Here is a 69,250-nt window from a genome sequence, read left to right as displayed (position 1 = left end):
TCCTTGGGCAGGTGTAAGACTAGACCCCAGGCTGGGTCAGCTCCTCCCTGGGGAGGTGTAAGACTAGACCCCAGGCTGGGTCACCCCTCCCTGGGCAGGTGCGGAGACTAAACCCCAGGCTGGGTCAGCTTCTCCCTGGGCAGGTGCAGAGACTGGACCCCAGGCTGGGTCAGCTCCTCCCTGGGCAGGTGCAGAGACTAGACCCCAGGCTGGGTCAGCTCCTCCCTGGGCAGGTGCATAGACTAGACCCCAGGCTGGGTCAACCCTCCCTGGGCAGGTGCAGAGACTAGACCCCAGGCTGGGTCAGCTCCTCCCTGGGCAGCTGCAGAGACTATACCCCAGGCTGGGTCACCCCTCCCTAGGCAGGTGTAAGACTAGACCCCAGGCTGGGTCATCTCCTCCCTGGGCAGGTACAGAGTCTGGACCCCAGGCTGGGTCAGCTCCTCCCTGGGCAGGTGTAAGACTAGACCCCAGGCTGGGTCATCTCCTCCCTGGGCAGGTGCAGAGACTAGACCCCAGGCTGGGTCACCCCTCCCTGGGCAGGTGCAGAGACTAGACCCCAGGCTGGGTCAGCTCCTCCCTGGGCAGGTACAGAGTCTGGACCCCAGGCTGGGTCAACCCTCCTTGGGCAGGTGCAGAGACTAGACCCCAGGCTGGGTCACCCCTCCCTGGGCAGGTACAGAGTCTGGACCCCAGGCTGGGTCAGCTCCTCCCTGGGCAGGTGTAAGGCTAGACCCCAGGCTGGGTCAGCTCCTCCCTGGGCAGGTGCAGAGACTGGACCCCAGGCTGGGTCACCTCTCCCTGGGCAGGTGCAGAGACTGGACCCCAGGCTGGGTCACCTCTCCCTGGGCAGGTGCAGAGACTAGACCCCAGGCTGAGTTGCTGGAAAATTGTGCAGATGCAGTCACAGCCGCCATGCTGTCCCCTTAGGGCATTGTAAATTCCCCTGCTATAGTTGGAATGCATTGTTTACTCCTCCCCCTTCCCATTATCCTATCCCCAAGTGCCTTGTTTCCTAGCCTATCACGTCCTGACTTTCTCCCATTAAAGCCCTTCTTTTTCAGCCCCTAGATCTCTTGCCTGCTTTCACCTCGGTGAATAGATGCAAGGGAAGGGTGCTGAGCATAGCTGGAGGTGGCCATTTTTGCTAGCTCCACATGGCCTGAACTGTTGCGCTCTCACCCAACTCTGAGGTGCCTGTGCGAATAAAGAATTGTGTTCCCTCTCCGCTTTGGATCTCCTCTCCTCCTCTGCATCGCAGCCCGACACTGGGTCAGCCCCTCCCTGGGCAGGTGCAGAGACTGGACCCCAGGCTGGGTCACCCCTACTTGGGCAGGTGCAGATATGTGACCCCAGGCTGGGTCAGCACTCCCACCCTGGGCAGGTGCAGGGAGACTGGGTCCTCATAGATTTTTGCTAAGATCTTCAGCTAAAAATGTATTCTTTTTAAGGAGTGTGTGTTTATATTTTTAGCTAAAGGTCCTAGCAAAATATCTATGAAATAATTTTACTATTTGAGAAAATATTTTAGATTATGTAATCTGAAATTAGGGGACAGGCGTTGGTGCACCTTGGTTGAGTGCACATGTTACAGCGTGCTAAGACCCAGGTTCAAGCCCCTGGTCCCACCTATGGGGGGTGAGGGGAGCTCCAAGAGTGGTGGAGCAGAACTGCAGTTGTCTCTTTTGTCTTTTTCCCTCTCTATTCCCCTTTCCCTCTTAATTTCTCTGTCTCTATCCAATAATAAATTCTTAAAAATGTAAAAAGAAGGTAAATTATTATAGAGATAATCTGTTACAAATGCAGAGTAATAATGAAATCATTTTCTTGCAGTTAAAGGCCAGAAAACAATCATATTTTATTCCTCCCGAGAGACGATTGAAAAATGCAATTACTGTTCAAACTCACTTAAATATTGTGAGCTGTGAAATACACACCCATTGTTACGGAGTTGCATTTGCTCTTTGCAGATAGGTAATGCTCTAAGTGAAGGCGTGAACCACATCTAGAGGACGGTAGTCAGACTCGAATGCCTTTTACATATTTCTGCCTCTACGGTGCATTTCACTCATAAGGAAAGAGAACAAATAACAGGGGAGGGACATGTTTTTAATGTTTTATTTTTATTTATCCTGGATAGAGACAGAGAGAGATTGAGAGGAATGGAGACTCAGAGAGTGAGAAAGAGTGACACCTGCAGCCCAGCTTCACCTCTCATGAAACTTACCTCTTGCATGTGGGGAGTGGTGACTTGAACCCAGGTCCTTATAACACATGCTCTACCAGATAGACCACTGTCCAATCCTGAAATGATTTTCATAAAACAGATTTGCTGTGGATTAGTGTTGGGGGCTGAGGGGCTGGAGCCTCAGATCCGTGGGTCCCTCCAGAAGCCCCCTTCACCTCCATGGCCCCCGTGTCTCATCCACCATGTCTCAGTTGCCAGTAAGGGGCCCAAGCCAGTGGCAGTGAGCCTGGAGTCACGCAGGAGAGGTGTGCTGCTTACTGAGTGGGTGGACTTCTCTCTGCCGTTACTTGCTCTGTTATGGTCATCACAGCTCATTGGTTCTGCCAGCAGGTGTCCTGTCACCATGATGAATGCCACCCACTGTGGAGGAGGGCTGTGGTCTGGTCTACAGATGCAGACTGTGGGGGCTTCTGATAATAAAGATCTGTCCACTCTCAGAAGAACAGCACGAAGCAGAATTATCAGTGTGATCACATCCAGTGGTTTTATCTATACATAATTCTTTTACACATTTTATATTTATGGTTAGTAGCAGGTTACGAGATCATAAGATTACAGGGTGTAGCCCACACCACACCCACCCCAGAGTTTAACCCTCCAACTTCCCAAAAGTCACCACCAGAGTTCTCACAAGTTTGTATGCTTCTGTTTTTTATTTATTTATTTATTTATTGGGGAATTAATGCTTTACAGTTGACAGTAAATACAATAGTTTGTGCGTGCATAACATTTCCCAGTTTTCCACATAACAATACAACAACCTCTTCCACACTCACAGTTCCCTGTTTTGTAGATGCAGGTCATTCTCACAGGTGAGATGGAATATCAATGTGTTTTATTATTTTTACATTTTTATTTTTTATTTTATTGGATAGAGACAAAAAGAAAGCAAGAGGGAAGGGGGTTTGAGAGGGATGAAGAGAGATGTCTGCAGCCCTGCTTCATTTCTCATGAAGCTTTCCCCCCAAGCAGGTGGGGACTATGGGCTTGAACCTGGGTCCTTGTGCATAGTAATGTGTGCACTCAACCAAGTGCTCTACTGCCCAACCCCTCCATGTGGTTTTACTTTGCATTTATCCCAGGACAAGAGGAGTGGAGTATTTCCTCATATGTCTGTGGGCATATGTATAGAGTGTATAGAGACCTGACTTCTGATCTTTAGCCCACTTTTCCTTTTTGTTAAGCTGTGTGAGTTCTCTACAGAAGTTTGATATCAGCTGCTAGTCAGATGTGTGATGTGCAAACATCTCCCGGTTGCTGAGTTGCCAGTAACCCTGGTAAGTTTTCTTCTCCTGTAGAGGAGCTTATTTTCATTTGATGTAGCCCATTTATTTATTCTTGCTTTAGTCTTCCTTGCCCCTTGGGTTGAGGCTCTAAGCATATCTCTGGTGTTAAGGTCCTGAAGTGTTTCAGAGATACTGTCTCATATCCAGATCTTTGATCCATTTTGAGTCAGTTTTGGTGCACGGTATCAGGTGATGACTAGTTCCACTTTTCTACGTGTGGCTGTCCAATTCCCAGCACCACCTGCTGAAGACACCTTCTTTGCCCCACTGGGCAGTTCTGTCCCATACTGGGAGCCTGTATGGCTGTGGGCTTGGTTCCAACTCTCTGTCCAGTCCTGTGGGTCCAAGTATCCATTTCTGCCTCAGCCTCACACTGCTTTAATTGCTGCTTTTTTGTTGCATACGATCAGTCTAAGTTGGGGGTGTGAAAAGCCTCCCCAGTGCCTGGCTTTTCCTATTCAGTGTGAGTCCTTGTGTGAAGAAGATTTGAGGCAAACTGGATAATAAGCAAGAAAATAAGGGATGTAGAAAGGCCAGTCTTCTGACCCTGGGGCTAACTCAGAGGCTTCCCAGCTTGAGGAGGGTGCCCCACACTCACAGACACCCTGGGTCTCTGCAGAAGCAGCACCTGGGCTCTGCTTGAGCACAGGTGAGGTGTCCCCACTCAGACTCCCTCTAGGCAGACACCCGAGTCTCAGCATCACCTGGGCTCCAGCTTGAGCACAGGTGAGGTGTCCCCCACTCAGACTCCCTCTGGGAAGACACCCCGAGTCTCAGAATCACCTGGGCTCCAGTTTCAGCACAGGTGAGGAGTCCCCCACTCAGTCTCCCTCTGGGTAGACACCCCGAGTCTCAGCATCACCTGGGCTCCAGTTTCAGTACAGGTGAGGTGTCCCCACTCAGACTCCCTCTGGGCAGACACCCGAGTCTCAGCATCAGCTGGGCTCCAGTTTGAGCACAGGTGAGGTGTCCCCCACTCAGACTCCCTCTGGGAAGACACCCCGAGTCTCAGAATCACCTGGGCTCCAGTTTCAGCACAGGTGAGGAGTCCCCCACTCAGTCTCCCTCTGGGTAGACACCCCGAGTCTCAGCATCACCTGGGCTCCAGTTTCAGTACAGGTGAGGTGTCCCCACTCAGACTCCCTCTGGGCAGACACCCGAGTCTCAGCATCAGCTGGGCTCCAGTTTGAGCACAGGTGAGGTGTCCCCCACTCAGACTCCCTCTGGGAAGACACCCCGAGTCTCAGAATCACCTGGGCTCCAGTTTCAGCACAGGTGAGGAGTCCCCCACTCAGTCTCCCTCTGGGTAGACACCCCGAGTCTCAGCATTACCTGGGCTCCAGTTTCAGCACAGGTGAGGAGTCCCCCACTCAGTCTCCCTCTGGGTAGACACCCCCGAGTCTCAGGCTCCAGCTTGAGCACAGTTGAGGTGTCCCCAGTCTCCCTCTGGGCAGACACCCCAAGTCTTAGCAGATAGCAGCCCTGCAGAGTCCACACTGCCAGAGACACAGGAGCCACACTTAGCAGGACTGGTCCCTCAATGCTGCCAGCTCTCTCCTGCTGCCTCTGCACTCCAACAGTTGACAGAAGGGTGTCTGCTCCACGCCCGACACAGCTTGCTCTAGAATCCTGCCCACTGCCTGCTCCCTGCTGCTTGGTGCAGGATAGCTGCCTCTTCAGAGAGGCCCCGAGTCTGCTTTCTCCTAGTCAGGGCTGGGGCTCCATTACTGCTGGTCTGAAAAGGCATTTTATCATCACATCATAAATCATTTCTGAATCATTTTCCAGAAATCAATGGACAAAATCATGTAGTGTCAACATTCCACTTAAAGGTAAATTGAGTTGTCAAATTGAATGATCTGGGAATTAATAGGAGAAAAATTTTAAATGTCCCATGAAAGGGGGGGCAGAGGGCTGAGAGATGAGAAGGGAGAGTTCTGTAGAGCGGGTTTGAGAAGAGAAGGCTCCCTGATCCTTCTACACAGACACTTCCGGGCCTGGCTGAGCTCCTCACACTCTGAGTACAGAGGCTGTGAGGTGTAAGAATGGGTGACTGCTGCCGATCACAACCTAACCAACACAACGATGGCCACCTCAACATGCTTCACTTCAGACTGTGTCCAGAGACTTCAGGTGTGGAATGACAACCCTTCAGCTTCATTACTCGGGTGAGACCTTTCCTTTCATAGTATACTCTAATTCCATCTCAGGTGGTTCACTTTCTAACAAAGTCCCAAAACCTAGATATACACTAGTTTCTGTGAGAAAGAGCATATGTTCACACGTATCCGTAAACTACTGCAAAATATATACCTGAAAGCAGAAATACACTAGAGTTTGCAGTGAGTACCCCCCTAACACTTCCTCTCCACTATTCCAAGCTTTGGGTCCATGATTGCTCAACAATTTGTTTGGCTTCGTATGTTAACTCTCTTTTCAGTCACCAGGTTCCAGATGCCATCAGGATGCCGGCCAGGCTTCCCTGGACTGAAGACCCCACCAGTGTGTCCTGGAGCTCCGCTTCCCCAGAGACCCATCCTACTAGGGAAAGAGAGAGGCAGACTGGGAGTATGGACCGACCAGTCAATGCCCATGTTCAGCGGGGAAGCAATTACAGAAGCCAGACCTTCTACCTTCTGCATCCCACAATGACCCTGGGTCCATGCTCCCAGAGGGATAGAGAATGGGAAAGCTATCAGGGGAGGGGGTGGGATATGGAGATTGGGTGGTGGGAAGTGTGTGGAATTGCACCCCTCCTACCCTATGGTATTGTTAATTAATCCTTTCTTAAATAAAAAAGAAAAAAAAAAAAAAGAATGGGTGACTGGACAGTGCTTGAATTAAAAGAGACACAGCAGAACCCAAAGCCCAGAGATGAGCCCACACAGACACAACCACCTAACAGATGGCAAAGGACCCAAACTGCTCAGTAGGGTGAAGAAGCGTCTTCAGCAGATGGTGCTGGGAAAACTGGACAGCCACATGTAGAAAAGTGAAAACAGACCACCACCTAACAATTTTTAATCAAAGTGGATAAAGATCTAGATATTAGACCAGAAACTCTAGATTTATAGAAGAAAATGTTGGTGAAACTTTGCAGGACCTTCACATCAAAGATGAATTTGGAGATCCAACCCCCTGGGCATGGGAGATGAAAACAAGAGCAGATGAACAGGACTAAGTGAAACAAAAAAGCTTCTGCACGTCAAAAGCAAACTACACCAGGATAACTAGGCTAGATATTCTCACATCACACAAGCTACTGATATCAAACATCTACACAGAATCTACAAATCTACAAAAGAAGCAGAAATAACCCCATAAAAAGTGGGTCAAAAAGCTAAACAGTTTTCTAAAGAAGAGATTACGTGGCCCACAGACAGGTGAAGAAATGCTCCACTCCACTTATCACTTGAGAAACACAAATGAAAGCTATGCTGAGATACCATCTCACGCCTAAGAGCCTGGCTTCCATCCACAAGCCAGGACATGACAGGTGCTGGAAGGTTGTGGAAAAGCAACTAAATGCTCAAGAGCAGATGACTGAATAAAGGTGTTACGGAGGGGTCAGGTGGTGGCGCACCTGGTTGAGCGCACATGTTAAAGTGCAAGAGGACCTGGGTTTGAGCCCCTGGTCCCCATCTGCAGGGGAAAGGCTTCATGAATGGTGAAGCAGGGCTGCAAGTGTCTCTCTGTCTCTCTCCCTCTCTGTCTCCCCCTTCCCTCTTGATTTCTGGCTGTCTCTATCCAATAAACAAATAAAGATAATTTTTAAAAATTAAAAAATAAATTAGTCTGTTTACTAAAAAAGAAAAAGAAGTTATGGGAAGTACACTCAGTGGAGAACAATTCAGCAGTGAGGAAAGACAGCAGTGTAAATGGGTGAAACTGGAGGTGACTGTACCTAGTGAAGTGAGGCAGTGAAAAAGCTGCAAGTACTGGGTGCTTTCACTCCTGTGTGGCATACAGAGGACTGAGGTACGTGAAGAAACCAGCATTCAGCCTGTCTCTACGGCCTGGGGAAACTAGCGTCATGGGGGGCGGGGGCATAGGAGTGAGGTGCTGGGAGTGGTGTGGACCATATCCTGATCATCTTAGAGTCTGGCAAACCACTCGTTACAATTTTTACACAGAGTGAGATGGTCAGACTGACGGGCCGAGCCTTCCTGAAGTGGCTCTGCTGGGCCACATGAAGTGAGCTCATCGGGGTTTGAACCCCCACCGGCAGCGGCCCAGCCCGGGCCAACCCCAGGCCTCCACACAGCAGCCAGCTACCATCTCCTGCACGGAGTGGCCGGAACGGGACGCCCACCCTCCCCGCTGCCTCCTGTGTCTGTGCAGAGCACCCAGGTCCTGAGTCCCCACTGGCACAGGCCTGTCGCCAGGCAGCTGAGGGCATCAGCGAGAAGGACTCCCTGCCCGGTGCCTCTGCTTTCTCTGCCTCACGCAGAGGCCGGGCCACACCCTCTGCCTTCAGCACTCAGCTGGGCTCCCTTGCCTTGGGTGGGTGGGTGGGGTGGGGCCCACAGGTGCCCGGAGCCCCGTGTGGACAGAGCGCTGTTGCCGTGCCCTGTGGGGGGTGCTTCAGACACGGTGATCAGTCCCTCCTGTTCCGAGCACAGCAACTGGGCCCTGTGGGTGCTTGACTCTGGTACTCTGTCCGTCCTCCTGTCCTGAATCTGCACTTTGGTTGGGTGACACAGGTGGCCTTGAGGACATGTGAGGCTGACAGGGACAGACGTGGCGTCTTCTGACGGGCATGTGCACCTGGAAACGTGTGGAGACGGAGCGGAGGCCGGGTGTGAGCGGGCAGAGTTCTCACCACAGGAAGGCTGTGCCGGCCAGCAGGCAGGGAGCTCAGCTGCTGGGTCCACACACACCTGCAGCTCCTGGGTGTGCCTCCCGCCCTCCCCCACCCCGTTTCTTGGTTATTTCAGACTGTGAGGAAAGACCAGGAGAGGAGGAGGACTGCACCGGCTACCACGTGGTACCAGGCTCAGGCCAGGCCCTGCTGGGTGGGCTCCTGGCCTTAACAGTGTGACAAGCTAGCCACATCCCAGGGGTGGGGGAGGCCCAGCATGGGGAGAAGGGGGAGTGGGAAGTGGGTGGAGGGAGGAGGGCAGGGAAGAGGCCACCAGTTTCCTCCAGGCTCCCGGGACACCGGAGCTGCCCTGCACCCAGCCCCCTCTCACCCTGTTCCATGCACCACAGCACCCCTCACCATGCTCTCTGCACCCAGCCTCTCACCCTGCACTCAGCCCTTCTCAGCCTGAACCCCCAGACCCCTCACCCTGCACCCCAGTCCCCTTCACCCTATTCCCTGCACCCAGACCCCTCACCCCGCACCCCAGTCCCCCTCACCCTACTCCCTGCACCCAGTCCCCTCACCCTGCACCCAGCCCCCTCACCCTGCACCCCAGTCCCCTCACCCTACTCCCTGCACCCAGCCCCCCTCACCCTGCAACCCAGTCCCTCTCACCCTGCACCCCAGACCCCCTCACCCTACTCCCTGCACCCAGTCCCCTCACCCTGCACCCAGCCCCCTCACCCTACTCCCTGCACCCATCCCCCCTCACCCTGCACCCAGGCCCCTCTCACCCTGCTCCACAACACCCCTCACAGTGCTCTCTGCACCCATCTCCTCACCCTGCACCCAGCCCTTCTCAGCCTGCACCCCCAGCTGCCTCACCCTGCACCCAGCCCCCCTCACCCTGCACCCCAGTCCCCCTCACCCTACTCCCTGCACCCAACCCGGCTCACCCTGCACCCCAGTCCCCCTCACCCTATTCCCTGCACCCAGCCCCCCTCACCCTGCACCCCAGTCCCCCTCACCCTACTCCCTGCACCCAGCCCCCCTCACCCCAGCCTCCCTATGGAAGTGGATCCCCCTGGAGCAGCCTGTCTGTGCGGGAGCAGAGGTGTAGCACGTGGTGAAGCTGCTCTGTTTCTGTTTCTATTTCTATTTCTGTTTCTCACTCTCCTGAGCCTGCTCTGCCTTCTGCTTCTCTTTCCCATGACCGCCGGGCAGAGGGTGACACAAAGACTGTCATCAGCAACTCCCAATCCTCCTCAGGTCAGAAGGGCACCACCTCCTCTCCAGAGTGTTTTCTGCCCTTTTGCTAGGAAAACACCAAGATGCTTTCTGTCCTGCTCACAGGAGCTGCCCAGAGCCAGGTGCTGTCTGATGCCTGGGGGGACAGGCCCCTCACAGCCGCAGCTGCTCCCTGGAACCACAGCATCTGCCTTCTGACCTCCCCGCCTTCCAATTAAGGGCTGTCAGCCCACGCACAGACAGGACAGCCGTCTCTGTGCAGAAACAGTGCGGGTTTCTGGGCACACCACACTGTGGAGAGGACCCGACATGGGAGCCGTGAATGCTGCTGTCCCGAGCAGAAGAGCTCTGGGGACTTTGTCGTAGCTGCTCCAGGGCCCCACACGGTTCTGTGTCAGTCAGACCCGGAGTCCAGTGCCCATGCTTGTCTTTCCACTCTTGTCTGAGATCAAGATTCTCTTCCCAGTGAAATGACTGTCCTCTGTCTGATGGTGGGCAGAGAGCACAGGGGCCAGGGTTACCTGCCAGCAGGTTTCTGACTTTGAGGTCAGTGGGTGACGGACTCTAGGTGAATGCTGGCCAGTGGGGTTTGGGTAAGGGATTGTGTGTGTATGTATGTGTGTGTGCCTGTGCGTGTGTGTATGTACGTGTGTGCGTGTGTATGTGTGTCTGTCTGTCTGTGTATGTGTGTATGTATGTATGTGTATGTGTGTATTGTGTTATGTGTGTGCGCATGTGTATGTATGTATGTGTGTTTGTGTGTGCATGTGTGTGCCTGTGCATGTGTGTGTGCATGTATGTGTGTGTGCCTGTGTGTGTGTGCACGTGCACACATGTGCTTGAGGTAATACTCTTGGATAAAAATTCTTCCCGCTGACCTGAACAGCTCCCATCTGACACAGAACCACCTCCTCCTAGTAGTCTTGTCTCTAGAAATCAGAAGCCGCTTTCTGCCTCTGGGTGAAATGACTTTACACCATCTAAGTGAGGGCTCTGGAGCCCTAATCTGATTTGTGGTGTTGGGAAGGCAAGGAAGGTACCAGAAGGTCTTGGCGCTCCCACGTGGGTGATGGTTGCCAAGCCCGGTGAGACATTATGAGTCTCCGGAGGTTTGAAGTGTTGTCCAGACATCACCAGAAGCAGCTGACGGGAGTTGCAGGGCGGGCTTGCAGAAATGGTGTGTGGCCAGCAGGCATGAGACTTGACCCTCTGTCACCCTGGCTGCTATGTAGCCCCTGACCTCTGTCTGTCTGTGTCTGTACGTCCGAAGCCCAGTGGTGCTGGGATCTGCAGATACCAGCTATGCTTCCCTCCCCTTCCTGGGCCCTTCCCCACCCCACTCAGGACCACAGGAGAGTGCAAGTTGGGCTCATCCGGGAGCCTGGGCTCCTGCCTACACCACGCCTCTCCCGAGCTCCTGACCTGCAGGAGGGCGCGGGGCCTCCCGTGGGTATCAACAGAGTCACGTAGTCCACTTTAATCGAATAACATCGGCTTTATTATTGTAGTCAAATACAGAATGACACAGAGCAAGAAAGAGCTTGCTAGACTCTGTAAAGCAGTACATGCATCCACCATCGGCAGTCTCTCCTGCCGGGTGTTATTGCCACGTCACTGCGCTGGGTACAATGAGCGTTCATGTCATCTGTTAAAAAAGTGTCCTGGGAATAAACAGGAACTGTCCTCGGTAAGTAAGAGTGTATCATTGTTTTCATGGAAGACTTAGCTCAGATTATTAGGTGGTTCAGCAAAGCACTTAGAAAAGCAACATGTGATCGCTGTGAGACTTGTGCATCAGCATACAGCGGAGTCCTAGCCACACGGACGGACAGACGGGAAGGGGCATGGCGCAGAGCAGAAGGCAGATGTGGGAGGGGTACCCACATCTAGGGACCCAGAGCATTGGCCAGGGAGGCAGGGAGAGGATGCTCTCAGTAAACACACCAAGTCAGTGCCAGAAGGTAGCAGGGTTGACAGCGACATGGAGGTCAGAGCCAGTGTCCACTCTGTTTTCTGCAGTGGCGTCCACACGGGGACCTGAGGACAGTTGCTGGACGCGGCCTCCCCTGGCAGCTTTGGTCAGACCAGGCAGGACCCCGTCACGCAGCCCAGCACAAGGAGGAGGAAGCCAGAGATTGTTAAGAGGCCTCACCCGCATCTCCCCCGACACTGGGCACAGCGGTCAGAGCCAGCGAGGAAGTGGGCAGCACCGCCTTGTAAATGTGCTTAACCAGGCGCGGTGGGCTCTGGCTACTGAGTTCGGATGATCCTGAGCCTCGCGAGAGGACAGCGGGTGCTTCTGGGACATCCGGGAAGGAGCGAGACAGACTAGGCGTGGTGGGGCGTGTCGGTGGTGCTCCTGAAGCTGAAGCCCTTACAGAGGATGCCTGCGCGATATTGCTACAGCAGAAGTGAGCGCATACAGGCTGTCTGTACACCCCACGTCTCTATAGGTGATGCTACATGTGGTGCGGCTCTGACTGACGCCGGGGTGTCAGCAGAGATGGCCAGCGGCACAGCTGCTCCGCCAGCCCCATGGGGCCCGTCCGCTTCCCTAGCCGGGCCACCGTGTGCCCGGGGCAGAGGGCAGCGGCCTCGCGGTGGATGGCGCGTGGCACCCCCGGGCTGACTGCTCTTACCCGCAGGCCCTTGGCACTTCGCAGCTAAGAACAGTGAGCCCACACAACATGTTAAGAGCGTGAGTTTAAAAAAGTAAAAAATGTACAACCCCATGCGGTGTATTTACATATTTAGTGTGTATGTTCTATTTTTTCTTGACTAATATTACATTTCCACCTAAAGTTTTGAATAGGCTGTTTTATATTCGGCCGTTCTAGAGCTCGCCAACTCTGTCTGCCCCTCCAAAAACAGCGTGAGGCTCAGAAGATGGAGCCAGGCGGCAGGTGGGGGCAAGCGGCGGGCTCCCCCCGCACGCGCTCCTAGCCTAGGCCAGCGCTGTGGGGTGTCCTCCCCTTGGGGGGCTCTGCGTGGGTGCTGCGGCCTGCTCAGAGCCCCCTTCCCGCTGTGGGAGGGGCTCGGCCCCCAGGAACTGACCCTCGGCAGGCACGGTTCCCTTGAGTTTTAGCACAAGACTTAGCCGCAAAGCAACACACGTTTGAAAGGAGAGAGATGGGGTCTCCTGCTCTGGAGAGGAGAGGCAAAGGCTCTCCCTCAGTTTAAAAACAAAGCTGTCTGCACACCATGGTCTGTGCAATGAAGACATAGATTTTTAACTTTTTCATGAAACATTTAGGATTTATTCTCTTTTAAACACCTCCACATAAAAATATGTTTGACATATACAGTATCTTTACTCTATTTGGAAATATGTATCTACAAATGGCCTGGCGTTTCCTGCTGTTTCCCTCGTCCTCGTCCACGCCCTCGCACTGGCCTCCTGCCCTCCTGCCCTCCTGCCCGCCCGCCCGCCAGGCTCCCGCCCTCCCTCTGGAAGCCTGCCTGAGCTGCTCTGCTATCCAGGATGGATTATGGGTGAGGGAACCTTCCGGTTCTGTACGACAGAGGCGATGAAGCGGATGGGGTCGCTGTGCTGGGGAGCGTCTGCCGTCCCCGTGCGGCTACTGGTGCGGGGTGGGGGCCTTGAGCTGCGGCTCGCGGTTGAGATAGGTGGCCCAGTACACCAGGTTGAAGATGCCGAAGAGCAGCGGGAAGGCTATGCGCGACAGCCGGTCGATCTTGCTCACGCTGTTGAAGGTCTTCTTGGGCTCGGGTGGCTTGGCCTCAGGCTTCACTTCCTTGGGCTCTATGGTCGCGCTCTTGGCGATGGTGGCCAGGCCAGGGTCGCCCCTCGCCAGGTTCGGGGTGTAGCTGGTGGCCGTGGGAGCGTACGTGTTGTTCTTCTTGATGAGTGGATCCTTCACTTTCTTTGGCTGCAGGAGGAAAAGGCACAAGCTCTTAGCAAGCCAGGGAGTGGGGCTGTCAGTCAGCGCCCAAGGTGACCTCCTGGGGCCTGCAATGATGCTTATTCATGCTGACGGAGGCCGCTTGTGTCTGTGACTGTGTGAGGCTGTGTGACTGTGAGGCTGTGTTACTCTGTGTGACTGTGTAAGACTATGTGAGACTGTGTGTGACTGTGTGTGTGACTGTGTGAGACTGTGTGCGGCTGTGTGCGGCTGTGTGACTATGTGTGACTGTGTGAGACTATGTGAGACTGTGCGCCTGTGTGCGGTGGTGTGAGACTGTGTGACTGTGTGTGTGGCTGTGTGAGACTGTGTGAGACTGTGTGCGGTGGTGTGAGACTGTGTGACTATGTGTAACTGTGTGTGACTGTGTGAGACTATGTGAGACTGTGTGACTATGTGTGACTGTGTGTGTGGCTGTGTGCGACTGTGTGTGGCGGTGTGAGACTGTGTGACTATGTGTGACTGTGTGAGACTGTGTGAGTCTGTGTGTGACTGTATGAGACTGTATGTGACTGTGTGAGGCTGTGTGAGATTGTGTGAGACTATGTGTGACTGTGTGCGGCTGTGTGAGACTGTGTGAGACTATGTGACTGTGTGAGACTGTGTGACTTGTATGACTGTGTGAGACTGTGTATGACTGTGTGAGGCTGTATGAGACTGTGTGTGACCTGTGTGAGTCTGTGTGACTGTGTGTGACTGTGTGAGACTGTGTGTGTGTGACCTGTGTGACTATGTGAGACTGTGTGAGACTGTGTGTGATCTGTGTGATGTGTGAGACTGTGTGACTATGTGAGACTGTATGAGACTGTGTGAGGCTGTATGACTTATATGACTGTGTGTAACTGTGAGGCTATGTGAGACTGTGTGCCTGTGTATGTGACTGTGTGACTTGTATGACTGTGTGAGGTTGTGTGACTTGTATGACAGTGTGAGACTGAGAGGCTGTGTGAGACTGTGTGACTGTGAGACTGTGACTATGTGTATGACTGTGAATGTGTATGTGACTGTGTATGCGAGGTTGCATGCTCCTGGCTACCCACACCCTGACCACAGATCCCAGCTGCCCATACCCTGACCACAGCTCCTGGCTACCCACACTCTGACCACAGATCCCAGATGCCCACACCCTGACCACAGCTCCTGCTACCCACACCCTGACCACAGATCCCAGCTGCCCACACCCTGACCACCGATCCCAGCTGCCCACACCCTGACCACAGCTCCCAGCTGCCCACACCCTGACACAAGCTCCTGGCTACCCACACCCTGACACAAGCTCCCGGCTGCCCACACCCTGACCACACTGCTCACAGTGGTGACACCTAGCAGCTACTCAGTGCTCCTGGGGCTGACCCCCCCCCCCAGTGTCCTCGCCATAGGAAAACATGGCAGCATGTGGCAGGTGGTCTGTGACACCGTCACCTGCAGTGTCAGATGACCCTGTGGTGCTGTCAGGCCGCAGGGAGTCAGATCACCCACACCCAGCCTCATGGCCTCTGGACATTCAGCAGGTTCCCAGATGCCCCCCTCAGAATGGCACCCTGGGGTGGGGGTGAGGGGCATCCTGGTGGCTCAAGCTTCCCTCTGAGGACTCTGAGGAGGGTCACTGCTGTCTCAGGTGTCCATCAGAGAGAGAGCATGTGTGAGAGAGGTGAGGTTGTGTGTGCTTGTGCATGTAGTATGTGTCATGAGTGTCATCTGTGTGTGAGAGCATGTGGTGAGGTTGTATGTGCGCGTGCATATGGTGTGTTCCATGTGTGTCATCTGTGTGTGTGATAGTGTGTGGTGAGGTTGTGTGTGCATGTGCATGCTGTGTGTGCCATGCATGTCATCTCTGTTGTCGGGATAGCCTGAGGGTACTTCTTCCCGAGCTAGTGCTCTCTGGGTTGGAGAGAACTCAACTGGAGCCGATCTAGGCTGCTGCATGGGAGAGGGATCAGGAACTCATGCCGAGCTAACTTCGCAGGAGATAAACTCTGGAACTCTCGGAGCCGGAAAGCAATTTCCAAGTGTCTTTAATCAGAAGAGCAGCTGTTTTTATACTCTCCAAGTAGGGTGGAAACAGGATGTGATATAGAGAGGGTGGAGAGAAAAGTGACTGGTGAAAATCAGAGTGTGACAAGGAGGGGGTGGAGCAGGCAAGAATCCTATCACTGAACCACCAATGCCCTGGAGGGAGGGTGGTGCTTTATGTAAATGTAAAAATGATTTATGTAAATAGACCAAAGCTTTGAATGGGATTAAATTTATCCCTATATAGGCATATGGTTAAGCAGAAGCCAGGGGGAGCTGGCATACTATCCAACATCTGTGTGAGAGTGTGTGGTGATGTTGTGTGTGCATGCATGTGGTATGTGCCATGTGTGTCATCTGTGTGGTGATGTTGTGTGTGCATGCATGTGGTGTGTGCCATGTGTGTCATCTGTGTGTAAGAGCGTGTGGTGAGGTTGTGTGTACATACATGTGGTGTGTGCCATGTGTGTCATCTGTGTGGTGAAGTTGTGTGTGTGTGCATGCATGTGGTATGTGCCATGCATGTCATCTGTGTGGTGAGGTTGTGTGTACATGCATGTGGTGTGTGCCATGCATGTCATCTGTGTGGTGAGGTTGTATGTGTGCATGCATGTGGTATGTGCCATGCATGTCATCTCTGTGTGAGAGCATGTGGTGAGGTTGTGTGTGCGCATGCATATGGTGTGTGCCTTGCGTGTCATCTCTGTGTGAGAGCATGTGGTGAGGTTGAGTGTGCGCATGCATATTGTGTGTCCCATGCATGTCCTCTGTGTGTGAGACCATGTGGTGAGGTTTTGTGTGCATGCGTGTCGTCTGTGTGTGAGAGAGTGTGGTGTGTGCGTGCTGTGTCCATGTGTGTTGGAAGGGCAACCTGTGCAGGTGGGTCTCACCTGGACCCTGAGCTGCCACCCACTGCCCTGAATGGAGCAGCGGCTGAACAATGAGTCAAGCGGCAGGGCCTTGACTCAGCGGGACCCCAGGACAATGGCAGCTCCGCCGGGCAAGAGGCCCCACCCGCAGCCGTGCACAGTGGCTTCCCTGAGTGTCACCGGATTGAGCGCTGTCTCCAGGAGCCAGTGTGACACCCAGTGTCCCCTCCCCCATGGCGTGCTGCCCCAGGCGGTGCCCAGAGAGCGGACCTGCACAGCCGCCTGCGAGTGGGGGCTGCTCTGGTGTCCGCGTCTGGGCTCCTCCACACTGGCAGACAAGTGTCCCTCCCGCCCCTCCTTGAGGACGGTGCCCGAGTCCGCAAGGGCAGCCAGGCTGTGGGCAGGGGTGCGGGGGGCGACCTCCTGCCCGGCTCTCCCGCCGGCGTGGCTGACCTTCTCTGGGACCACGCTCTTGCCGTCCCACGCATAGCCCCGCTTGGTGAAGTAGTTGACGGTGGCAAACTCGATGAGCGCGGAGAAGACGAAGGCGTAGCAGACGGCGATGAACCAGTCCATGGCCGTGGCGTAGGCCACCTTGGGGAGCGAGTTCCTGGCGCTGATGCTCAGCGTGGTCATGGTGAGCACCGTGGTCACTCCTGTGGACACACTGTGTCAGGGCCGGGGCTGGGCAGGCTTCCCGGGGCTGCTGAGAGGTGCAGTGAAGCCTCGGCCCTAACTGAGGGGGTGCTGAGGAGGAGTCTGAGGGGGGGAAGCAGCCTGAGGGAGAGGAGCAGCCTGAGGGGGAGGAGCAGCCTGAGAGGGAGGAGCAGCCTGAGGGGGAGGATCAGCCTGAGGGGGAGGAGCAGCCTGAGAGGGAGAAGCAGCCTGAGGGGGAGGAGCAGCCTGAGGGGGAGGAGCAGCCTGAGAGGGAGAAGCAGCCTGAGGGGGAGGAGCAGCCTGAGGGGGAGAAGCAGCCTGAGAGGAAAAATCAGCCTGAGGGGAAGGAGCAGCCTGAGAGGGAGAAGCAGCCTGAGGGGGAGGAGCAGCCTGAGGTTGAGGAGCAGCCTGAGGGAGAGGAGGAGCCTGAGGGGGAGGAGCAGCCTGAGGTTGAGGAGCAGCCTGAGGGGGAGGAGCAGCCTGAGGTTGAGGAGCAGCCTGAGGGAGAGGAGGAGCCTGAGGGGGAGGAGCAGCCTGAGGTTGAGGAGCAGCCTGAGGGGGAGGAGCAGCCTTAGGGGGAGGAGCAGCCTGAGGGGGGGAGAAGCCTGAGGGTGAGGAGGAGCCTGAGGGTGAGGAGCAGCATGAGAGGGAGAGCAGCCTGAGGGGGAGAAGCAGCCTCAGGGGGAGGAACAATCTGAGGGGGAGGAGGAACCTGAGGGAGACGAGCAGCCTGAGCCTGAGGAAGAGCCTGAGGGTGCATCTGAGGGGGCTCTGTGTGCCCGCGGCCTGCATCTGAGGGGGCTCTGTGTGCCCGTGGCCTGCATCTGAGGGGGCTCTGTGTCCCAGCGGCCTGCATCTGAGGGGGCTCTGTGTGCCCGCGGCCTGCATCTGAGGGGGCTCTGTGTGCCCACGGCCTGCATCTGAGGGGGCTCTGTGTGCCCACAGCCTGCATCTGAGGGGGCTCTGTGTGCCCGCAGCCTGCATCTGAGGGAGCTCTGTCCCAGCGGCCTGCATCTGAGGGGGCTCTGTGTGCCCGCGGCCTGCATCTGAGGGGGCTCTGTGTGCCCGAAGCCTACATCTGAGGGGGCTCTGTGTGCCCCGCGGCCTGCATCTGACGGGGCTCTGTGTGCCAGTGGCCTGCATCTGAGGGGGCTCTGTCCCAGCGGCCTGCATCTGAGGGGGCTGTGTGCCCGCGGCCTGCATCTGAGGGAGCTCTGTCCCAGTGGCCTGCATCTGAGGGGGCTCTGTGTGCCCGCGGCCTGCATCTGAGGGGGCTCTGTGTCCCAGTGGCCTGCATCTGAGGGGGCTCTGTGTCCCAGTGGCCTGCATCTGAGGGGGCTCTGTGTGCCCACGGCCTGCATCTGAGGGGGCTCTGTGTGCCCGTGGCCTGCATCTGAGGGGGCTCTGTCCCAGCGGCCTGCATCTGAGGGGGCTGTGTGCCCGCGGCCTGCATCTGAGGGGGCTCTGTGTGCCCGAAGCCTGCATCTGAGGGGGCTCTGTGTGCCCCGCAGCCTGCATCTGAGGGGGCTCTGTGTGCCCGCGGCCTGCATCTGAGGGGGCTCTGTGTGCCCGTGGCCTGCATCTGAGGGGGCTCTGTCCCAGCGGCCTGCATCTGAGGGGGCTGTGTGCCCGCGGCCTGCATCTGAGGGAGCTCTGTCCCAGTGGCCTGCATCTGAGGGGGCTCTGTGTGCCCGCGGCCTGCATCTGAAGGGGCTCTGTGTGCCCGCGGCCTGCATCTGAGGGGGCTCTGTGTGCCCGCAGCCTGCATTTGAGGGGGCTCTGTGTCCCAGTGGCCTGCATCTGAGGGGGCTCTGTCCCTGCGGCCTGCATCTGAGGGGGCTGTGTGCCCGCGGCCTGCATCTGAGGGGGCTCTGTGTCCCAGTGGCCTGCATCTGAGGGGGCTCTTTCCCGCAGCCTGCATCTGAGGGGGCTCTGTGTGCCCGCGGCCTGCATCTGAGGGGGCTCTGTCCCAGCGGCCTGCATCTAAGGGGGCTGTGTGCCCGCGGCCTGCATCTGAGGGAGCTCTGTGTCAGTGGCCTGCATCTGAGGGGGCTCTGTGTGCCCGCGGCCTGCATCTGAGGGGGCTCTGTGTCCCAGTGGCCTGCATCTGAGGGGGCTCTGTGTCCCAGTGGCCTGCATCTGAGGGGGCTCTGTCCCTGCGGCCTGCATCTGAGGGGACTGTGTGCCCGCGGCCTGCATCTGAGGGGGCTCTGTGTGCCCGCGGCCTGCATCTGAGGGGGCTCTGTGTCCCAGCGGCCTGCATCTGAGGGGGCTCTGTGTGCCCGCGGCCTGCATCTGAGGGGGCTCTGTGTCCCAGTGGCCTGCATCTGAGGGGGCTCTGTGTCCCAGTGGCCTGCATCTGAGGGGGCTCTGTCCCTGCGGCCTGCATCTGAGGGGACTGTGTGCCCGCGGCCTGCATCTGAGGGGGCTCTGTGTGCCCGCGGCCTGCATCTGAGGGGGCTCTGTGTCCCAGCGGCCTGCATCTGAGGGGGCTCTGTGTGCCCGCGGCCTGCATCTGAGGGGGCTCTGTGTGCCCGTGGCCTGCATCTGAGGGGGCTCTGTGTGCCCGCGGCCTGCATCTGAGGGGGCTCTGTGTCCCAGTGGCCTGCATCTGAGGGGGCTCTGTCCCAGTGGCCTGCATCTGAGGAGGCTGTGTGCCCGCGGCCTGCATCTGAGGGGGCTCTGTGTGCCCACGGCCTGCATCTGAGGGGGCTCTGTGTGCCCGCGGCCTGCATCTGAGGGGGCTCTGTGTGCCCGTGGCCTGCATCTGAGGGGGCTCTGTCCCAGCGGCCTGCATCTGAGGGGGCTGTGTGCCCGCGGCCTGCATCTGAGGGGGCTCTGTGTGCCCGAAGCCTGCATCTGAGGGGGCTCTGTGTGCCCCGCAGCCTGCATCTGAGGGGGCTCTGTGTGCCCGCGGCCTGCATCTGAGGGGGCTCTGTGTGCCCGTGGCCTGCATCTGAGGGGGCTCTGTGTGCCCACGGCCTGCATCTGAGGGGGCTGTGTGCCCGCGGCCTGCATCTGAGGGAGCTCTGTCCCAGTGGCCTGCATCTGAGGGGGCTCTGTGTGCCCGCGGTCTGCATCTGAAGGGGCTCTGTGTGCCCGCGGCCTGCATCTGAGGGGGCTCTGTGTGCCCGCAGCCTGCATTTGAGGGGGCTCTGTGTCCCAGTGGCCTGCATCTGAGGGGGCTCTGTCCCTGCGGCCTGCATCTGAGGGGGCTGTGTGCCCGCGGCCTGCATCTGAGGGGGCTCTGTGTCCCAGTGGCCTGCATCTGAGGGGGCTCTGTCCCGCGGCCTGCATCTGAGGGGGCTCTGTGTGCCCGCGGCCTGCATCTGAGTGGGCTCTGTGTCCCAGTGGCCTGCATCTGAGGGGGCTCTGTGTGCCCACGGCCTGCATCTGACGGGGCTCTGTGTGCCCGTGGCCTGCATCTGAGGGGGCTCTGTGTCCCAGTGGCCTGCATCTGAGGGGGCTCTGTCCCTGCGGCCTGCATCTGAGGGCTCTGTGTGCCCGCAGCCTGCATCTGAGGGAGCTCTGTCCCAGCGGCCTGCATCTGAGGGGGCTCTGTGTGCCCGAAGCCTACATCTGAGGGGGCTCTGTGTGCCCCGCGGCCTGCATCTGAGGGGGCTCTGTGTGCCCGTGGCCTGCATCTGAGGGGCCTCTGTCCCAGCGGCCTGCATCTGAGGGGGCTGTGTGCCCGCGGCCTGCATCTGAGGGAGCTCTGTCCCAGTGGCCTGCATCTGAGCGGGCTCTGTGTGCCCGCGGCCTGCATCTGAGGGGGCTCTGTGTGCCCGCAGCCTGCATCTGAGGGGGCTCTGTGTGCCCGCGGCCTGCATCTGAGGGGGCTCTGTGTGCCCGTGGCCTGCATCTGAGGGGGCTCTGTCCCAGCGGCCTGCATCTGAGGGGGCTGTGTGCCCGCGGCCTGCATCTGAGGGGGCTCTGTGTGCCCGCGGCCTGCATCTGAGGGGGCTCTGTGTGCTCGCGGCTTGCATCTGAGGGGGCTCCTGTCCCAGTGGCCTGCATCTGAGGGGGCTCTCTGTGCCCGCGGCCTGCATCTGAGGGGGCTCTGTGTCCCAGTGGCCTGCATCTGAGGGGACTCTGTCCCAGCGGCCTGCATCTGAGGGGGCTGTGTGCCCGCGGCCTGCATCTGAGGGGGCTCTGTGTGCCCGCGGCCTGCATCTGAGGGAGCTCTGTCCCAGCGGCCTGCATCTGAGAGGGCTCTGTGTGCCCGCGGCCTGCATCTGAGGGGGCTCTGTGTGCCCGCAGCCTGCATCTGAGGGGCTCTGTGTGCCCGCGGCCTGCATCTGAGGGGGCTCTGTTTCCCAGCGGCCTGCATCTGAGGGGGCTCTGTGTGCCCGCGGCCTGCATCTGAGGGGGCTCTGTGTGCCAGTGGCCTGCATCTGAGGGGGCTCTGTCCCAGCGGCCTGCATCTGAGGGGACTGTGTGCCCGCGGCCTGCATCTGAGGGAGCTCTGTCCCAGCGGCCTGCATCTGAGGGGGCTCTGTGGGCCCGCAGCCTGCATCTGAGGGGCTCTGTGTGCCCGCGGCCTGCATCTGAGGGTGCTCTGTTTCCCAGCGGCCTGCATCTGAGGGGGCTCTGTGTGCCCGCGGCCTGCATCTGAGGGGGCTCTGTGTGCCAGTGGCCTGCATCTGAGGGGGCTCTGTCCCAGCGGCCTGCATCTGAGGGGACTGTGTGCCCGCGGCCTGCATCTGAGAGAGCTCTGTCCCAGTGGCCTGCATCTGACGGGGCTGTGTGCCCGTTGCCTGCATCTGAGGGGGCTCTGTGTCCCAGTGGCCTGCATCTGAGGGGGCTGTGTGCCAGTGGCCTGCATCTGAGGGGGCTCTGTGTGCCCGCGGCCTGCATCTGAGAGGGCTCTGTGTGCCCGCGGCCTGCATCTGAGGGGGCTCTGTGTCCCAGTGGCCTGCATCTGAGGGGGCTGTGTGCCCGCGGCCTGCCTCTGAGGGGGCTCTGTGTGCCCGCGGCCTGCATCTGAGGGGGCTCTGTGTGCCCGCGGCCTGCATCTGAGCGGGCTCTGTGTGCCCGCGGCCTGCATCTGAGGGGGCTCTGTGTGCCCGCGGCCTGCATCTGAGGGGGCTCTTTGTGCCTGTGGCCTGCATCTGAGGGGGCTATGTGTGCCTGCAGCCTGCATCTGAGGGGGCTCTGTGTGCCCGTGTCCTGCATCTGAGGGGGCTCTGTGTGCCCGCGGCCTGCATCTGAGGGGCTCTGTGTGCCCGCAGCCCCACCCATTTCTCTCCTGAAGTATCCTAACTAGTGTCCTCTCATCCTTGCTCACCCCACAGTCGGCTGCCTCAAACACGCAGCCAGCAGACACCCAGTCAGGCAGCCTCTCCCCTGGCCCCCAGCAAGACAAGCTGTCCTCATGTGACCCCTGGCACCACTCACCAAAGACGGTCCTGGCTGGCACAGACTCCCTGTTGAGCCAGAAGGAGACCTGGGAGAGGATGACGGTCATGATGCAGGGCAGGTAGGTCTGGATGACAAAGTATCCGATCTTCCTCTTGAGGTGAAAGTGGGTGGTCATCACCACATACTCGCCTGGGGCAACAGAGGGGCAGCTGAGTCCCCCGGGCTCCCCCAGAGGTTGTGGACAGCCATTGTCCCTGCTCTGCCCGGCCCATCCAGCCCACCTGTAGACACGACCAGGGCCCATGTGCAGGGCGACCTCAGTGACCAGGACAGGGACGTGCAGGAGCCCATGCCGGGCACCAGGTGGTCAACAGTCTCCCATGAATCCATGCCCTGGTGACTGAGGACCTGAATGCTCATTCACAGGCACCAAAACATGTCCAGTGTGTCTCAGCTGACCTCCCCGTCACTCAAGACCAGCTCCTGGCATGTCCCTGCCTTCTGTCCACATGAGTGGACCTGAGCTGGACGTGGCCCCGGGCATGAAGCGGGCTCTACAGAGAGCGGGGTCGTGGTCACCTGAAGCCCCTCCTCTGCGCTCGGTGCCTCTGCTCCTCTCACACCTGTGAGCTGTGGTCACTCCCGACCGTGACCCTCCTGAACCTGGGACATGACTGTGCTGCCCCCGTGACCGGCCGCCTCAGTTTCCACATAAATCTTGCTGTTTGCCAGCTCCCTCTGTGCCCCTCGAGCACTGGAGACCCAGCCAGTCACACTGCCCTGCCATCCAGACACGCCTGCTGCCAGGCTGGGATCTGCTGACGGCCCGTCCACGGCGGTTCTACGTTACTAGGCCCCTCACCGGAGTCCTCACTCAAAAGGACCCACACTGTGAACCCCGTTCATTTTCTGGGCACTCCCTGACTTCTCCAAAGTCGCCTGAGATAAATCAGTGATTCAAATCTGAGAGAAGGTGCAGCGTCTCCTCTGGACTCGGGGACCTGGTGTGGACAGTCACCTCAGCCCTCCTGCGCAGCACTGCCCCCACACCGTCACCCCCAGGGCCTATAGAATGTCGCCGGCACCTCGCCCCAGGACTCCAGCACTGAGCGGCTTCCACTTAGTGCACAGCCCGGCCATGGAGACCACAGAGCAAGGACTGAGGGACCATCCACTCTGTAAACTACAGCCTCAACAAAAGGAGAAAGAGCAAAGGTCCAGATGTTTTAACACCATTGCTCTAAAGGTATGAAAATCCGAGAACTTCCAGGTCCACTGTCCTGCCAGACCCAGGGCACCATCCCCAGCTCCACTGTCCTGACAGACGCAGAACACCATCCCCAGCTCCACTGTCCTGACAGACCCAGGGCACCATCCCCAGCTCCACTGTCCTGACAGACCCAGGGCAGAATCCCCAGCTCCCCTGTCCTGACAGATCCAGGGCACCATCCCCAGCTCCACTGTCCTGAGAGACCCAGGGCACCATCCCCAGCTCCACTGTCCTGACAGACGCAGGACACCATCCCCAGCTCCACTGTCCTGACAGACCCAGGGCACCATCCCCAGCTCCCCTGTCCTGACAGACCCAGGGCACCATCCCCAGCTCCACTGTCCTGACAGACCCAGGGCACCATCCCCAGCTCCCCTGTCCTGACAGATGCAGGGCACCATCCCCAGCTCCACTGTCCTGACGGACCCAGGGCACCATCCCCAGCTCCCCTGTCCTGACAGATGCAGGGCACCATCCCCAGCTCCACTGTCCTGACAGACCCAGGGCAGAATCCCCAGCTCCCCTGTCCTGACAGACCCAGGGCACCATCCCCAGCTCCACTGTCCTGACAGACCCAGGGCACCATCCCCAGCTCCACTGTCCTGACAGACCCAGGGCACCGTCCCCAGCTCCACTGCCTGACAGACCCAGGGCACTGTCCCCAGCTCCACTGCCTGACAGACCCAGGGCACCATCCCCAGCTCCACTGTCCTGACAGACCCAGGGCACCGTCCCCAGCTCCACTGTCCTGACAGACCCAGGGCACCATCCCCAGCTCCACTGTCCTGACAGACCCAGGGCACCATCCCCAGCTCCACTGTCCTGACAGACCCAGGGCACCGTCCCCAGCTCCACTGCCTGACAGACCCAGGGCACCGTCCCCAGCTCCACTGCCTGACAGACCCAGGGCACCATCCCCAGCTCCACTGTCCTGACAGACCCAGGGCACCATCCCCAGCTCCCCTGTCCTGACAGATGCAGGGCACCATCCCCAGCTCCACTGTCCTGACGGACCCAGGGCACCATCCCCAGCTCCCCTGTCCTGACAGATGCAGGGCACCATCCCCAGCTCCACTGTCCTGACAGACCCAGGGCAGAATCCCCAGCTCCACTGTCCTGACAGACCCAGGGAACCATCCCCAGCTCCATAGTCCTGAGAGACCCAGGGCACCATCCCCAGCTAAACTTCCTGACAGACCCAGGGCACCATCCCCAGCTCCACTGCCTGACAGACCCAGGGCACCATCCCCAGCTTCACTGTCCTGACAGACCCAGGGCACCCTCCCCAGCTAAACTGTCCTGACAGAACCAGGGAACCATCCCCAGCTCTACTGCCTGACAGACCCAGGGCACTGTCCCCAGGGTCCACTGCCCACTGAGTGGCTTTATCTCCCCACAACCCTGGGAAACCTGCCGGGACCTGTCCCTGCGCATGGAAGAGGGTACTCACCTGTGCTGGACTGCACGATACCAGAGTCCACCGTCTGTCCAAGCAGATCATACTGGTTCAGGCGGGACCCATCCTCTGCTACTACCACGGATCGTGCGGGCTCCCGGGTCCACTCATAAACCACCTCCGCTCGAGTGTAAGCATCTAGGAGGGGCAGAGAACAGCCTGGGTGAGCCTGCATGGCATCTCCTCCCTGAGATGGGAGGGAAGGCCAGCAGAGGGGGCCAGCTCCTGGGCTGGTCAGAGAGACACAGAGCCTCCTGTGAGGGCAGCCACCCTCACCTTCAAAGTCACTGTCTCTGCAGGGGCAGCAGGAGCAGCCTAGCAGAGCAGCCTGTGTTCAAGGAGACAAGGCCATGAGGGCATGCACGCATGGAGAGGCAGGGGTCAGCCGCACATGAGAGGGGACGCCCAGGCCACTGACGAAGAGACCCAGGCCAAGCACTTCCACACCACCCTCAGGCTATCACTGTGTCCACCCTGCTGACGACTCCCAGGACAGCACTGTGTCCACCCTGCTCACTGCTCCCAGGACAGCACTGGGTCCACCCTGCTCACTGCCCCCAGGACAGCACTGGGTCCACCCTGCTCACTGCTCCCAGGACACCACGGGGTCCACCCTGCTCACTGCTCCCAGGACAGCACTGGGTCCACCCTGCTGACCGCTCCCAGGACAGCACTGGCTCCACCCTGCTCACTGCTCCCAGGACAGCACTGGCTCCACCCTGCTCACTGCTCCCAGGACAACACTGGCTCCACCCTGCTCACTGCTCCCAGGACAGCACTGGGTCCACCCTGCTGACTGCTCCCAGGACAGCACTGGCTCCACCCTGCTCACTGCTCCCAGGACAGCACTGGTGTCCACCCTGCTGACTGCTCCCAGGACAACACTGGGTCCACCCTGCTGACTGCTCCCAGGACAGCACTGTGTCCACCCTGCTGACTGCTCCCAGGACAGCACTGGTGTCCAGTCTGCTGACTGCTCTCAGGACACCACTGGGTTCACCCTGCTGACTGCTTCCAGGACAGCACTGGGTCCACCCTGCTGACTGCTCTCAGGACAGCATTGGTGTCCTGTCTGCTGACTGCTCCCAGAACAGCATTGGGTCCACCCTGCTGACTGCTCCCAGGACAGCACTGGTGTCCAGTCTGCTTACCTTTCCTTATGTCCCAGTATTTGGGTTTGGAGTGTCCCCCAGTGTCTGAGCCCTCAGCCAGTTGTGTCTCCCTGTGTCTAAGCCTGGCTGAGGTAAAGGGGTCACTGCTGGCATTGGCTGCAACTCCAGCCTCTGCATTCCAGAGAAGATGGAAAGGGCACTCACAGCTCCCAAACTTGAGTGGGCAGGCATGGGCATCCATGGGGAAGTCCTCCAGGTGCATGGGGCACTCTGCTCTCACTGTCAGCCTGGCAAGGGAGAGGGCAGAGGAGATGGGGTTAGGGCACAGCACAGACTGCAGGCACCCTTGGCCTCACAGCCAGCAGAGGATCCCAACAGTGGCTGAGGACTTTGTGCACATGGCACCTTCCTCCATGGCAGAACCACTCTGCCCAGTCCACAGGCCACCCGCCACCCGCCACATCCAGCATGCTGCCCTCAGTGCCCTTCATGCCAAAGAAGCAGCTGGGTGGTCTGATAGCCAAGTGCTAGCACAGCTGCAGGAACATCTGGGAATAGTTGTCTCCTAGACAGCACTTAACCCTCTGGAGGTAGAAACCACCGCACATGTCTTTAACAAAACTCAAAACCTTGCCTCCTTGTTCCTTCATGGAAGCCCCATGGAATTCCCCTTATGGTGGAGAGCAGGCAGGGCACTGCCTGGCACTGGGGACACGCACCTCATGGTGTAAAGCAGGGTCCCGTCCTCCGTGATACGCAGCAGCTTGTTGGGCATTGTCATATTGTGGGCCACCGACTTCTTCCCATTGTGGAAAAAGGTGTCAGGTGTCCAGATCTTGCTGGCCATGAGGTTGTTCAGCCGCAGGACCGTCATGGGCCCCTTAAACTTGAGTCGCTCATCCTTCCAACTTTGACGGAAGAAGACGTCAATAGTATATTCCTAGGCAGTTTGGAAAGGGCAGAGCTCACCGTCAGCCAGAGCTAGAGGGCTCTTCACAGGCTGGTACTGGGACCATGGTGGTATTGTTACTGCTGGAAATGTCTACAATGCTTGCAGGACTTCCTGTCAGAAAGATTTTGCCAAAAGTCTCCTTGCATCTGAGAGAGGAAAAACACATCCAGCCCCACCCCTTCAGCACACCAGGCCCAGAGAGGTGTCAGCAGTGTGACACTCAAGCTGCAGGCAGACCCACGGACAATGTCCCTTCTGGAGTGTGAGGAGTCATGGTGGAGACAGCCCCATGGACAGTGTCCCTCCTGGAGTGTGTGGACACACCTTATGGTGTGGACCATAAAGTGGAGGTAGCCCTAAGGACAGTGTCCCTCCTGGAGTGTGAGCACTCATGGTGGAGGCAGCCCCACAGGACAGTGTCCCTCCTGGTGTGTGAGGACTCATGGTGGAGGCAGCCCCACAGGACACTGTCCCTCCTGGAGTGTGGGGGACTCATGGTAGAGGTAGCCCCACAGGACAGTGTCCCTCCTGGTGTGTGAGGACTCATGGTGGAGACAACCCCACATGACAGTGTCCCTCCTGGAGTGTGGGGACTCATGGTGGAGGTAGCCCCACAGGACAGTGTCCCTCCTGGTGTGTGAGGACTCATGGTAGAGACAGCCCCATGGACAGTGTCCCTCCTGGAGTGTGAAGACTCATGGTGGAGGCAGCCCCACAGGACACTGTCCCTCCTGGAGTGTGAGGACTCATGGTGGAGGCAGTCCCACAGGACAGTGTCCCTCCTAGAGTGTGAGGACTCATGGTGGAGGCAGCCCCACAGGACAGTGTCCCTCCTGGAGTGTGAGGACTCATGGTGGAGGCAGTCCCACAGGACAGTGTCCCTCCTGGAGTGTGAGGACTCATGGTGGAGGCAGCCCCACAGGACACTGTCCCTCCTGGAGTGTGAAGACTCATGGTGGAGGCAGCCCCACAGGACAGTGTCCCTCCTGGAGTGTGAGGACTCATGGTGGAGGCAGTCCCACAGGACAGTGTCCCTCCTGGAGTGTGAAGACTCATGGTGGAGGCAGCCCCACAGGACAGTGTCCCTCCTGGAGTGTGGGGACTCATGGTGGAGGCAGTCCCACAGGACAGTGTCCCTCCTGGAGTGTGGGGACTCATGGTGGAGGCAGTCCCACAGGACAGTGTCCCTCCTGGAGTGTGGGGACTCATGGTGGAGGCAGCCCCACAGTACAGTGTCCCTCCTGGAGTGTGAGGACTCATGGTGGAGGCAGCCCCACAGGACAGTGTCCCTCCTGGAGTGCTTATCTGAATAGACAGGCACTCCTGTGATGGTATCATTGGCCACCATCTCCTCTGAACACAGGGCACCTTAAAACACAGCCCTGGCCACACAGACATCAGACTGGGGCGAGAGAGTTAGAGATAGTCATCCCCTCAGCCTTCACACTTGGTGACTCTGACTGAAAAGAAGCCCACCTGAAGCACTAGTGGCTGACACCTCCTTTTGGGTGTGTGAAACAAGGCTTATGCCTGAAAGTTCCCCCCTCTTCCCTCCGTCTGAGCTGACGGGGGAAAGGGTCAGAGGCCATCCTTTGTGAGCTTTCTCAGCATCTGATTGCTGGCTGGCGGTGGTCTTCTGGGTGTTCTCCTCAGCCCATTGTGGTGCTCAGTGCTGGCCAAGTTGGTGACAGTGGTGGACAGGGTCACGTGTATCTCTGCTGGCGAGAGGGGTACCTTGTTTGCAAACTGAGCATCCGATGAGATGTGCCAGAGTTTGTGACAGTGAGAAATGTTCCAGGAACTGTTTGTGGGCATCAGTCTTCATTCCAGCAGAAGAAATAATCAGGCATTCAGATGAGGAGAACATGGGACTGCGGATGGGCATAGGTGACAGGGTGGCTGGGCCGTCCTAACAATATGTGTGATCTCCCTATTGAGGTGAGAGGAACCCCTCCTCAGGAGCCAGCCACACTCTGCCCTGTGAGGGCTTGGCTCAAGGCTGGCCAGGGTGGCCATTACACTGCAGTCTCCATGGACTGAGATCGAGTGGTCTGGCCCTGCCAAGGCAACCACAAGTTGATACAGCAACACTAAGAGCTGATTTTTAAGTCAGTAATTCAGCATGGGCCAGAAGTGATGGAATAAATATCTAGTGAAGCTTGGAGAAAAAAGAAGGCTCCCTACTCTAGGGAAAGCCAGTACTCCAGAGATGAGTGACCCCACCTGCCATGGCTCTGACTGGTGCATGAGGGAGAAGGGCTCTGGACTGGCAGCTGGGTATTTCTGTCAGAGCTCAGCCCCCTAGGAATATGTGGACTGATTGTCATTAGTGGCTTTTGAAACAAGTAAGGCCATCACACCATTTTTTTCTATTCTAGATGAAGCCAGACTTCTCAGGAGCTGGGGTCCCTCAAGAGGATGACCAGGCTCACATTGGGGGCGTACACACTGCAGCCATGGGTGACACAGGGTGGCTGGGTATCAGGTGCCTGAGGGGGCTGGTCAGACCTCACTGTCCCAGGGCCCCACCCAAGGAGGCTGCTCAGACCTCACTGTCCCAGGGACTGGCCTGAAGGGATGGCCAGACCTTTCCAATGGCCCAGGCCTGCATACACTCCACACTGCTCTTGATCCTCTCATTCGTGGAGCTTTCCTTAGTGCTCCTCCCTGTCTGGAGCATGGCTTTGTCACCACAGCCCCCCATTTGGGGTTGTCACCCTGCCCTCTGTGAAGCCTCTGGAGCCTGAGGCTCTCCCCACTGGCCCACCACCCCAGTGTGAGACATGCACCTGGTAAGCCAGGTGCAGTGTCACTTATCACTAGCACATGGGCATGGCAGGGGCTCATGGGCCTGGTGACTGCAGGTCCCGACTATGTAAGCACCCAGTGTCCAGCAGCAGGGGTTGGGAGGAAAGACAGCTCTGTCCTCTGAGATGCAGGACGGTCCTTCATCTCCAAGAGGGTGGTGACTCAGGTCCTCCTGCTCTTCTGCCCAAGGGTAAAGGGTTTCCTGGGCTCCTCAGATCATGGCTCATATGCGCCAGAAACTCAGTGCCTGCCAGAGGGTCTTCAGGACAGCTGTGGGTGTTGTGTGGGAAGCACAGTGCTGGGTGCTGGGTGCTGGGTGTTGGGTGTTGTGCTGGGAGCATAGTGCTGAGTGCTGTGTGGTGAGCACAGTGCTGGGTGCTCTCTGTCCCTCTGTCTGGACACTCCGTTGCAGTGTCCCTGGTGCCAGCAGTTTAGTTGCAGTTAGTCTTTCTTGTAGCCCAGTGGACAGGAAGTATAGTGGCCATTCCACATGTCCAGAGGACAGGAAATACAGAGGCCGGTCCACATGTCCAGAGAGCAAGAAATGCAGGGGCCTGTCCAAATGTCCAGAGAGCAGGAAATGCAGAGGCCTGTCCACATGTCCAGAGGGCAGGAAGTACAGTGGCCATTGCACATGTCCAGAGAGCAGGAAATGCAGAGGCCTGTTCACATATCCAGAGGACAGGAAGTGCAGTGGCCAGTCCACAAGCCCCAGCTCCTGAAGGGCGCAGAGGCCCTGGATTCTCATGTGACTCAGTCTGCACCCTGAAATCCTGGCCATCAGTGTGTGGAGTACACATGTCCCCATGTCCCCAGCATGGCTGTAGGGACTGAACCCAAATAAGACTCCACAAAGCCGAGGCCTACGGGGGCAGAGGCCATGACATATTCAGTCAGCGAGCAGTGAGGGAAGCAGAACGCTGATTTGCCGGCAAATTAATTTGTGAAACCTGCCTCCATTGAGCACCTGGGCCATGGTCTGGGCCTCGTGGAGACAGAAGGTGTGAGGGCACCAGGCCACGCACCAGGCTCGGGACAGTGTGCATCCCCTCTGCTCCCACTTCCAGAGGGCAGACCGGGCTCAGCCCTGGGGCATGTGGCACCCCAGCCCCATGGCGGGAGTCATCCTAGAGTGTGTGTGGGAGTCAGTGAGACAGGCTCTGGCCAGGCTCATCCCCACATGAAACCCAGTAAATGGGTCTGAGGGGTGCTCTGAATTCCTGCACCCCAGGGATGCTGGCCTCAGCAGACACCTCTGTTGTCAGGATACAGAAAAGTTGAGCCAAGGTGCATTCGGAGGCGCCACGAGCCCTGCAGCCTCACACCAGCAACCCCGCCCCCGACATGTGTGTGCTGCACTGCATGCCCTCTATCTGGGCAGCGGGAGGTGAGACGAGGCGGCCACACCCTAGCCCCTGGAGGCACTGCTGGGTCTTCTGCAGTGAGGCTGAGTGTCTCCCACTGGACGGTCTCGCTGGGACTCGCTCTAATTTTGGCCAGCACCTCCTCCATCTCCCCGCTCATGTCCCCTTTTCACCAGTCACAGTTCAGAAAGCACTGCAGGCGACTGTCCCTGCGCAGAGCACTCTGCCAGACCGGCTCCTGTTCCCGCTAGGAGAGCTGACTAGGACACCTGCCGCGGCCACCTCCGGCTGGGGAGGAGGGGATGCAGTGGGGCGGGGGAGAGGTGGCAAAGGGTCCTGTCGGCGCTGCCCACCCACAGCCCCCATGCCGCCTCTCTTCCAGTGTTACATCTCAGAGCACCCCAAGGGTGACCCCAGGGTGTCACTCACCATGTCATGGTCAGACACAGGCCCGAAGCTGGTGACAAAGATGTCTGTCTTCACCTCCGTCACTCGCTCTGTAAGGCAGAAACAGAAGAGTGAGGCCCAGGGGAGCTCAGCAGCTGGTCCCTCCAGGCACCCTGGGCCCTCATGGTGCCCCGCTGTCCACCATGGTCATCTCAGAGTGGGGCCCACAGAGGTGCTCAAGTAGGAAGCGAGTCCTGGGCACCAGCCCAGCAAGCAGACTGGAGGCCACTGAGGGAGCACCAGGCTCTCCACAGGGCTGTCCATCCCCACCAGGCTCTCCACAGGACCATCCCTCCCCACCAGGCTCTCCACAGGACCATCCCTCCCCACCAGGCTCTCCACAGGACCATCCCTCCCCACCAGGCTCTCCACAGGACCATCCCTCCCCACCAGGCTCTCCACAGGACCATCCCTCCCCACCAGGCTCTCCACAGGGCTGTCCCCACCAGGCTTTCCTACAGGGCAGTGATGGTTCTCCACAGGGCCATCCACACTAGGCTTTCCACAGGGCCATCCCCACAAGAATCTCCACAGGGCCCTGTCTCCATCAGGCTCTCCACAGGGCCATCCCCACCAGGCTTTCCCACAGGGCAGTGATGGTTGTCTACAGGGCCATCACCACCAGGCTCTCCCACAGGGCCATCCACATCAGGCTCTCCACAGGGCCGACCCCACCAGGCTCTGAACAAGGCCGTCACCACCAGGCTCTCCCACAGAGCCATCCACACACCAGGCTCTTCACAGGGCCGTCCCCACCAGGCTCTGAACAAGGCTGTCCCCACCAGGCTTTCCACAGGGCCATCCCCGCCAGAATCTCCACAGGGCCATCTGTCTCCACCAGGCTTTCCACAGGGATGTCCCCACCAGGCTCTCCACAGAGCCAGCCCCAGCAGGCTCTCCACAAGGCTATCCCCACCAAGCTTTTCCACAGGGCCATCCCCACCAGGGTCTCCCACAGGGCTGTCCCTACCAGCATCTCCACAAGGCTGTCCCCACCAGGCTCTCCACAGGGCAGTGACAGCTCTCCACAGGGTCTTCCCAGCCAGGTTCTCCCACAGGGCCGACCCCACCAGCCTCTCCACAGGGCCGTCCCCACCAGCCTCTCCTGCAGCACCAGGCTCTCCACAGGGCAATCTCCACCAGGCTCTCCTACAGCACCAGGCCCTCCATATTCTGTGTAGATGTTTTGGCACAGCATGGATGCTGCTGAGGGGGCCTCCTGGTGTGCAGACACCCTGGGGTAGGGGGGCACCTGGCAGGGTGGCAGGTGCTGTTAACTTCTGGGGGACCCCAGGGCCTCTTCTGAATGATTGTCGCCTTGCGCTCGGTCCTAACTGGATTACCCACATTGCTCCCTGGGAAAAACCTGGCAGCCCAAATAAATCTCCAGTTCTGAGGTGAGAACATATTAAAGCTCAGAAAGTCCATTTAATAGGCCCCAATTTGGCCTGAACCTGACTGCATTTTCTCGTCCTCAGGTAGCATATATGTCAACCCATAAAATGAATTTATTGTATTTTGGTGACAATTCCGCACAGACCTTCCAGGGAAATGCAGCCTCTCACAATAAAAAATAAAAATAACAATAAAAAAGCTACTTGCCAAACATGAAACAATTCGTTAGGAGATGAGAATGAAAGTTGACTTGTAATTTTCAGCCTGGGCCTAGCCCCTAAACTGCTCATTTCTGTGCTCTGGGGCATGTCGTCTGGCAAGGGCCTGAGAAGCCCAGGAGAGGGCTCGCAGCTCAGCCACTCACTGCAGAAGGTGAGCGTCAGTGAGGTGGAGCCTGTGCTGCCATCAGGCAGCTTATAGGCCTCCACTGTGAGCCTCAGGGGGTAAGCAGTGGTGAGGTGAGGTGTAATGAGGTATGGTGAGCCATGGTGAGCTGTGGTGAGCTGAGCAGTGGTGAGGTGAGGTGAGGTGTAATGAATATGGTGAGCCATGGTGAGCTGTGGTGAGCTGAGGTGAGCAGTGGTGAGGTGAGTTGATGTGTAATGAGGTATGGTGAACCATGGTAAGCTGTGGTGAGCTGAGGTGAGCAGTGGTGAGGTGAGGTGAGGTGTAATGAGGTATGGTGAGTCATGGTAAGCTGTGGTGAGCTGAGGTGAGCTGAGGTGAGCTGTGGTGAGCTGAGGTGAGGTGTAATGAGGTATGGTGAGCCATGGTGAGCTGTGGTGAGCTGAGGTGATCAGGGGGTGATCTAAGGTGAGAAGTGGTGAGCAGTGGTGAGCTGAGGTGAGGTGTAATGTGGTATGATGAGCCATGGTGAGCTGTGGTGAGCTGTGGTAAGCTGAGGTGAGCAGGGGGTGATCTAAGGTGAGCAGTGGTAAGGTGAGGTGAGGTGAGGTGTAATGAGGTATGGTGAGCCATGGTGAGCTGTTGTGAGCTGTGGTGAACAGTGGTGAGGTATGGTGAACCATGGTGAGCTGTGGTGAGCTGAGGTGAGCAGGGGGTGATCTAAGGTGAGCAGTGGTGAGCCTCAGGGGGTAAGCAGTGGTGAGGTGAGGTGATGTGATGTATAATGAGGTATGGTGGGCCATGGTGAGCTGAGGTGAGCAGTGATGAGGTGAGGTGAGGTGAGGTGAGGTGAGGTGAGGTGTAATGAGTTATGGTGAGCCATGGTGAGCTGTGGTGAGCTGAGGTGAGCAGTGGTGAGGTGAATTAAGGTGTAATGAGGTATGGTGAGCCATGGTAAGCTGTAATGAGCTGAGGTGAGCAGTGGTGAGGTGAAGTGAGGTATAATGAGGTATGGTGAGTCATGGTGAGCTGTGGTGAGCTAAGGTGAGCAGGGGGTGATCTAAGGTGAGCAGTGGTGAGGTGAGGTGAGGTGTAATGAGGTATGGTGAGCCATGGTGAGCTGTGGTGAGCTGAGGTGAGCAGTGGTGAGGTGAAGTGAGGTATAATGAGGTATGGTGAGACATGGTGAGCTGTAGTGAGTTAAAGTGAGCAGGGGGTGATCTAAGGTGAGCAGTGCTGAAGTGAGGTGAGGTGTAATGAGGTATGGTGAGCCATGGTGAGCTGTAGTGAGCTGAGGTGAGCAGTGGTGAGGTGAAGTGAGGTATGGTGAGACATGGTGAGCTGTGGTGAGTTAAAGTGAGCAGGGGGTGATCTAAGGTGAGCAGTGCTGAGGTGAGGTGAGGTGTAATGAGGTATGGTGAGCCATGGTGAGCTGTGATGAGCTGAGGTGAGCAGTGGTGAGCTGAGGTGAGGTGTAATGAGGTATGGTGAGCCATGGTGAGCTGTGGTGAGCTGAGGTGAGCAGTGGTGAGCTGAGGTGAGGTGTAATGAGGTATGGTGAGCCATGGTGAGCCATGGTGAGCCGAGGTGAGCTGAGTTGAGCTGAGGTGAATTGAGGTGAGCTACAGTGAGCTGAAGTGAGCTTTAGTGAGGTGACGTGAACTATGGTTAGCTGTGGTGAGCTGAGCTGAGGTGAGCTGTGGCGAGCTCAGGTGAGCAGTGGTGAGGTGAGGTAAACTGAAGTGAGCTTAGGTGAGGTGAGCTGTGGTGAGCTATGAGGAGTGGGTCTCAGCTGAGGGCGCCCTCCTGCTCATCCCTTCCATCAGCCCTGGCCCGAAGTCCCTTTCTGCCATGCACTCTCCCCTCTGTTTACTGGCTGACTCTCAGTTCAACCATCTGTGATTTCTTAAGGCTCCTTTAGAAGCTCTCACTTTATTGGGATGTCAGGACTAGCTTCTCGGTAAAGAACAAGATGTGTGGTTACAGAGGGTAGCCTGTCGCACAGAGGAGGCTGAGATGGGCTGACACCTGCCCTGAGAAATGTCTCCGTGATGACAACAAGCCTGGAATCAGCATTCCCTCACAAGATGGGGCTGGAGCTGACAGAGGACAGAGATAACCTCAGTTCCTAGTGGAGTTTGCTCTCTGCTCAGCCCTTCAGCCTCTCCCTCTTAGTGTCCATCCCTTGGCCTGTTGGCTTTCATGGTGTGTGTCTCCAGGTGGGAACTACAGAGACCGGGGCAGCAGAGAGGGACATGCATCCTGAGCTCCCCAGGACCAGATAGCCCTTTTCCTCAAAACATTTTCCACAGGTTAACGTCTTGTGATTAAAACACCTTAGACTGTGTGACCAAGGATTAAAACCTGAGCTTTCTTTCCATGCAAATCTTAAAGTAGATGCCCCAGCCACGGCCCCGCTGGGTTGTGCTCCTCTGCTTCAGAGTTTAGGCTCTCTCTACGGGGCTCTGAGACTCACAGAACCCAGTGGCATCTGCGGGTTACAGCCATGTTTTCTGCTTTTAAACAAGTGTTTACATATTTTGGATGGAGATGGATGAAAATAAGAAAGGAGGGAGAGGGGGAGAGAGAGACAGCTACAACTCTGCTTCACCACTTGAGAAGATCCCCTGCAGGTGGGGCTGGGACTCGAGCCACGGTCCTTATGAATGGGAACCTGTGTGCCTATCCAGGTGACCACAGCCCAGCCCCGGGCTTCCTGCTTTCACTCCCAGCCTGGGGTTTGTGCTAGGAATCCATCCCCTCCCAGCTCCTGTCCCTGCTCTGCTGGGCACACAGGGTCTCTGCACTTTGGGTAACTCCCATGCCTGCTGCTGTGAACAGGGCTGGCCACGCGCCTGGTCACCCGCACGCAGGACTCTGCCTCACAGGGGAGCACACGCCTGGTCACCCGCACCCAGGACTCTGCCTCAGAGGGGAGCACAGGCCTGGTCACCCGCACCCAGAACTCTGCCTCAGAGGGGAGCACAGGCCTGGTCACCCACACGCAGGACTCTGCCTCAGAGGGGACCACGCGCCTGGTCACCCGCACCCAGGACTCTGCCTCACAGGGAAGCACATGCCTGGTCACCCGCACCCAGGACTCTGCCTCAGAGAGGAGCACATGCCTGGTCACCCGCACCCAGAACTCTGCCTCAGAGAGGAGCACATGCCTGGTCACCCGCACCCAGAACTCTGCCTCACAGGGGAGCACATGCCTGGTCACCCGCACCCAGGACTCTGCCTCAGAGGGGAGCACATGCCTGGTCACCCGCACCCAGAACTCTGCCTCACAGGGGAGCACATGCCTGGTCACCCGCACCCAGGACTCTGCCTCAGAGGGGGCCACGCGCCTGGTCACCCACACGCAGGACTCTGCCTCAGAGGGGAGCACACGCCTGGTCACCCACACGCAGGACTCTGCCTCAGAGGGGAGCACACGCCTGGTCACCCACACGCAGGACTCTGCCTCAAAGGGGAGCACATGCCTGGTCACCCGCACGCAGGACTCTGCCTCAGAGGGGAGCATGGGCCTGGTCACCTGCTGTTATGGTGCCCCTGCAGGTAGAAGTTCACCTTGCTGAAACACTGCTCAGAAGCCAGGGGGTTCAGGTGGTAGCGCAGCGGGTTAAGCGCATGTGGCGCCAAGCACAAGGACCGGCACAAGGATCCCGGTTCGAGCCCCCGGCTCCCCACCTGCAGGGGAGTCGCTTCCCAGGTGGTGAAGCAGGTTTGCGGGTGTCTGTCTTTCTCTCCCCCTCTCTGTCTTCCCCCCCTCTCTCCATTTCTCTCTGTCCTGTCCAACAACGACATCATCAATAACAACAACAATAATAACCACAACAATAAAACAAGGGCAACAAACGGGGAAATAAATCCTATGAGCACAGCACACCCTTCACAGTGCAATGGACGCCATCACCTCATCTGCTTGTCTGGGAATTCCTTTCTGAAACATCACCCCCACCCACAATCAGATGAAATGAAATGAAATGAAAATAACTTCCATAGAAAGGACACCTCAGAGTGGTCACACAGCAGCAGGGCAGTGGGCCCCACCCACAGGCTGAGGGGCACAAGGACGTGGGGAACCATTTTTATTACTATTTTAAAATGAGGCTTGGTTCTGAAATTAAAAAATAAAACACTATACACGCTTTAGGTGAAGTGTGAGGTCATAGTACACTATATTGTTTATAAAAATACATAAGGAGCTGCGTGGTGGTGCACATGCTTGTGCGTGCATGTTACAGTGCACAAGGACCCAGGTTCAAGTCCCTGGTCCCCACCTGCAGAGGGAAAACCTTTCTGGTGATGAAGCAGGGCTGCAGGTGTCTGACCCTCCTTCTCTATCCCCCCTTCCTCTCAATTTCTAAGTGTTTCTATTCAATAAATAAAGATAATTTAAAAAAATAAAAAAGAGAAGAAATCCAGTCACTAAAACATAAGTGGGGGTAGATAGCATAGTGGTTATGCAAAGAAATCCTCATTCCTGAGACTCAGAAGTCCCAGGTTCAATCCCCTGTACCACCATAAACTGGAGCTGCTCAGTGCTTAGTAATAAAAACAAATTTTAATAATAATAATATAGTACTTTGGGAAATTCATAGACTATACAAAACTGCACATGGGGTTGGTGGCAGCGCACCTGGTTAAGCACACATCGTACAGAGTGCAAGCACCCACACAAGGATACGAGTTTGAGACTCAGGATCCTCACCTGCAGGGGGGACACTTCACAAGTGGTGAAGCAGGTCTGCTGGTGTCTCTCCCCCTTTCTACCTCCCCCTCCTCTCTCAATTTCTCTCTGTCTTATCCAGTCAAAAAAATTGGAAAAAATAGCCTCCTGAAGCAGTGGGTCCATAGTGCTGGCGCTGAGCCCCAGAGATAACCCTGGAGAAGATGAAAGAAATAAAGCCTGCGTATTCCCCAGCCTTCCACCCTCCACACAAGTTCACCGTCGCCATCGTGACTTGTTTCCCACGCTCCTGTCCCCACATAGCTCTTCTCCCCTCACCCATGCACCAGAACGGCCCACACCAGAAGGTTGTGGGAATGTGTCACTCCATGGGACAGCTCGCTCGGACATGAGTAGCTCTGGGCACCAGCACCCTGAGCCGTGGCCCACTCCGGCCCTCCCTCACAGTGCCACCAGAATTCACATGCATGTGCATGTGCCATGCCCGGTGATCGCACAGGAAGAAGCCAAGACACTCAGGGGCTTCACACATTCAACTGAAAACCACAGCCTTGGCAGAAGAGGAACATGATGGAAGCCTGTACGTGACGTCAGGAAAGTCAGAATCAATGAAAACAACTCTTGGAAGAAAAGTTCTAAGAGCAACAAAACCCATGAAAGTCTTTGGGGGAGAGGCTGCCTGGGCTATCGTGCAGCTTAGTGCTTGTACAGCCCTGCCACCACTTCCTGGGGCCATAGCATTTGTCTTTAGTCCAGAGAGGTGAAAGGCAGAAAAGTCAACAGGGAGAGGAGAGACACCCGCAGCTCTGCTTAGCACTATGACACTTCACCTGCGAGGGGACCAGGGACTTGAACCCAGACCTTTACAGATGGTGGCATCTGCACACACCAGCATGCCTGCAACACCCAGCCCCCACAATAATCCTTTTTTTCTTCTAATTTCAGAATCTCTTTACTGAAGGGAAGCTGATTTATAGGGTTATTTTCACAGACAGATTTCCCCAAGACAGATGTCAGTGCACCTCACCCCCCATTCCAACTAGGAGTAGAGCTCCTATCACATAAAATCACATGAAAACATATTTAGAAAACCTGGCAATAAAAAATTGATATACTAGGGTCAGGAGGTAGCTCACCTGGTTAAGTGCACTCGTTACCAAGAACAAGGCCCAGTTTCAAGCCCCCTCTCCATCTGCAGGAGGGGAGCTTCCTGAACAGTCCCCACCATTGTGGGGAGTATTCTTAATGGTCTATGTAAAAATGTCAGTAAGTTATTTTAAACCAGTATAAGTGTAAACAGGCACGCAAGGTTTCAAGGGAAAAGTGTGCTGTGAAGTTAAGTGAGCTAGGATGGTGGTGATGGCAGTGGTGGTGGTGATGATAGTGATGGTGGTGGTGGTGGTGGTGATGGCAGTGGTGGTGGATATGGAAGTGGTGATAATGGTTATGGTGATGGTGGTGGTGGTGGTGGTGGTGGTGACTGTGGTGGTTATGGTGGTGATGATAGTAGTGGTGATAATGGTTATGGTTATGGTGATGATGGTAGTGGTGGTGGTGGTGACTGTGGTGGTGATGATGGTGGTGGTGATAATAGTTATGCTTATGGTGATGATGGTAATGGTGGTGGTGATGGTGGTGGTGGTGATGATGGTGTTGGTGGTGATAGTGGTGATGGTGGTGGTGGTGGTGGTGATGGTGGTGATGATGGTGGTGGTGGTGGTGGTGATGGTAGTGATGGTGGTGGTGGTGGTGGTGGTGGTGGTGGTGGTGGTGGTGGTGGTGGTGGTGTGATGGTAATTGTGGTGGTGGTGGTGGTGGTGATGGTGATGGTGATGATGGTGATGGTGGTGGTGGTGATGATGGTGATGGTGGTGGTGATGGTGGTGATAGTGATCATGGTGATGGTGGTAGTGATGATGGTGATGGTGGTTGTGATGATGGTGGTGGTGGTGGTGATGATGATGATGATGGTGATGGTGGTGGTAGTGATTGTGGTGGTGATGGTGATGATGGTTATATTGGTGGTGATGATGGTCATGGTGGTGGTGATGATGGTGATGGTGGTGATGGTGGTGGTGATGGTGATGATGGTGATGGTGGTGATAGTGATGGTGATGTTGGTAGTGATAATGGTGATGGTGGTGATGGTGATGATGGTGGTGGTGGTGGTAGTGGTGGTGGTGGTGGTGATGGTGATGGTGGTGATGATGGTGATGGTGATGGTGATGATGGTGATGATGGTGGTGATAGTGGTGATGATGGTGATGGTGATGGTGGTGATGATGATGATGGTGATGGTGATGGTGGTGATGATGGTGATGGTGATGGTGGTGATGATGGTGATGGTGATGGTGGTGATGATGGTGATGATGGTGGTGATAGTGGTGGTGGTGATGATGATGGTGTTGGTGGTGGTGGTGATGGTAATGATGGTGATGGTGATGATAGTGGTTATGGTGATGGTGGTGGTGGTGATGGTGGTGATGGTGATGGTGATGGTGGTGATGGTGGTGGGGGGGTGGTAGTTACTATCTGAGAGAATTCCAAAATGCCATGGTGGTGCAGACCATGCCAGTGCTCAGTCAAAGTCAGCCATTACCCAGGGGTCTTTAGCACGTGCTCTAGAGATGCACAGATGCTGAGCATGGAGCACATGTGCACACGCCTGTGCTGCACCCTGTGTGCCAGCTGACACAAGTGCTTTGGCACGGCGTTTAGTGAGGCAGCAGTGCAGTGCCGGCCGTCAGCCCAGTGTGGATGCGGCCTGTCCTGGAGCAAGGTGCACCAGAGGCCCTGCCCTGCGGGGCATCAGCCTGTGCAGTGCAGTGTGAAGGGTGCCTGTGGGGACACCACCTCGTCAGCTGATGCCCAGCGCTCACTCGCTCACTCTGCATGTGCCAGGTACAAGCAGATGCTGTCTTCAGTCAGAGACGGTCACTGCAAGCAAAGGCGCAAGTCCCATTTGTGGCATGTCTCCGGTCTGAGATAAAACGTATTTTTAATAAAATCTCTTTTATTATTTCTTATTATCTTTATTTGTTTATAGAGACATCCATAAATCATGAGTAAGGGGGAGATAGAGGGGGGAGAGACAGAGAGACACCTGCTTCACCACTTGTGAACCCCCCAGGTGGGGACAGGGGGCTTGAACCCAGGTACTTGAGCACTGTAACATGTGCTGTCAACCAGCTGCACAGCCACTGCCCCCCCCCAAACTATTTCTGATGGTTGAAAGTGTGAGCGGCTGTAATGGACAGATGGAAGATGGACACACAGAGTCATACACAGACTTCAGGACAGACAGATGATACCGATTATTCTAAATTCGAGAAGAATGCCTTCGGCTGAGGTGACTGGTTGCAGGCTTGAAGGAGGAGAGGGACTGGCTGATGGGCAGATGGGAGAGGAGGGCCCACGGCAAGCACACCTGAGAGGGTCTGGAGCCAGGGGCCACACCTGGGAAAGAGCCCTGACAGTCACACCGAGGGCCTGTGCAGGTTGGCACCTGCTGGCCATCTTGCCCTGGATAGGCACCAGTGGAGCAGTGGGTGGCTGTGTAGTCTGACCGGAGCAGAGGCTGTGGGCCTCCCTGCGGTGACTTCAGGGTGCAGGCCCACAGCCACAGGTCTGGCAGGGGGTCAGCTGCTCTGACGGGCTGCAGGGTCTGGCAGCTCTGGACAGTGACCCCCGATAGGCTGCCGCACAGTGCCCGCACAGGTCCCTTGGTCTCTCTGGTGACGACACCCTCCTTAGCTGTGGCCAGGCGTGTGCACCCAGTCGGGTGAAGCAGTGCCCCTCCTATCAGGGTGCCTACCCTCCCCACACTTTATATTTTCAGAAACTGTTTCAAGAACTGGATGGTGGGAGTCGGGCGGTAGCCTAGTGGGTTAAGTGCACATGGCGCAAAGCGCAAGAACCGGCATAATGATCCTGGTTTGAGCCCCCGACGGTGAAGCAGGTCTGCAGGTGTCTATCTTTCTCTCCCCCTCTCTGTCTTCCCCTCCTCTCTGCATTTCTCTCTGTCCTATCCAACAATGATGACAAAAATAATAACTACAACAATAAAACAACAAGGGCAACAAAAGGGAGAAAAAAAAAGAACTGGATAGTACATTGTCCAGGAGGGATGGATCCTCACACCTCTCTGTGGGCCTCATGGAGGCTGAGGGGACCCTCCTCACACCTTTCTCTGTGGGCCTCATGGAGGCTGAGGGGACCCTCCTCACAACTCTCTCTGTGGGCTTCATGGAGGCTGAGGGGACCCTCCTCACACCTCTCTCTGTGGGCCTCATGGAGGCTGAGGGGATCCTCCTCACACCTCTCTCTGTGGGCCTCATGGAGGCTGAGGGGACCCTCCTCACACCTCTCTCTGTGGGTCTCATGGAGGCTGAGGGGACCCTCCTCACACCTCTCTCTGTGGGCCTCATGGAGGCTGAGGGGACCCTCCTCACACCTCTCTGTGGGCCTCATGGAGGCTGAGGGGACCCTCCTCACACCTCTCTGTGGGCCTCATGGAGGCTGAGGGGACCCTCCTCACACCTCTCTGGGGCAGGGAGGGCTCGCAGGAGTTGAGGGACTAGGCCTGCACACTCCGTGGCCAAGCTTCTCTCATATCGCAGTCTTGGAACCCATAAAAGGTGAGAAAAGCTTCCAGGAAATGAGCTGCAGCTGCTGAGCGCCCAGCAGGCTCTGAGCTGAGCTCCCACCCGACTCCCGCTTGGTGGTCGGCGGGCTGCAGTTGGAGCCCCCCAGGTGCACACCCTCAGCCTGCTCCGTGGTCTGGGAGTCTACGCACAGCCTGACTCCCCATGGCACCTACAGGCTGGGAGGAGCCGCAAGGCGGCCGTGGAGAACCGCTCCCTTCCCAGGCTGCAGAAAGGGGAGACGGGTTAATGGCACCTGACACGGAAATTCCTGCCGCAAAATGATCGCCCCGGCGGCCACGTTCATCATCCACCTGGTTCCCAGATAGCAACAGAAATACAGATGTGTTTCAAGAACAGAGGAAACCTTGTCAAATAAAGACGAGCGGATGGGTAAAGCACATTATGGTAGCAGCGTGCGCAGGGACTGGGGAGAATCAAGAAAGATGGCTGTGCCTCCATCTCTGCCGAAGGAGACAGCCCAGCAAACGAACCTGGAGATGGTGATTTAGGACGTCCCGACGCTGCGAACAACACGACAGCAGACCTTCCTCTGTGCCGCGCCTTGCCTCGGAATTACGAAACTTAAATCTGACGGAGCTGGAATTTATGGCAAAGACCTACTGACTAGCCCAACTCAGGCTTTTTTCTAAAGTGCGTTTTTAGCTGAATAGATGAGACGGCATGTTTGTCACACCGTCTGAAGGTCACTATGATGATCAGTGGCATTAGCAAGATTCTGTCACTGTGACACCACACCTTAAACATTTAGTAAAGTTTAAGTCATCTAAAGCATCATCAATTATAGAATCAGAGGAAAATGTGAATACCATGACCTCTGGGTGTTACGAAGGTTTCTGACATATGTTTCCTGCAGTTATTTAAATCTATTCCTTTACTACAGACGTCTGGAGAGTCAGTGTCACCTCCTAGGGGCCTTGAAGCCGGCCCACTGCTCAGGGATGAGAGGCCGGCAGCAATGACTGCCTCAGAGGACAGAGCTCCTCGTGGGGGCTCCTGGGCACTGCTGGGAGGGTCTCCCTGGAGGAGAGGCTGCCCCCAACCCCTCAGACATGTGCTCACAAAATGCCAGCAGGACAGAAGGAAGGGTATTCTGTTCGGATGTACACAGAATCTGGAACGGGACAAGCAGCTCTGCACAGTCCTGTGGGTACACTCAGGTGAGTAGCGTCCTTGGGGCCTGCTTCAGAGCACACCCACGCCAGTCCCCACACCCCACACCCACACACACACACCTCACACCCCACACTCACACACACACCTCAGGCCATGACCCACACCCCATACCCATGCCACATACTCCACTCCCATGCCACACAACCCATGCCCCACAACCCACACCCACGCACACACCTCATGACCCATGCCCATGCATACACCTCAAACCCCATGCCATGCCCGACGTCCATACCCCATGCCCCACACCCCACACCCATGCCCCACACCCCACACCCATGCCCCACACCCCACACCCATGCCCCACACCCCACTCCCATGCCACACACTTCATGCCCCACACCCATGCCCCACACCCCACACCCATGCCCCACACCCCACTCCCATGCCACACACTTCATGCCCCACACCCCACTCCCATGCCCCACACCCCACGCCCATGCCCCACACCCCATACCCATGCCCCACACCCCACACCCATGCCCCACACCCCACTCCCATGCCCCACACCCCAATCCCATGCCCCACACCCCATACCCATGCCCCACACCCCATACCCATGCCCCACACCCCATACCCATGCCCCACACCCCACACCCATGCCCCACACCCCACTCCCATGCCCCACACCCCACTCCCATGCCCCACACCCATGCCCCACCCCACACCCATGCCCCATACTCCACACCCATGCCCCACACCCCACTCCCATGCCCCACACCCCACGCCCATGCCCCACACCCCACGCCCATGCCCCACACCCCACTCCCATGCCCCACACCCATGCCCCACACCCCACTCCCATGCCCCACACCCCACACCCACACCCATGCCCCACACCCCACACCCATGCCCCACACCCCACACCCATGCCACACACCCCACACCCATGCCCCACACCCCACTCCCATGCCCCACACCCCACTCCCATGCCCCACACCCCACGCCCATGCCCCACACCCCACGCCCATGCCCCACACCCCACGCCCATGCCCCACACCCCACTCCCATGCCCCACACCCCACGCCCATGCCCCACACCCCACTCCCATGCCCCACACCCCACTCCCATGCCCCACGCCCCACTCCCATGCCCCACACCCCACTCCCATGCCCCACGCCCCACTCCCATGCTCCACACCCCATTCCCATGCCCCACACCCCACTCCCATGCCCCACACCCCACTCCCATGCCCCACACCCGACGCCCATGCCCCACACCCCACTCCCATGCCCCACACCCCACTCCCATGCCCCACGCCCCACTCCCATGCCCCACACCCCACGCCCATGCCCCACACCCCACTCCCATGCCCCACACCCCACTCCCATGCCCCACGCCCCACTCCCATGCCCCACACCCCACGCCCATGCCCCACACCCCACTCCCATGCCCCACACCCCACTCCCATGCCCCACGCCCCACTCCCATGCCCCACACCCCACTCCCATGCCCCACACCCCACTCCCATGCTCCACACCCCATTCCCATGACCCACACCCCACTCCCATGCCCCACACTGTTCCCCAAGGGCTGTGCCCACAGGACCAGCAGCTAAGGTCCACTGTGGATGCCTGGTTGGCTCAAATGACTGAAGCCAGACTGCAGATATGTTTAAACCCAGGAGGTTCCCCAGACCAAAAACACTCTTGAAAAAGTGAAAATACAAGAGCAAGGGGCAGGTGGTGGTGGTGCATCTGGTGTAGTGCACATGTCACAGTGCACAAGGACCCGGGTTCAAGCCCCTGGTCCCCACCTGCAGGAGGGAAGCTTCATGAGTGGTGGAGCAGGACTGCAGGTGTCTGTGTGTCTGTCTCCCTCCCTATCTTCCCCTCCCCTGGTTTCTCCCTGCTCTATCAAATAAGTAAAAAGAACATTTCAACACACACACACACACACACAAATGTTTAAGAACAGAACAGGACAACAGGGAGTCAGAGTCGGGTGGTAGAGCAGCAGGTTAAGCGCAGGTGGCGTGAAGCACAAGGACCGGCATAAAGATCCCGGTTTGAGCCCCCCGACTCCCCACCTGCAGGGGGGTCACTTCACAGGTGGTGAGGCAGGTCTGCAGGTGTCTGTCTTTCTCTCCTCCTCTCTGTCTTCCCTCCTCTCTCCATTTCTCTCTGTCCTATCCAACAACAACATCAACAATAATAGCTACAACAATAAAACAACAAGGGCAACAAAAGGGAATAAGTAAATATTTAAAAATTTTTTTTAAAAGAACAGGACAATACAGAGTGAACTAGGACAGCAGGAACGCTTTCAAAGAGGAGAGAGCAGCTGGACGTGCAGCAGTCTGGGCAGCGGCCTACGTCCTCGGGACCCACTGGCGGCCATGCTGCAGGGCAGAGCTAAGGGTCGGCCTTAACCACTCCAGTGAAATCACCAGTGGCCACAAATGGAGGTGATGGTGATGATAGTGGTGGTGGTGGTGCAGGGGTGGTGGGTGTCCACGTTTATGTGCGGGCGAGGACAAGGGGGAGGATGAGGGTGAGAGCCAGGGTGAGAGTGAAGGCAAGGGTGGTGTGAGGGGAGGGGAGGGGAGGGGAGACGGAGGACGAGGGGGAGTGTGAGAGAGGGAGAGGTAGAGGGGAGGGTGGTCGGAGGGGGAGTCCGACAACAAGGGTGAGGGAGAAGAGGAGGGGGAGAACAATTGGGAGGGGAGGATGAGGTTCAGGGTGAGGACAAGGGAAGGTCGATGGGGAGGGGAAAGGGGAGGGGAGGATGAGGGGGAAGTCAAGGGAGAGGGGGAGGACAAGGGGGATGGGGAGGGGAAGGGGGAGGATGAGGGGGAGGGGGAGGTCAAGGACGAGGGGGAGGGAGAGGGGGAGGACAAGGGGGAGGGGGAGGGGAAGGGGGAGGTTGAGGGGGAGGTCAAGGACGAGGGGGAGGGAGAGGGGGAGGGGAGGGGGAGGGGAAGGGGAGGTTGAGGGGGAGGTCAAGGATGAGGGGGAGGGAGAGGGGGAGGACAAGGGGGAGGGGAGGGGGAGGGGAAGGGGAGGTTGAGGGGGAGGTCAAGGACGAGGGGGAGGGAGAGGGGGAGGACAAGGGGGAGGGGAGGGGGAGGTTGAGGGGGAGGGGGAGGTCAAGGACGAGGGGGAGGGGGAGGACAAGGGGGAGGGGGAGGGGAAGGTTGAGGGGGAGGTCAAGGACGAGGGGGAGGGAGAGGGGGAGGACAAGGGGGAGGGGGATGGGGAGGGGAAGGGGGAGGTTGAGGGGGAGGTCAAGGACGAGGGGGAGGGAGAGGGGGAGGACAAGGGGGAGGGGGATGGGGAAGATGAAGGGGAGGGGATGGGGAGGACGAGAGGATGAGGACGAAGGGAGGGTGAGGAAGAGGGGGAGGGGAAGGGCGAGGACAAGGGGGAGGGGGAGGGTGAAGGGGAGGGGATGGGGAGGACGAGAGGATGAGGACGAAGGGGGAGGAGAAGGGCGAGGACGAGGGGGAAAGGGAGGGCGAGGACAAGGGGGAGGGCTAGGGGGAGGGGAGAAGGAGGGGGAGGTTGAGGGGAGTGTGAGGGGGAGGGGGAGGGCAAGGCTGAGGAGAAGGCGAGGGTGGGGTAAGGGGAGGGGGAGGGGAGGGCGAGGGCGAGGGCGAGTGCTTTGGACAGTGCTGTGGCCCATTCTGTGACCAGCATTGTCTCCCTGGAGAGCCCTTCCTCAGACTGTCAGGATGCACAGCCAGAGGCCGCATGTCCTGTGTGAGCTCAAGAGTGGACAGACCCCTGGCAGGCCTCTAACAGGGACTGGGGCCCTGGACACAGGTGCCCTCGAGCCTCAGGAACTGGGGCCATGGGCCGGTGACCTCACCCCCACACATTCACAACAGCGACTCTGGGTCAGGCTGCTGTCATGAAACTGCTTTTGAACCCCCAGCTTCTTCCCGTCTGCACAATCTAGATGAAGAGGAGGCTTTCTCCATAGGGCCTGTGGGTGTCCGTTCAATCATTCTGATGCTCCCCCAGCTGTTTCAGGAGTGGACAGTCTGACCTTGGTGTCCTGGGGGACATTGGATGGTCATTCGTTTCCTTGCCTTGCTTATCTGACTCAGAGATCAATATTTTGTTTTGGCTGCTTAGTCTTTGTTTAAATAAGATAGGCCGATCATCTTACTCAAGCACTGTTCAAACAAGCGCTTAATACCACGCTATCAAGTTCTGTGTTCCTCCCCCAGAATTTCAGCAGCATAACCAGTTAATTGGTATACACAGAAATTAAAATTTTATTACAGAAAAAAGAGAGACATGTTTTATAAAAGCCATGGCCAGGAATCTCAGCCACCCTCTGGCCTAGGGTGCAGTGCGGACACAGAGGGGTAAGCCAGTCTCAGGACTGCCAGGCTCCTCACACCTGAGCTCAGCACGGACCCACTGAAGCCCAGCAGCCCCCAGGCTGCCAGTCTCCCTCCCCACAAGCCGCCCGTCCACACACAGAGGCCGCGCGTCGCTGAGAAGTCTGTCCCCACGTCTACAGACGGGTGAGACCCCCTTGCTGAACCGAGCACACACTGGGGTCCCACGGGAGAGAGAAGAAGCTGCCACACTCCACGCTGCCACTCTGCCTCCCTCTCCCAACAGAAAAGCCCGCCCAACACTCTGCGGAAGGGAGCAGCCATGCGACCCACCTCCCAGGCCTGGCCTCAGGCGGTTGTCATAACCGTCCAGGAGTCTGTCCAAGATGCGGGTGAAGACGGTGGTGTTGTCCTTGAGCTCGTCCTGGGAGGGCTGCGCGGAGCTGAGGAACAGAGGCAGACATGTCGGTGCCCGTCCGTCCACACTGCCCGGCCTCCCGTCTCCCTCCCTGGGAAGTGGGGCTGCAGAGCTAATGCCAGGGGAACTGGGGTGGGGGGTGGGGGTGTCAGCCGCCCTCACAGAGGACAAACACTGGGTCCTGACATTCCCAGGCAGAGGAGGAAGCTTACAGGACAGGACGCGAGCTCTGTCTCTCTTATATATATTTACTCACTATTGGATAGCAACAGAGAGAAACTAAGAGAGGAGTAGGAGACAGAGAGAGAGAGAGACAGAGACCCCTGCAGCCCTGCTTCCCCACTCACGAAGCTTTCCCCCTGCAGGTGGGGACCCGGGGGGTGGGGCCTGGGTCCTCACGCACTATAATGTGAGCACTTGACCAAGGGCACCACTGCCTGGCTCCAAAGTCTGTCTCTTTACGTTTAAAGATTTTGGCTGGTCCAACACTAGAGTGCATGGACTGCTCTGCTCTGGCATATTGCGGTGCTGGGATTGAACCAGGGCCCCTCCCAGGGCAGCCCTGTGCCACCTCCTGGCCCACCAGTCTACATCTTCAAAGACCTGAGAAACACCTTCTAGCCCTCAAAATACGTGTCCGTGAGCTGCCAGCATAATTCACCCCTTTTTCCATCACTGTTTACAGCCTCAGGGTCACACCTGCCCACCCCTGCCCCCCAGCATGTCAGTGCTTGGGGGGTGTCGCTGTATTTTCAGGTGTCCTGATGAGACAGACAAAGTGTGCTTCTCTTGTGTCATTTGTGTGATGATCATGGACTATCATATTTCCCTACGGTGTACGATTTCCAGTCCCCTCCAGGTTTATGAACCAGTTTCTTCTACCATTTATTAATTGCCCGCCTGTAATCGGTTGGACGTCTCTCACTTCTTGTGTGGGAAGGGAAAGCCCCCTTGGAGGAGCTTTGGCTCAGCGGCCCACCTGGCTGGCACAGAGCTGGTGTGTGTGAGCGAGGCCCGGCCCTCCACGAGCACAGTGAAGGGGCCCAACTCGGCCTGACTTCAGTTTCCTCTGGGCTCTTCCCTTTAACTATTTGCACTGGACCTGTCACGACTGGGAGAAATGAAAGGAACTTCCCGGCTTATTTCCTCAACACTGGCAGATGTGGGCTCCTGTCACTCACCTCAGCCTTTCTCCAGCTCTGAGCAGCATGCAGGGAGGGGGGGAGAGAGGGAGAATGGCTAGGCTCTGAGCTTCAGCCACCTCTGACCCTGTCCAGCTGGGGGGCACTGCGCAGCGACCTCATCCTGTGTGCAGTGACCCGGGGGGCACCTCTGAAGGGAGCGCCCGCCTTGGAGGCCAGGGCAGCCACCGCTCTGACTGACCTCAAGAGCCACTCTGACTAGGTTACTGTCCATCTGAGACACCGACATTCGGACCAGATCTCACTGCACAGGAGTAAGATCTGCAACTGACTGGTCACGTCAAACGCAAACACGGTCAGTCGGTGATTTGCTTTCCACTGGCAAGATGCGGCATCCTTCTCTGGTCAGATTCTCACATACGGAAGCCATTTAACTAAAAGCTTCTCATGGTGGCAACCCTAAGAAGCGTCACCCCCACCCTCCTCGCACAACCAACATTCACACCCTGCAGGCTGCGGGCTACTTCCCCTTGGCTAACTGGAGCCTCTCACTGGGTTTTCAGCTCGGTGTTTCAGTGGGCTCTGTAGAGTCTGGTTAACAGAGACCAGCAGCAAAGCAGAACTCGTTTGCTGAAAGCACTTGGGTATGAGAAGCATGTCACAGGAGGAGGGACAGGCATGCCTCTGTCAAGGGGACTGGAAGGTCACCCTGCCACAGGGGCAGAGCAGCGCTGGGACACCTGGGGAGCTCAGGGGCCGGACTGGGTCCCGTGGGAATGCCGGCCAGTCGTGGGAGCAGCTGGGCCAGGACCCAGAGCAGGAAGGTGGTGTGGCCAGCCCCGCAGAGTGGGGTGCCGGCCACCTCCGACTGCCACCCTTCCCTCTGCTCTCCTAGCATGTGTTGGACTCTGGAAACGGTCTCTGGCCTGAGCTGGCACCATGGCTCCCCCCCCCCATCCCCGTGTCTGGGATGAACACAGGAGCCTGAGGACCTGTACACCCACCACCCCAGGAGACCAGGTCTGCTCTCCCTCCTGTTGAGCCTCTAGCAGGCTGCTCCTCCTTCCTCCCAGGTCGTTGCAGCTGCTGTGGTTTCTGAACGTGAGCCCCACTGTGGACGTGGCATCTGTGGCCCTGCGTGACCAGGCCTGGGTCTGCCTCCTGGCCCGAGCAGATGACCAGAGAGCAGCGCCCGCGGTAGTACCTGCCTCCGAGTCCATGTGCAGCAAGCACTGTGCACGAAACACTGTGCACTAACTCCATCTGCAGGTCAGTACAACAGTAACACTGCACAGACTCTCCAAGGCAGTGGAGAACACGCAGCTCCCAAGACTAAGGATGTCTGCCCCTAACATACATCCTGTTCAGATGCCACACTCTGTCACAGGGCCGCCGCATCCCAGGCACAGCGCCCCAGGCCCGCCCCCTGCCTGGACCCAGGCCCACTCCCCTCACGTCTGGAAGGACCTCGGGTCCCTGCATGCCTAGGATCGTCTTGTGTGCCACAGAACTGGCCTGCAAGGAACAACAGCACAGCAGCATATGCAGAACCTCTCCCACCAGCCCAGGACAGGCGCCGGCACTCAGGCCTGCCACTGCTGCCCCCAGACTGTGGCCGAGCCCATCCGCCAGTCCCCCGGGAGCTCTGTCCTGGCCAGTGTCCTCACGCCTTGCCCCTGCCCCTTCCTCCCTCATCACATGACCACAGGCAGCAAGACACTAGGTGCACTTGTATCCACAGGCGGGACCCTCGAGTGTGAGGGTCCCTAACTCTCCACTCCGTGGAGCCCCCGCCTTCTGTGTCAAGCTGCAGGACTGCCAGAGCTTCCTGTTGGAAGGTCAGCTTGCACAGGCTGCAGGCAACAGCAGGACAACTTTCTCTAGGCGACAGAGATGGAAGGATTCATTCCTTAGAGCTGAGCCCTGAAAAGTTAGTTCAAGGCTTTAATGCGGAATTAACACATTCCTTAGCAAGGGCTTGTGGAGTGTACCCTAACTCCCATGCAACAAAGAGGCTGCTTCCCCTGTGGCTTTCTGGACAAAGAGTTCTGATCGCAGGTAAGTTTTTCCAATTCCCTTAGTCATGAAATCACCCAAGGACATTTTTCTGCCCCCACAGAATCAATGAGGAGTTAGCTGTCATGCGGATTAAGAAAAGGGTGCCCACCTTCTGCCGGCCAGAGTGCTCAGCAGGGCCACGGCCCAGAGGCGAGGGCAGAACCCGGGGCTGGTCCTCATGGTGCTGCAGCTGCAAAGAACAGGTCCGTCAGGAGTGTGCCCAGGAGCCTGGGGTTCGAGCCACTGGGGCTAGCTGAGCTGCTCTGAGGCAGGTTTCAGAATCAGGAAATGACCTCACTGGGAGGTGACACCTCATTGGAGGCGGTGGGGACCCAGCCGTCCACCCTGCTCTCCTGCTTCTGCTCCATTCAGAAATCCGCCTGTCCTGCTTTCACCCAGGAAGACTAGGGTTGCAGAGCCGTGCTAAGCATGAAGCAGGCAGCTCTGGGGTGCTGAGGCCCCTGCAGAGTGGCTGTGGCCTCAGAGGCTGGTCTTGCTGCCCTAGCCCCACCCGGCTGCCCTTGGAAGGTCCAGGCTGGACAGGAAAGCTGGGGGGTGTCAGCCCACTCCGGTCCAGGTGCTCTGTGCTCTGGATGCAGCCTGGGCTTCCCAGCCATGTGCCCACGGGAGCACACTGTTGAGTGCCGGGCCCGTGGTCCCTGCCTGGTCCCCCCGGGCTCCTGTGTCTGGGGGGAGGGGCACAGGACACTGTCCCCCATGCCCGGAGCCCCCGTCTCAGCCACACTGGGATGCACAGAGCAGCCCTTCAGCCGGCAGCCTGCCCTCAGCAGACGGGCTGAGGCGCCCCTGTTCCCAGCAGGCTTCCTTCTCCCCTCCCCTACCGTGCCCCGGGGCTCCCTCTGCCCAAGGCTCTGAGGCCTGGGTGCCGGGTGGAGGCGCGTGGGCCTGGCTGTGAGCTCGGTGGACCCACGCCGGGCCTGAGCAGTGGGCACCGTGCTCCGCGTGCTGGCAGGAATGATCTGAGCCAGCTCCCTGCCTGTGATTCATGCCAGTCCTCCCAGCCCGTGCTCCCTTGCACTGGCTGGATGTGATGTACCTTTAAATACAGACTCCTCACCAGGCTCCCCACTCCCAGGACCGGCTGTCAGCACAGCCCTGGCGAGCAGGCTTCTGCAAGCTCAGGGCCGCTTGTCCGCAGAGGGGCGGGCAGAGGGTCTGTGCCCCCCTTGATGCCCACCCGGTGCCCACCAGTGCCCGGTCAGCGCCGTGGCTGGCCCCACCATGGCAAGAGAATCCCGGCAGATGGGTGAGGCCACGGAGGTGGGGGAGGCGGGTGGGAAGCACCCCTGCCCCTGCTGCTCTGGGCCCCCACCCCTGGGTGCGGGCAGGTGTCCAGCACCTCGGGCAGGAGCAGCGGCGGGCACAGTGGCTCCCACAAAGTTTCTTGCAGACGCCAACAGGGCAGCCGGCAGTCTCAGCCTCCTCCCTGTGCCCCCTCCTCTGCCTGCACCTGGCAGCGGGGCCTGGGGACTGGGGGTCCCAGGGACTGGGGGTCCCATGTGACACAGACAGGCCCCCACCCCAGGGCCCCACCTGGCCCCCAACCCGGCCTCCAGGCCACCCGGTGGGGCACGGGCTTGGACGGTGGGCAGTTAGCAGCGGACTCTGTGCCCCAGCCCCAGCCCCCAGCCTCAGCTCTAGGCCCGGTCCCCAGCCACAGGCCCCAGCCCCCAGCATTAGCCCCCAGCCTCAGCCCCCAGCATCAGCCCTCAGCCCCCAGCATCAGCCCTCAGCCCCCAGTAGCTCCCAGCAGTAGCCCCAGCCCCCAGCATTAGCCACCAGCCCCCAGCAGTAGCCCCTGGCAGTAGCCCCCAGCCCCCAACATTAGCCACCAGCCCCCAGCCCCCAGCAGTAGCCCCGGCAGTAGCCTCCGGCAGTAGCCCCCAGCCCCCAGCAGTAGCCCCCAGCCCCCGGCAGTAGCCCCCAGCCCCCAGCAGTAGCCCCCAGCCCCCGGCAGTAGCCCCCAGCAGTAGCCCCCCCGCCCCAGTCCCCAGCCCCAGCCCCCGCCCCGCGCGGCCCGACCCTCCCCGAGCCCCCCACCTGCTCGCCGGGCGCAGCCGCTCACCTGGGCCTGCGGGCTGGGCCCGACGCGGTGGGCTCGCGGCCGTACCTGTGCCACCTGCGCCGCCCGCCCTCCTCTCCGCGCCGCCGCGGCCGTGCACGTGTGAGCGCGCCCGGGTGGGGCCGGAGGGACAGGGGGACAGGGGACAGGGGGCCGCGGGGACGGGCGGCGGGCCGCGGGGACAGCAGGGCCGCACCCGCCAGCACCCACGGGCACCCACCGGACCCACCGGACCCCCCGGGCCGGCTGCCCGGCTGCGCCGCCTGCGAGCAAGCGGGGAGGGAAGCGTCCGGGAGGGCGGGCGGCGGGCGGCGGGCGGCGGGCGGCGCCGGGAGCCTGGGCTCGGCCGGGAGGGCGGCGGGCGCTCAGGCTGGGGGAGTGCTGGGGGCTGGGTGGGGGCTGGGGTGATGCTGGGGTAGTGCTGCGGTAGTGCTGGGGTGATGCTGGGGGCTGGGGTAGTGCTGGGGTGATGCTGGGGGCTGGGGTGATGCTGGGGGATGGGGGCTGGGGTAGTGCTGGGGTGATGCTGGGGGCTGGGGTAGTGCTGGGGTGATGCTGGGGGATGGGGGCTGGGGTAGTGCTGGGGTGATGCTGGGGGCTGGGGGCTGGGGTAGTGCTGGGGTGATGCTGGGGGCTGGGGTAGTGCTGGGGTGATGCTGGGGGCTGGGGTAGTGCTGGGGTGATGCTGGGGGCTGGGGGCTGGGGTAGTGCTGGGGTGATGCTGGGGGCTGGGGTAGTGCTGGGGTGATGCTGGGGGCTGGGGTAGTGCTGGGGTGATGCTGGGGGCTGGGGTAGTGCTGGGGTGATGCTGGGGGCTGGGGTGATGCTGGGGGCTGGGGTAGTGCTGGGGTGGTGCTGGGGGCTAGGGTGGTGCTGGGGGCTGAGGTAGTGCTGGGGGCTGGGGTGATGCTGGGGGCTGGGGTAGTGCTGGGGTGATGCTGGGGGCTGGGGTGATGCTGGGGGCTGGGGTAGTGCTGGGGTGATGCTGGGGGCTGGGGTGATGCTGGGGGCTGGGGGCTGGGGTAGTGCTGGGGTGATGCTGGGGGCTGGGGTAGTGCTGGGGGCTGGGGTGATGCTGGGGGCTGGGGTAGTGCTGGGGTGGGGCTGTGGGCTGTGTGAGGGCTGGGGTGATGCTGGAGCGGGGTGGGGGCGGGGTGGTGCTGGGGGCTGGGTTGGGGGCTGGGGTGGAGGTTGGGGCTGGGTGGTGGCTGGGGTGGTGCTAGGGGCTGGAGACTGGGGTAGTGCTGGGGGTTTCGGTGGGAGTGGGACTGGGGTGGGTGCTACTGCTGGGGTCTGGGGTGGTTTTGGGGGTAGTGCTGGGGGTTGGGGTGTGGTGGGACTGGGGTGGGTGCTACTGCTGGGGGCTGGGGTGGTTTTGGGGGTAGTGCTGGGGATTGGGGTGGATGTGGGGGCTGGGGTGGGTGCTACTGCTGGGGGCTAGTGTTGGGGCTGGGCTGGGGGCTGGGCTGGGGGTGGGGGTTGGGGGCTGGGATGGGAGCTGGGGTGGGGCTGGGGTTGGGCTTGGAGTGAGGGCTGGGGGTGGGGTCTAGGTGGCCTCTGGGGTGAGGGTGGGGTTGGGGGCTACGGTGGGGGCTGAGGGCTGAAGTGGAGACTGGCTGGGACTACTGCTGGGGGCTGGTGCTGGGGGCTGGGTTGGGGGCTGAGGGCTGTGGTTGGGGGCTGGGGTGGGGGCTGATGGATGGAGGGTGTGTTTGGAGGCTTGCTTGGGTGCTGGTTTGGAGTGTGAGGGATGGAGCTGAGGGGTTGGGTTGGGTGCTGGGGTCTTGAGTCTGGGGTGGAGGCCAGGGGCTAGGGTGGGGGCCTGGGGCTGGGGGCCTTGGGCTTGGGTGTGTGCTGGCAGCTAGGAGCTGCAGTGAAGGCTGGCACTGGGGGCTGAGGCCTGTGTTGCAGCCTGGGGAGGCTGGGGGCTGGGGGTTCAGGGCTTGGAGCTCAGGCCTGGCTGGGGCTTGGCGTTCAGGCTGGGGGCTCGGGGCTCAGACTCTGGGTGGAGGTTGGGGCTTGTGCTCAGGGCTGAGTGGAGGCTGGGGCTAGGCTCTAATTGGGGTTTGGGGCTCCGTGCTGGCTGCCCATCATGGGCCATCCCAGGGCTCCAGGTGCCCCCACCCCCATACTTGGGGTCCTTGTAGACTCAGGGAGGCTGTGCCCCCTGGTGATGCTGCATTGGAGGGGCTGCCTGCTTGCCCAGGCGCGGTCTGCCTCCAAGTTGTGTGGCCTGTGGTGGCCCCAGACTGGCTAAGGGCACCTGGGCGGGGCAGGGCTGCCAGGGAGCCCCAGTGGGGTGTGAGGCCTGCGGGCAGCTGACCCAGGGACCCCACAGAGGGGGTCCGGACAGGAGGGGATTTCTGAGGTGCCTGCTGGGGGTGCCCCCAGCACCTGGCCACCACCCCCCAGAGATGGAAGCCTGCCCCTCACCCAGGGCACCACCTGGCTGAGCAGGGGCCAATGATCTCAGCAGAGCCAGCATGGTACTGCTAGAGGAGACCCTCTCCCAGGCCCTTCCCTCAGCCTGAAGCTGCAGCCCCTCCCTCCTGTGTGCCACCCCCAGGACAGACACACAGATACTGGCCTGTTGCCCTCAGGACAGACACAGACACTGGCCTGCTGCCCTCAGGACAGACACTTGCCTGCTGCCCTCAGGACAGACACACAGACACTTGCCTGCTGCCCTCAGGACAGACACACAGACACCCGGCCTCCTGCCCTCAGGACAGACACACAGACACACTGCCTGCTGCCCTCAGGACAGACACACAGCCTGCTGCCCTCAGGACAGACACACAGACACACTGCCTGCTGCCCTCAGGGCAGACACACAGACACCCTGCCTGCTGTCCTCAGGACAGACACACACACTGCCTGCTGCCCTCAGGGCAGACACACAGACACTGGCCTGCTGCCCTTAGGACAGACACACAGACACCCTGCCTGCTGCCCTCAGGACAGACACACAGACACCCTGCCTGCTGTCCTCAGGACAGACACACACACTGCCTGCTGCCCTCAGGGCAGACACACAGACACTGGCCTGCTGCCCTTAGGACAGACACACAGACACACTGCCCCTCCCAGTGCCAGTCATGGTTGTCCCAGATGAAATCCTGGGGGCTACACAGCAGGACACTGCAGGTCCAGAGGTTGAGGAAGAGGCCATGTTAAACTTGTGAGGGACAGGGAGGGTCCTGTGAGGGGTAGGGAGGGTCCTGTGCTGGGCAGGGAGGGTCCTGTGAGGGGCAGGGAGGGTCCTGTGCTGGGCAGGGAGGGTCCTGTGAGGGGCAGGGAGGGTCCTGTGCTGGACAGGGAGAGTCCTGTGCTGGGCAGGGAGGGTCCTGTGCCAGGCAGGGAGGGTCCTGTGCCAGGTAGGGAGGGTCCTGTGCTGGGCAGGGAGGGTCCTGTGCCAGGCAGGGAGGGTCCCGTGCCGGGCAGGGAGGGTCCTGTGCTGGGCAGGGAGAGTCCTGTGCTGGGCAGGGAGGGTCCTGTGCTGGGCAGGGAGGGTCCTGTGCCAGGCAGGGAGGGTCCTGTGCCGGGCAGGGAGGGTCCTGTGCTGGGCAGGGAGGGTCCTGTGAGGGGCAGGGAGGGTCCTGTGCTGGGCAGGGAGGGTCCTGTGCCAGGTAGGGAGGGTCCTGTGCTGGGCAGGGAGGGTCCTGTGCCGGGCAGGGAGGGTCCTGTGCTGGGCAGGGAGGGTCTTGTGAGGGGCATGGAGGGTCCTGTGAGGGGCAGGGAGGGTCCTGTACCAGGTAGGGAGGGTCCTGTGCTGGGCAGGGAGGGTCCGGTGAGGGGCAGGGAGGGTCCTGTGAGGGGCAGGGAGGGTCCTGTGCCAGGTAGGGAAGGTCCTGTGCCGGGCAGGGAGGGTCCTGTGCTGGGCAGGGAGGGTCCTGTGCCGGGTAGGGAAGGTCCTGTGCCGGGCAGGGAGGGTCCTGTGCTGGGCTGGGAGGGTCCTGTGCCAGGTAGGGAGGGTCCTGTGCCGGGCAGGGAGGGTCCTGTGCCGGGCAGGGAGGGTTCTGTGCCAGGTAGGGAGGGTCCTGTGCCAGGTAAGGAGGGTCCTGTGCCGGGCAGGGAGGGTCCTGTGCTGGGCAGGGAGGGTCCTGTGCTGGGCAGGGAGGGTCCTGTGCTGGGCAGGGAGGGTCCTGTGCCAGGTAGGGAGGGTCCTGTGCCAGGCAGGGAGGGTCCTGTGCCAGGCAGGGAGGGTCCTGTGCCAGGCTGGGAGGGTCCTGTGCTGGGCAGGGCAGTGGTCAGCACCAGGTCCTCTAGACACCCCCCGTGCCCAATAGTCGGCCTCCTGATGTGTTCGTAGCTCATGTAAGCACAGTCCTGTTTGTATCAAGGAACTGCTGGTGCTTCAGAATAGTGGTGGGGATGGAGGTGCCTCAGCAGGGGAGACGCTGGCTTTGCCAGGCACCAGGCCCAGCTTGGGGCACCCAGCACCCTGGCACTGGGAGGTGGGGGTGTTCAGTGCTATAGTCTCTGTGTCCGTCTGTCTGAAAAGTGGACCTGCAGTGACAGTACGTAAAGAGGCAGTGGTTTGGCTGTGCAGACGCAGACACAAGCACTTGAGATGCAAATCCCCAGTGGGCCTGTTCCCTCCAATCTGAGATGCCACCTGAGCCTAGGGGAGAGTGGAGAAGAGAGGCAGGCTTCACGTTGTCTTACTTCAGTGGCTCTTCTGGAAACCTACAGCATTCTCCTTTTGTTTTACCTGCAGGAACACGCCTCTTCTAAGGATGTGTGTGCATCTGACTGAAGTGTGTTCTGAAAATGCTATTCTTGGCCGGGCAGTGTACACCCAGGAATGCACAGTTGCCGTCGTGTGAGGACCCAGGCTGAAACCCGTCCCACCTGCAGGGCCAAGGCTTCACAAGCAGTGAACTGGGGTAGTGCTGGGGTGATGCTGGGGGCTGGGGTGATGCTGGGGGCTGGGGTAGTGCTGGGGTGATGCTGGGGGCTGGGGTAGTGCTGGGGTGATGCTGGGGGCTGGGGTAGTGCTGGGGTGATGCTGGGGGCTGGGGTAGTGCTGGGGTGATGCTGGGGGCTGGGGTAGTGCTGGGGTGATGCTGGGGGCTGGGGTGATGCTGGGGGCTGGGGGCTGGGGTAGTGCTGGGGTGATGCTGGGGCTGGGGTAGTGCTGGGGGCTGGGGTGATGCTGGGGGCTGGGGTGATGCTGGGGGCTGGGGTGCTGCTGGGGGCTGGGGGCTGGGGTAATGCTGGGGTGATGCTGGGGGCTGGGGTAGTGCTGGGGGCTGGGTGATGCTGGGGGCTGGGGTAGTGCTGGGGTGGTGCTGGGGGCTGGGGTGATGCTGGGGCCTGGGGTGATGCTGGGGGCTGGGGTGATGCTGGGGGCTGGGGTAGTGCTGGGGTGATGCTGGGGGCTGGGGTGATGCTGTGGGCGGGGGTGGTGCTGGGGGCTGGGGTGATGCTGGGGGCTGGGGTGATGCTGGGGTTGGGGTGGTGCTGGGGGCTGGGGTAGTGCTGGGGTGGTGCTGGGGGCTGGGGTGGTGCTGGGGGCTGGGGTGATGCTGGGGGCTGGGGTAGTGCTGGGGTGGTGCTGGGGGCTGGGGTGATGCTGGGGGCTGGGGTAGTGCTGGGGTGGTGCTGGGGGCTGGGGTGATGCTGGGGGCTGGGGTGATGCTGGGGGCTGGGGTAGTGCTGGGGTGATGCTGGGGGCTGGGGTAGTGCTGGGGTGATGCTGGGGGCTGGGGTAGTGCTGGGGTGATGCTGGGGGCTGGGGGCTGGGGTAGTGCTGGGGTGATGCTGGGGGCTGGGGTAGTGCTGGGGTGATGCTGGGGGCTGGGGTGATGCTGGGGGCTGGGGTAGTGCTGGGGTGGTGCTGGGGGCTGGGGTGGTGCTGGGGGCTGAGGTAGTGCTGGGGGCTGGGTGATGCTGGGGGCTGGGGTAGTGCTGGGGTGATGCTGGGGGCTGGGGTGATGCTGGGGGCTGGGGTAGTGCTGGGGTGATGCTGGGGGCTGGGGTAGTGCTGGGGTGATGCTGGGGGCTGGGGTAGTGCTGGGGTGATGCTGGGGGCTGGGGTAGTGCTGGGGTGATGCTGGGGGCTGGGGTAGTGCTGGGGTAGTGCTGGGGGCTGGGTGATGCTGGGGGCTGGGGTAGTGCTGGGGTGGTGCTGGGGGCTGGGGTGATGCTGGGGCCTGGGGTGATGCTGGGGGCTGGGGTGATGCTGGGGGCTGGGGTAGTGCTGGGGTGATGCTGGGGGCTGGGGTGATGCTGTGGGCGGGGGTGGTGCTGGGGGCTGGGGTGATGCTGGGGGCTGGGGTGATGCTGGGGTTGGGGTGGTGCTGGGGGCTGGGGTAGTGCTGGGGTGGTGCTGGGGGCTGGGGTGGTGCTGGGGGCTGGGGTGATGCTGGGGGCTGGGGTAGTGCTGGGGTGGTGCTGGGGGCTGGGGTGATGCTGGGGGCTGGGGTAGTGCTGGGGTGGTGCTGGGGGCTGGGGTGATGCTGGGGGCTGGGGTGATGCTGGGGGCTGGGGTAGTGCTGGGGTGATGCTGGGGGCTGGGGTAGTGCTGGGGTGATGCTGGGGGCTGGGGTAGTGCTGGGGTGATGCTGGGGGCTGGGGGCTGGGGTAGTGCTGGGGTGATGCTGGGGGCTGGGGTAGTGCTGGGGTGATGCTGGGGGCTGGGGTGATGCTGGGGGCTGGGGTAGTGCTGGGGTGGTGCTGGGGGCTGGGGTGGTGCTGGGGGCTGAGGTAGTGCTGGGGGCTGGGTGATGCTGGGGGCTGGGGTAGTGCTGGGGTGATGCTGGGGGCTGGGGTGATGCTGGGGGCTGGGGTAGTGCTGGGGTGATGCTGGGGGCTGGGGTAGTGCTGGGGTGATGCTGGGGGCTGGGGTAGTGCTGGGGTGATGCTGGGGGCTGGGGTAGTGCTGGGGTGATGCTGGGGGCTGGGGTAGTGCTGGGGTGATGCTGGGGGCTGGGGTAGTGCTGGGGTGATGCTGGGGGCTGGGGTAGTGCTGGGGTGATGCTGGGGGCTGGGGTGATGCAGGGCCCCTCCTCCTCCTCACTCCCCCTTCTCTCTCTCTCTCTCCCCACCCCAAGAAAAATTTTTAAAAAATAAATGGATGCCAGGACCAGTGGAGTCATGCAGGCACCAAACTCGAGTGATAATCCTGGTGGCGAGTTACTGTTATGTAACTGTTGCTGTCTTTGTTGTTGTTGTGATATTGCACCCTGGGAGGTGGGCAGAGGTTCAAATGTTAGACTTTGGAGCAGGGGTCCTTGAGTTTGATCTCTAGCAGCACATATGTCAGAGTGCTGATCTGGTTCTCTCTTCTCTTGCTAATAAGCAAACAGTAAAGTGACGGCAGTGTTCTCAGTGCATACTGACGGCCTGTGTGAGTCACTGACTGAATTCTCACACGTGTCTGTGACAGCCAGTACCACGTTCCTGTGTCACAGGCCGGGCAGTGGCCAACGCCCAGGCCGCACACCCCTGCTCTCCACCTCCACTCTGTATCCCACTCCTCTCTTCTCTGTCTCTGACCATCTTCACATCAGTGGTGTGAACTGCACCTCTGACTCCAAATTGTGCTCGTTTCCAAACTCTTCCTGAGGTGGTGTGTCCAGTGGTCTGCCCTCAGAGTCAGAGGGCTCTTCTCTGCCGCCCAGGCGGGCTCTGAGGCGAGGCCTGGAGGGCAGAGCAGAAGCCATCTGGGCACCGGGCTGGGGTCCTGGGCCCCACTGTGCTGCAGTCGGCCGCAGCTTGTCAGCTTTTAGTGGCAGGAGGCCCTGACCTACTTGGAGAAATACTGACACCTTTCACCAGAAATGTTTGTACTGACTTCAATGAAATGTGAACCAGACAGAAAACAGCAGACGTGTTCTCATTAATCCAGTGTGACTATTATTTACAAAATAGTTTGGGGTGAAGAAGAGACAAGTTACCAGGATAAAACATCAAATAAGCTTCAGCTGACACCCAGAGTCACATGGGAGAGTTTGTGTCTATCTGTCCTTCTTCCTAGAGCCTTGCCCTCCTCTGGCTGGTGGTGGGACTGAGCCTTGGGAGCCTCAGGCAGGGGCATATCTGCAGGGCCACTGTGCCATCCCCCTGCCCTGGAGTGCTCCCTTCCTGGCGTGTTTGCCGAGGGGTGTATGTGTCAAAGACGTGTTTGTGTGTGCTGGTTGCAGTCTGCGAGCTCCCACCCCATCTCCGCAGCTGTGTGGCCACTGTGCAGAGTCCTAGGGTCTCCCTGAAGCCTCCCCTCTGCCCACCACCCTTCTTTTATAACTGACACTGAGACTGGAGCTCAGTTGGGAGAAAGAACAGAATGGTGACATAGATACAGAATTTTTCTTTTAAGCAGATACGCTGCAGTTTTGTGAAACCTACAATCAGTTTTATCACCTGCTCATTGTTTTACCTTGACGGCCGCTGGTCTGCTGTGAGACCATTGTCCTGCCCCTGTGTTGGGGTCACTCCCCTGACACCCATTCCTCCTGCAAGGCTGCCCGGTACCCAGGGAGGACCAGGAAAAGCAGACCCAAGTGGTTCCCAGCAGTCCTGGTGCTGGGTGCTGAGGACTCTAGGCAGTGCTGTCTTGTGCTGTGGGTGCTGGGGACTCTGGGAAGAGCTGGCCCGTTCTGTGGACAGGACCTGCCTGTGGACAGGACCCACCTGTGGACAGGACCTGCCTGTGGACAGGACCCACCCGTGTATAGGACATGCTCGTGGACAAGACCCACCTATGGACAGGACCTGCCTGTGGACAGGACCCACCCATGGACAGGACCCACCCATGGACAGGACCCACCCGTGGACAGGACCCACCTGTGGACAGGGCCCACTTGTAGATAGGACCCACCTGTGTATAGGACATGCCCGTGGACAGGACCCACCTATGGACAGGACCTTCCTCTGGGCAGGACCCACCCATGGACAGGACATGCCCGTGGACAGGACTCACCTGTAGATAGGACCCACCCATGGACAGGACCTGCCCATGGACAGGACTCACCTGTAGGCAGGACTCACCCGTGGACAAGAATGCACTGTGGGCAGGATGTGCCCGTGGACAGGACCTGCCCAGCTACCAGGCATGGAGAAGCCTCCCTGTGAGGTGCACCATTACTGTAAGTAGGACACCCTCCTATCTCTGATTCTCCTCACTGGCTGTCTTCAGGTTTTCACCCAGATTCGCCCATTTTCTCTCTATTTCTCTCTTTTGTTTGACAGAACTCCTTTCCTCATTTCCTTGTTTACTCCAGCCATCCACGCCTTGAAGACAGTGACACTGCAGGAGGCTGAGACTTGGCAGGTCTGGCTGGCAGCCTGGGAGCTGCCACGGAAGCCGGGGAGAGTTGTGGTGGGCTTGCCTGGCTCACGGGGTGCGGCCCCTGCCTGGGAGGGGCTGCTGGGCCTGCTGCTGGTTGCAGAGACTCCACAGCTCCATGAGAGACACTGACCACACTGACCACCCTCTCGGGGGTCCTCTCACCACCACCCCCAGAGTCCCTGTGGGGGATCCCCAGTTGCAGGCAGCTGCTCACACTGGGCTGTCCAGTCAGCAGCTGCACTTCTCCCTGTCACTCTCTCCGTGGCAACATCACCTCTGCAGACACATTCACAGCTGAGCAACAGAGGAGAAACTCATGAGGGCTGCAGGGAGAATGGGCTCCACTAGGCTGGGTGGATGGAGGCTTTGCAGGTAGACGGGGTGGGAAGGCTCCACCAGGCTGGGTGGGCAGAGGATTTGCAGGTGGACAGGGTGGGAAGGCTCCACCAGGCTGGTGGGCAGAGGATTTGGAGGTGGACTGGAGGGAGGATTAGATCTGGGATCAGGGCCTGGGCAATAATACCCATCTGCCCAGTGGCCTGAGCTGGGGGCACGGGGGCAGTGTGTGCGGGGGATCCACGTGGCGCACACACACCGCCAGATGTCCTGTGACGCTCTTGCCTGGGCCGGTGCAGCGCTGTGCAGCAGGCTGCGCGGTGTGGGATCCTTACCGTGAATCATAGCTCCACAGACGACCTCACCAGGCCTGTCAGGAACAGACGTGGCTCACAGTGCAGCCACCAAGATGTCCCTTGAGCAAGGTCACAGCCTGTGTGCCTGTGTGTGCATCTGCATGTTTGCCTATCCGTGAGCGTGTGCGTGCACATCGTAGCATGTGTGTATGTGCACTGTTGTGCATGTGTGTGCTTGTGTGTGTGCTCTGTATGTGCATGTGTGTCATTGTGTGTGCATTGCATGTTTGTGTGTGTGTGTGTGTGTGTGTGTGTGTGTGTGTGTGTGTGTGTGTGCCCACGCGCATGCGCACAGAGATGCACACAGGTGTGTAGGTGGGAGCAGGGAGCAGCGGGCATCCTGAAGGTGACTGCCATCATCCTGAGGGTGCTCATGAGTGGTGACAGGCCCAATCAGCTGGCAGAGATGTAGATCTGCCCCCAGGAGGAGGCAGGACTGACCCAGAAAGCAAGGCTCTCTGGAGGAGCCAGGAGACACAGGGCCAAAAGCAGAGTCCAGCATCAGCTCACAGACAGGACCCAAGTGACACTGCCTGGTCCCACAAGTACCCTCAGGATGGGGCAGTGTGGTGGCCGACCACCCCTACCAGACGGGGACTGTGACTCTGAAGTCACTGGGGTATCAGGCCTGCACCCAGTGTGAGATGGGTCCAGGCAGGGTGCCCCCACCCAGTCCTGCCAGCCCACATGCAGCCCACACCCCAAGCTTTGCCATGGCCTCGTGACCCCGCTTTGGGCGTAACCTCGGAGCAGGGAGAACTTTGTGGGGCGCATAGCCTACAGGTCAGAGCCGGGCTGGAGGCTGGCCTTGTCCCCACAGGTGTGTGCTGCTGTGATCTGGGTGGTGGCACCATGTGACCGCTCCCAGAGTCCGAGAGGGCAACCCGAGAAGTGAGGCCACTTCTGGGTACACGGTGTGTGCGTCCAAGCTGAAATGTCTCCTGTGGGGGGCAGAACAAGGCATTTACAAAAGTGGAATTTGGTGGTCTGGGAGTTGGCACAGTGGATAAAGCATTAGACTCTCAAGCATGAGGTCCCGAGTTCAGTCCCCAGCAGCACATGGGCCAGAGTGATGTCTGGTGTCCTCTCTCTCTACCTCTCTCTCTCTCCCTGCATTGCCCTATAATACACAAATAAAATCTTTAAAATATAAATGAAGAAAGTGGAATTAGAGGTCATGTTTTCTTTCTCTGTCCACTCCTGTGTGGCCGCATCTCTGAATTCGGTCTCTAGAGGATTAAAATTTCCCATTTACAAGGAGGGTTCAGGAGACAAACTTGCGAGGGCGAGGACGCATGCTCAGCTCCAGCACCCGCAGCCCTGACTACGGCTAGGCACCATTCACCCCTTGATGGTCTGTGGTCATGTCCATTGCCCCCAGGATGTTTCTAGATTTTCATACTTTGCAGCATTCCAGCTGCGTGGCAGCCACAGTGGGCCGGGTGCCAGGCTGACCCGCAGGGCTTGGTTGACTTCCCACCTACAGTGAGAAAGCCCCGGCCTTCGCCAGGACAGTGGACTCACTCTGCAGAGGAGGTCGCTCCACAGGTGGAGGGCAAGGGCCGAGGCCACGTGACACTGCAGAGCCCTGGGACAGGAGGGGAGGCAGGGCAAGCCCTGCTGGGCTGTAACTGTGCCAATGAATGGGTGTGGGCATAAGAGACCAGGTGGCCTGGAGCGCACAGTGGGTGAGACAGGAGGAGTGTGTGGACGAGGAAAGTGGCCGGCCCCCGAGACACAGCTCCCAGGGCTCCACAGGCCAGACCGGCCGCCTCTCAGGACCCCCAGCCCTAATGTGAGAAGCAGCTTGGCAGACCGAGATGGGGGTGGGCTGGTGGGGCTCCAATGCTTCCCGGGCTCTTTATTTTATCTACGTGTGGGATTTTTTTCCCAGAGTTCAATATGTACCAAGTCTTTTCAGTGTTGGGGATTTCAGATCAGACTTAACTGCCAACTGCTGTTGAGTGTGAGAACTCCTGACACTTTTGCTTTGCTCACATAGGTGGTAGGGGTCAAGACGGTCCAGCTGTAGTGGGAAGCTGACTCAGTGGAAGGAGGCCGGGGCCTCTGTGTCTGCACTGTCACTGTCCCCAGCAGTCCCCAGCCCCTCGAGCCATGTTCAGCCACGCTCTTTGCCGACCTTGAGAGCTCCGTAGCAGACTTTCAGGACCATGCTGCCTAAATCAGTGTGACAGGCAGATGTTTTAATCAGGACTGAGCTGCCTGCAAACACGGTCTCGGCTCCCAGGGCCCAGCAGGGTCAGGGCACAACCCTGGCTCTGGGCGACCTCTGTGGCTGGGAAGGTCACTTAGGGTACAGCCTGGCCAGGGGCAGGGTGCAGGCTTAGGTCCCAACAGGGCCGTCAGAGGCTGGGTACCCATCCCATAGTAGGGTCATCAGAGGCTGGGTGCCCCCCCCCCCCCACTGCAGGGCGTCAGAGGCTGGGTCCCCACCCGACTGCAGGGCTGTCAGAGGCTGGGTGCCCACCCCACTGCAGGGTGTCAGAGGCTGGGTGCCCATTGCAGGGCGTCAAAGGCTGGGTGCCCACCCCACTGCAGGGCGTCAGAGGCTGGGTGCCCCCCCCCACTGCAGGGCGTCAGAGGCTGGGTGCCCACCCCACTGCAGGGCGTCAGAGGCTGGGTGCCCACCCCACTGCAGGGCGTCAGAGGCTGGGTGCAGGGCACTGGTCACTCTGGATCCTGTGGAGACAGGAGCTCTCCCAGCTCAGAGCAGGAGCAGATGTCCCTCACCCAGCAGTGCTGCCACCAGCTGGAAGCCTGAGGCACCTTCCCCAGCACCTGACACCCTTTCAGTCTGTTCCTGAGCGGGCTATGGGGGCCTGGGGCCTCTGGAGCAGTTGCCACTTTGGGATCAGGAGCCTGTCTCCTTCGAGAGTCTCACCTTCAGTAATTAAATTAATCAAACAGATATTTTTTACTTTCTTTCCCCAAAGTACTTTTTTTAGAAACAATTCTAATATAAATCGCTCTCAGAATCAGCTAATTGACTCTCCGGTAATTCAAGAGATGACTTCTTGATGAATATAAGAGGAGAAAATCTGATTTTTAAGAGCAATCCTCCTGGATGTTTTTGAAGTCATAAATAAGAAACTCTGGTGGCAACTGGAGGAGGAGGCTCTTAAAGGCACAACAGTGCTCAGCCTCCCTGCACAGTCCCGGCAGCAGGAGCAGCTGAAAGAAGAGGGACAGGGGCCAGGGGCCTGGCAGGTTCAGAGGCCCAGGTGTGTCCAGTGGACAGAGACAGGGGCCAGGGGCCGGGCGGGTCCAGAGGCCCAGGTGTGTCCAGTGGACAGAGACAGGGGCCAGGGGCCTGGCAGGTCCAGAGGCCCAGGTGTGTCCAGTGGACAGAGACAGGGGCCAGGGGCCGGGTGGGTCCAGAGGCCCAGGTGTGTCCAGTGGACAGAGACAGGGGCCAGGGGCCGGGCGGGTCCAGAGGCCCAGGTGTGTCCAGTGGACAGAGACAGGGGCCAGGGGCCTGGCAGGTCCAGAGGCCCAGGTGTGTCCAGTGGACAGAGACAGGGGCCAGGGGCCGGGCGGGTCCAGAGGCCCAGGTGTGTCCAGTGGACAGAGACAGGGGCCAGGGGCCGGGCGGGTCCAGAGGCCCAGGTGTGTCCAGTGGACAGAGACAGGGGCCAGGGGTCTGGCAGGTCCAGAGGCCCAGGTGTGTCCAGTGGACAGAGACAGGGGCCAGGGGCCGGGCGGGTCCAGAGGCCCAGGTGTGTCCAGTGGACAGAGACAGGGGCCAGGGGATGGGCAGTTGTGCCTCTCAAGCTGCAAGTTTAGGCCCAAGTGGAAGGAAGTGTGCGCCCTCTGGGACGGACTGGCGCACAGTCAAGCACTGCAGGGGCATTTGGTGAAAATCTCAGGTTAATCCCTTAGAAACAGGTAACTATTTAAAACATGATGGTGGATAACAGCAGCACCCTGACCCCTCCTCCTGCTGCTGTGATGGTCGTCTGTGCAGGGACCTGACACAAATCACCCCCATGATGGCCTGTTCTGTCACAGCCTCTCCCTGTCCCTGTCATGGCCTGTTCCTGTCCCTGTCGTGGCTCCCTGTCACAGCCTGTCTCTGTCATGGCCTCTCCCCGTTCCTGTCACAGCCTCTCCCTGTCCCTGTCACTGCCTGTCCCTGTCCCTATCATGGCCTCTTCCTGTCCCTGTCACAGCCTCTCCCTGTCCCTGTCACAGTCTGTCCCTGTCCCTGTCATGGCCTCTTCCTGTCCCTGTCACAGCCTCTCCCTGTCCCTGTCACAGTCTGTCCCTGTCCCTGTTATGGCCTCTCCCTGTCCCTCTCATGGCCTCTCCCTGTCCCTGTCTCGGCCTCTCCCTGTCCCTGTCACAGCCTGTCCCTGTCCCTGTCATGGCCTGTCCCTGTCCCTGTCTCGGCCTCTCCCTGTCCCTGTCTTGGCCTCTCCCTGTCCCTGTCTCGGCCTCTCCCTGTCCCTGTCATGGCCTGTCCCTGTCCCTGTCTCGGCCTGTCCCTGTCACAGCCTCTCCCTGTCCCTGTCTCGGCCTGTCCCTGTCATGGCCTCTTCCTGTCCTTCTCATGGCCTCTCCCTGTCACGGCCTGTCCCTGTCACAGCCTCTCCCTGTCCTTGTCTCAGCCTCTCCCTGTCCTTGGCATGGCCTTTCCCTGTCCCTGTCATGGCCTCTCGCAGCTAGTCCAAAAGTCACTCAGACGTCTGTGGTGTGCGGGGTGCTGGGAGCCAGCACATCTGAGACCCTCCTTGGTGGTGTCCGGTCCTTGTCACAGCCATGTTCCCAAGCTGCAGCCTGTGGGCGTCTTCATTCCCATGACACCAGCCGGTGGCAGAAAGTTGGCTATGAGTAGGACAGGCCGCTCTGGGCTGACAGAGGGACCTCAGGACGCCTCTCCTCAGTTCTGCAAGGAGCTGTGTTTAAACGGGTCCTGAGTTTAGTGACTAAAACACATCAGACTTAATTCATCAACTTTAAATTACCAATAGGCAGGCAGCATTCTTTATCCTCCCTCCCTTCCTTCCTAACCATTCCTTCCATCTTTCCTTCCTTCTGTCCTTCCTTCCTTCCTGCCTTCCTTCCTTCCTTCCTTCCTTCCTTCCTTCCTTCCTTCCTTCCTTCCTTCCTGCCTGCCTTTCTTTCTTTCTTTCTTTCTTTCTTTCTTTCTTTCTTTC

General features: G+C 59.0%; 1 protein-coding gene across 3 annotated transcripts; it reads right to left on the bottom strand.

Annotated features, from left to right (window-relative positions):
* Positions 1 to 11,061: 11,061 nt before the first annotated feature.
* GABRA1 (gamma-aminobutyric acid type A receptor subunit alpha1) lies at positions 11,062 to 54,323 on the bottom strand. 3 transcript variants are annotated; one of them, XM_060197059.1, is made up of 10 exons: positions 54,090 to 54,323; positions 52,113 to 52,193; positions 48,719 to 48,828; positions 31,801 to 31,868; positions 26,967 to 27,187; positions 26,452 to 26,534; positions 25,130 to 25,273; positions 22,446 to 22,598; positions 16,845 to 17,047; positions 11,062 to 13,476 (listed from the first exon to the last, which is right to left on the bottom strand). In XM_060197059.1, the coding sequence occupies exons 2-10, from the start codon at positions 52,181 to 52,183 to the stop codon at positions 13,165 to 13,167; spliced, it is 1,365 nt and encodes a 454-aa protein (XP_060053042.1). In that variant the 5' UTR covers positions 52,184 to 52,193; positions 54,090 to 54,323; the 3' UTR covers positions 11,062 to 13,164. The 3 variants fall into 3 exon arrangements, with proteins under 3 accessions (XP_060053042.1, XP_060053043.1, XP_060053044.1); XM_060197060.1 differs by lacking the exon at positions 54,090 to 54,323 and adding an exon at positions 52,846 to 52,973; XM_060197061.1 differs by lacking the exons at positions 48,719 to 48,828; positions 54,090 to 54,323 and having other exon boundaries at positions 52,113 to 52,201.
* Positions 54,324 to 69,250: the final 14,927 nt, after the last annotated feature.

The sequence above is a fragment of the Erinaceus europaeus genome, chromosome 9 (genome assembly GCF_950295315.1).
Source record: "Erinaceus europaeus chromosome 9, mEriEur2.1, whole genome shotgun sequence".
Lineage (NCBI taxonomy): Eukaryota > Metazoa > Chordata > Mammalia > Eulipotyphla > Erinaceidae > Erinaceus > Erinaceus europaeus.
The sequence above is the reverse complement of the archived record's forward strand: the minus strand, read 5'-3'. Positions and strand labels throughout refer to the sequence as shown.

Bases quoted from the DNA above. Each gene is read 5' to 3' on its own strand.
- GABRA1 (XM_060197059.1), bottom strand. From the start codon at position 52,183: ATGAGGACCAGCCCCGGGTTCTGCCCTCGCCTCTGGGCCGTGGCCCTG. The intron at 31,869-48,718 runs GTGGGTCGCATG...TCTGCCTTACAG, and splicing joins CCTGAGGCCAGGCCTGGGAG to AGCGAGTGACGGAGGTGAAG. The intron at 25,274-26,451 runs GTGAGTGCCCTT...TGCCCCTCCTAG, and splicing joins CCCACTCAAGTTTGGGAGCT to ATGCTTACACTCGAGCGGAG.